The 72,089-nt window shown below is 40.0% G+C and overlaps 1 protein-coding gene across 4 annotated transcripts; it reads left to right on the forward strand.

Moving 5' to 3' along the window:
- The first annotated feature begins 1,477 nt into the window (after positions 1-1,477).
- Positions 1,478-58,595, forward strand: BCAS1 (brain enriched myelin associated protein 1). 4 transcript variants are annotated; one of them, XM_034433029.3, is made up of 13 exons: positions 1,478-1,568; positions 7,255-7,339; positions 9,691-9,778; positions 25,032-25,594; positions 36,067-36,225; positions 38,351-38,395; positions 41,872-42,006; positions 44,559-44,594; positions 44,875-45,099; positions 50,240-50,398; positions 51,221-51,283; positions 54,587-54,841; positions 58,335-58,595. In XM_034433029.3, exons 2-13 carry the CDS (start codon positions 7,268-7,270, stop codon positions 58,407-58,409), a joined length of 1,875 nt encoding a protein of 624 aa, XP_034288920.2. In that variant the 5' UTR covers positions 1,478-1,568; positions 7,255-7,267; the 3' UTR covers positions 58,410-58,595. The 4 variants fall into 4 exon arrangements, with proteins under 4 accessions (XP_034288920.2, XP_034288921.2, XP_034288922.2 ...); XM_034433030.3 differs by lacking the exon at positions 41,872-42,006; XM_034433031.3 differs by lacking the exons at positions 41,872-42,006; positions 44,559-44,594.
- The last annotated feature ends 13,494 nt before the right edge of the window (positions 58,596-72,089 follow it).

Below are 72,089 nucleotides of genomic sequence, written 5' to 3' on the forward strand. Positions count from 1 at the left end.
ACTTCCTAACAGTGAGGACAATTAACCAATGGAACAGCTTGCCTCCAGAAATTGTGAGTGCTTCATAGTTGGAAGACCTCCAAAGTCCCTTCCAGCTTTATTCTGATTGATTGATTATGTTAACTGGACAGTGGACATGGCCTTAAAAGGAAGGGCCCAAACTATTGCTAAATGAAGGCTTAATTTGCCAAAGTCAGGGTCAATGAAAAAGATCTAGCTGGATTGTACTATTTCCTAGCCAGTCTCTAGATTGGATATAAATCAATGTGTAACTAAAATAGTTATATATTGTATCTCAGCTGAAACCTGAACTGAAATGGGGTCAGATATTCAATATCATCCAGATATCTCTGAAATTGCAAGAAACAAAATGTAATCTGCCTACAAAATGGATTTCCCAGATCAAGGGATGGATTTCCCCATCCGAAGTCCTATAAATACTAGGGTGGAATGCATCTTACCTACAAAGAGACATTCTTCACTTCCCTTAAGTGCTCTTCCAGCTGATCCAATCATCTATGAAAGGTGAAGATCCAATAAGCAGGCAGTAGTCTCCATACTATTCTCCAGATTTACAAAGTGAAAAGAATTCAAAGCAACGGAACAAGCCCTTGTTGAGATTAAGTAAAGGTAAAGGTTCCCCACGCACATATGTACTAGTCATTCCCGACTCTAGAGGGTGGTGCTCATCTCCGTTTCAAAGCCGAAGAGCCAGCACTGTCCGAAGATGTCTCCATGGTCATGTGGCCGGTGCACAGATTGCTGTTACCTTCCCACCAAAGGTGGTCCCTATTTTTCTACTTGCATTTTTCACATGCTTTCGAACTGCTAGGTTGGCAGAAGCTGGGACAAATGATGGGAGTTCAACACGTTACACGGCACTAGGGATTCGAACCGCTGAACTGCCCACCTTTTGATCGACAAGCTCAGCATCTTAGCCAATGAGCCACCGTGTCCCTCACGTTGACATTATAGAATCCAGATTAAAGCAGCCTTTTTCTTCAAAAAGCTGTGCAATTTGCTCATAGCAAGCCATCAGCGGCTCCGATTCCTGTTCATGTGGATATGCCACATTCTTGCAATCCTATATTCCTTAGTAACTCCCATTAAACCGCTTGAGCCTTCCTTCTTCATAAACACACTTAAAATCACACTGTTGTTTTTTTGTTGTTGTTGTCCAAGGAACAAAAAAAAAAAAATACATAACTGGCTATAAGCCTCAGGGTCTTCTGTTGTTTGTTACTGTTGTTGTTTAAAAAAAAAAGATCCTACAAATCCTGCAGGCACTATTAATGGTGGAAAGCATACTTGCAACAGAGCAAACTAGAATTGCCCTGGAGGCCAGGAAGGAAAAAAAAAATAATAACTGAGTAAAGCTACTGAGTGTCCAAAGCTCCACCCTATCCATGTGGCTGTATCTAATGTTTACCCACTCTGAATATTGCTCAAGGCAAAGCAAGGTACCTGTTGGGAGAGACTTTTAAACCCTGCAGCACCTGTGGCTGAACAGCTCCGGAAGGGATCCGCAGCACAACACAGCCAGGCTTCGTTCTGCAAACACAGGCAAGGTACAATTTGTTTGCATGTATGTATGTTAGTTAATGTTAAAAATATCTACCAGTGTTTAAATAGCATTTATTAGCATCCTGGCCAGTTTATCAAAGATGTACATTTTAATCTTACTTTTCAGCTCATAACCAAAACATAAAAACTACACACTGCATCTCGTTTGGCTTGTTTTCCTCCTTTTTTTTCTCCCTTCCTTTTTTACTGCCTTGTGCAGTGGGGGAAGAGTGTTTCTCGGAGATTTTGGCAGCTTCCTACACAGCAGGGTCTTTAAGACTTACCCAGACGCCTAGCATATCTGGTATTCCTTCTTACCCAAAGCTTACAACGTGGAGCCCATTCATGGAGGCAATAGCTGGAGAAATGAGACTGCGTAGTGCACCGAGCTGGAAAAATCAGGGTTCCTCTAGCCAGCTTCCTGTTTACAATCCTCTCTGGGAAGCAGCAGATGAAATTCAGAACTGGAGAGAACCCAGTTCACAACTCTGCCTCCCAAAAAGAAGACCATTCTGGCAAACAAAAGTAATGGGGCATTTTATGAGAACATAAATGTACTGTTGGACTATGCTGCTTTGGAGCCCACTGGAAGTGGATGGATAATATTTAAAAGTAATTTGTTGTAGGGGTATTTTGTTTTGCTTTTTAGAGTTTTGCTTACTTACAGATAAAATGCACAAGAGTGCGATAACCAGCCTTTTTTTTTTTTTTTTTTTGAAAGCCAGCTTGATGTAGCGGGTAAAGCCCCAAGCTAGAAAGCAGTACGCTGTGAGTTCTAGTTCCACCTTAAGGATAAAACCGGCTGGGTGACCATGGGCCACTTGTTCCTCTCTCTCAGGCCTAGGAAGAAAGCAAGGGAAAAAGTGTGTGAAAACCTTGCCAAGAAAAGTGCAGGGACTAATCCAGGCAGTCAGCAAGAGTCAACACTGTCTGGAAGGCACACATACATACCCTGTTTCCAGGGATGGGTTCTACTTACCTTTACTACCGGTTTGCAACAGGGTCGCGCGCGCATGTGCAGAAGTGTTCTGATGACGTCGGGGTCAGTGGGTGGAGCCTCCCACCAGTTTTACTACCGGTTCTATAGAACCGGTGCGAACCGGGGGCAACCCACCACTGCCTGTTTCCCCAAAAATAAGACCCAACCAGAAAATAAACCGTAGAATGGTTTTTTCAGAATGCTTGTAAAATAAACCCTACCCCCAAAATAAGCCCCAGTTAAGCTTGTCAGCAGATGGAGGAGTTTAGTACCGTATCTTCCCCAAAATAAGACCTAACCAGAAAATAAGCCATAATGTGACTTTTGGAGCAAAAATTAATATAAGACCCAGTCTTATTTTGGGGAAAACACAGTACATACAAGCCCTTGTCATTTCAAGATGTAAACAGCAGGAAAAAAACTAAGATCAGGAGAAGCCTGTTCCTTTCCATATTTTCTCCTTACTTCTGAAGGTGTTTCCCTAGTGACAGAGAGGCTTCTCTCAGTCACCATCTCCATTTTCCTTTAAAGCTGCTCACAAATAACAGGTTATGTTCATCTTTGAGTTATACTTCATAACTCAGAATTTCTCATCTTCTAATAAGCCAACTTAGGGTTGCCAGGTCTGCTTCCAAAAAATAGCGGACAAGCGGGGGAGGGGGGTTAAGTAGTAAAAAAATAAAAATAAAATTACAATTAAATTATATATTTTCTTACAAACAATTTATAGTAGGCCGTCGTATTTGTTCTGTCGGTTTCGTTGTTGGTAATCCATGCAAAATTAGCTTCCCAGTCTTTGGTGTATTTACACACTCCTCTCTTTCGTTTTAAAGAATTCGAAATCTCGCCGCTGTCACTCTCATCACTCAACGCCATTTTAGGTCAGTCGACACAAGCTACAATACATTTTAAAAATGTGAACTGTACATAATTTTATAATATATTTTTATTTTAATCTCATCATTAATTTTTTCAGAGAATCGAGTTCAATGGATATTCGATCTTTGTCTCATTCTAACTTATGAAAAAAAAGACAAAACGCGATTCTCCTATCCTTATTCTCTTAGACTGTACAGCTTTAGATTACGTACCATTTCATCATAAAGCTTTTGAATAAAAAAAATGTCCACTATTTTGTGAAAAAAAATAGTGAACATAATGTGAAAAAAGAGGACTGTCCGCTCAAATAGTGGACACCTGGCAACCTACAATGCATGGACTTTTATTTAGCCACAACCTATAATGTTACTGATAGTAAAAATAGTTGATCCTTGCTAAATTAAACACAATTTATAACAATGTGATAATAGACAAGGGGAAGCTGTGCTGTTTCCATTTAATTTCTAGCAACACTTTAGCTCAGGGGGTGTTCAACCTTGACAACTTTAAGACTTATTGATTTTAACTCCCAGAATTCCCTAACCAGGATGGCTGGCTGAGGTATTCTGGGAATTGAAGTCCACAAGTCTTAAAGTAGCTAAGGTTGGACATCCTGCTTTTGCTGAAATAAGGCGCCATCTTCCTTTTTTTGTAAAGGTGTTAGTTGTTGGTTTGGGTAAAAAGTAAAGGCTCCTTTAAGAGATGCTAAACTCCTAGAAATTTCAATATTGTTTTTTGGGGCAGCAATACGGAGTTTGGTTACACACAAACACACACACACACACACACACACACACAAATTTTGGTTTTATTGATTTCTCAGTCCAGCCTACAACTTGGAGATTTTCTGATGATATGCCATCCATACCAAAGATTTCTGATTCTAGACAGGGAGGTCAGAAGACATCCTGGAAGAACCAATGACACATCTGTTCTATCTGCAGCCAAGAAAATTATGTTGATGTGTCTGTGAAATCATCTGAAATTAACTTTAACCTGAGAGAAACCTGTCTTCTTTATAGAAAAATATAAAGGGAAAATGGTTATGGAGGAATTCAATGCTCAGAAATACAAAACACAAACAATTTCAGAAAGAAAGGGAAACAAGAATGTTCGGTTTTTGCAGGTTGCAGGATTTAAGGATTTTGCAAGAGTCCTTTGATAATGTCTGTTAGGTCTGGTGATATATGCCAACAAGCAAGCGGTGGTTTTAATTTTCACCACTGCTCTGGGGCAATGTCTTTTGGTGACTCCTTTCATGTACAGTAGTGGCCAAAATTGTGGAAACCTTTTGGGAAAAGTGTATTTTTGAGGTTTGAAGGTTAATAACACCACTTTTTTTTTTTTTTTTGAGTTTCAAGACAATCATATTCCACTGCTGGAATGGCCGGGGAATAGCCCAGACCTTAACCCAATTGAAAATCTATGGAGCTGACTAAAGAAACTTGTTAGTCAGAAGCGACCCAGCAATAAAACCCAGTTAATAGAAGCAATCATTCAATCTTGGTTTCACATTATAACAGTTGCAGAACTAAAAGACTTGGTTCACTCCATGGGAAGAGGTTGTGAGGCCGTAATTCATGCTAAAGATTACCCAACTAAGTATTAACTGACATGATTATAATTTTTGTATAGCTCATTTTTTTATGGTGATTATTTTTGTATATCTCTTTTTTCTATGGTGATAATTTTTGTATATCTCATTTTTTCTACATGTTTCACTTTTCTTCTTTATACTGTAACTGCTATTTTGACTGAGGAGTGGACAGATGGAGAAGGAGTGTTTTATTCCAACCATTTGCTATTCCAGATTTCTGCAAACTCAGATTTCTCTTCCTGAAGTCTCAGGTGTCTGTAGGACAATCATGTGTGAATTAGTCTTGTGAGGTGCATGAAAAAGTTGGAGGCTTGTTTCGGAGGCTAAGAGAGAGAGAGAGGTTATAAGGTCTTGAAATGCAGAGTATGCTGTGCTGTAAACTTGTTTGAATTGTTCTTGGGTGGTTCTTATTTACTCTCCAAATGACTAATACCAAGCCCTTCCCTTTGCTGCCTATTTTGACAAAGCAGACTAATGATTTCATGTGAATGGGGATAGATCCAAAGACATTGCCTTCCCAATAGCTGGTCTCCACTGTCACTCTCATGCTCTCATCACTCATAAGAGATCTCCCTTAGATCTCCAAGATCAGAGCATATGACATTATTAAAAGCCATTGCCAATCTTCTTGCTTGTTCCGTGAGTATGCCAATGGCATCCGCTAAAAAGCGATTTAGTTGGCTGCCTAACCGGATATTTACTTAGCAGGCAATCACACCCAACATATTTTTTTTCCTTCTTGCTCTTTGTCATAGCTAAACTTGGACAGGCATCAATGATTTCTAGTTTCAGACTTATGTTCCAGCCCTTATGGCTCAAATTTAGTGACATCTTGCTCCTTAAAATACAAACAATAAAGAGATACCATAAGGACTAACAGATTTATTGTGGCATAAAATAATGAAGCTGCTGTAGGCTGAAGAAACCAAAGCCATCATAAATATGTTAGGCTTCATGGTACCAAACTTCCCTTTGAGATTTCTGTGGCAATACTTCCCAGTCTGAGTTAATATATCTATGGAGCCCCTGTCAATTTTTTTTTATTGTTATGGTTGTTTTTAATCCAGTTCACTCAGGCGTGGGCTTCAAAAATTTTAGCAAGGGGTTCTCTGTCCGGTTGCTGGGTGGGTGTGGCCATGGTGGGTGTGGCCTATTTGGCCTCTTGCACCACGGCGGGGGGTGGTGTGGTGTTTTTGCCCTCCCCGGGCTCCGGAGGCTTTCCTCGAGCCTCCAGGAGAGCGAAAATGGCCTCCCCAGGCTCCAGAGGCCCCATTTCCAGCCTTCCTGAACTTCTGGTAGGCCTGTTTTTCACCCTCCCCAAGTCTCTGTGCTCGCCCTGCACTTACCTGCATCCAAAACAGGCCGCATGGGGATGCCTGGGAGGGGCGGGGTGGGCAGGGCCATCCAGGAGTGGGATTTGGGGGTTCTCCAAACTGCACAGAATCTTAGCTAGAGGTTCTCCCGAACTGCTGCGAACCCCCAGCAGCCCACTGCTGAGTTCATTACATTTTCTTTCACGTCCTTATGTGTTTTGATTGTATATTTGGACATTGGAAGCCAGTCAGAGGTTTTGGAATGGGCAGTCATAATAAATTTAAATAGTGATCATGCAAATGGTGATTCCTGCAACCATCATTATTATATGTTAATTGCCGAGTGCCCGAATTTTGATTATGTGTCCATGAAGATGCTGTGATCGTCTTAACTGCGAGAACCAGTTGTCTCATTTTTCAGTGCTGTTGCACAGTCTCTAAACAAAAGGTTGTAAGTCAAGGGATGACTTACAGGTAGCTCTTGACAAAATAAGACTTAGAATGGGAAATCTATTGCTTTCCAAATGTTACAGATGTTATGAGCCACGGTGGCACAGAGGTCAGAGTGCAGTACTACAGACTACGTCTGCTAACTGCCGGCTGCCTGCAATTTGGCAGTTCAAATCTCACCACGCTCAAGGTTGACTCAGCCTTCCATCCTTCCGAGGTGGGTAAAATGAGGACCCAGATTCTTGGGGGCAATAGGCCGACTCTGTAAACTGCTTAGAGAGGGCTGTAAAGTACTGTGAAACAGTATATAAGTCTAAGTGCTATTGCTATTACACCTGGCAGCATCCTTTGCTACTGGCTATGCTGATTGGTGCTCCTACAAGCTGAGGTTTAGCAACCTTTTTTGCCCATCTGTGATTTTTGGCTGAACTATATTCATTCATCTGTACTTAATTGTTTCATTTGTCTCCCAGTGCAGTCACTGTTATGGGAAATACACAGTTCACTCCAAAAGACCCTGAAGACCAAGAACCTGCTACTAAAGCAACGTATTCACAGGTAAATTTTAGAGTAAACATTTTTGCATATTAGCCTTACCAATGTGCTGTTCTCTAGGTTGTTGTGGAGCTCAACCCAGAATTCCCAGCAGACTTAGCCTTTGATTTCCAGTATTTCTCCAAAGTACTTGGATAAGTTTGGCTCATACAGTATTAAAATAGTATTAAAATATGCACAGTACTCTACATATTTTGACATACAAATAACATGGATCTAACCCAGTGGTGGATTCCTCCCGGTTCAGCTCGGTTCCACCGAGCCAGTAGCGGTGACGATATGACATCACCGAACTGGTTCTGGGGGGCCCCCGCTCTGCCCCCCCAACCCCCACCCGCCCTGCATTATTCTTACCTTTTATTTGGCCCCACCCCCAATCTATTGCTGCCTCCTGAGTCCCAGCTATCAGCTAGACGGAAAAAAACTGTTTAAACTCTTGCCGCGGAGCTTCGAAGGGCCGCCCTACAGCTGATCAGCGTTAAAAGAAAACAAATGAGTAGACCTGTGCCTGCAAAAATAAATGGGTAGGCCAGTGCCTGCAAAAATAAATGAGTAGACCAGTGCCTCCAAAAACAAATGAGTAGACCGGTACAGCTCTGCAAGCAGTTAAAAGCCTGGTAGACCAGTACCTCTGCTAAATCCTAAATAATTGTCACATGATCATCAAGCCACACCCACAAAATAAGCCACGCCCACAGAACCAGTAGTAAAAAAATTTAGAACCCACCCCTGATCTAACCCAGTGGTGAGGTCCAAATTTTTTTACTACCAGTTCTGTGGGCGTGGCTTGGTGGGCTTGGTGTGGCTTGGAGGGTGTGGCTTGGTGGGTGTGGCAGGGGAAGGATACTGCAAAATCTCCACCCCACTCCATGGGAAGGATACTGCAAAATCCCCATTCCCTCCCCACTCTGGGGCAGCCCAGAGGTGGTATTTGCCGGTTCTCCAGACTGCTCAAAATTTCCATTACCGGTTCTCCAGAACCTGTCAGAACCTCCTGGATTTCACCCCTGATCTAACCCTTCTATACCATAGCATGTACCTTTGGTGCTTTTATTGGCAGTTAATTGGCCTTCATATTTGTCTAATACATTAATATCTTTCACTCTTTCACACATTTCCCTGCATCTGATAAGATTTGCTTTTATATGTTCGTATGGTTTTATATGTTTCCTAGCTCAACAACTGGTTTGGAACCTTCAAAGTAGTATATGTTATAAAAACTACAGGTTCATCCAAATTGTTTTTTTTTAAGTTGAAAATTCAAAACGGTGACCTTCAGTGCCATTCTTTTCAAGCTGTCGTAGCAGATTGTAGTGCATTATTGCCTGGGAAAAAAGTTTTAGACTGATAAGTGGACTGCTTTTCTGGAGCTCACTCTATGTGAGATAGACAATATTCAAAAAAGGAGAATAAAGGGTGGAGCATGTAGGTTAGAGTGGATTCATTCATTTTTCCTGAAGTACCCTGTTTCCCCAAAAATAAGACATACCCTGATAATAAGCCCAATCAGGCTTTTGAGTGCATGTGCTAAAATAAGCCTCCCCCCTGAAAATAAGCCCTCCCTGAAAATATTTAAACACAGCGCTGGAAATCAGGTAAGACGGCAAGAGGAGCTCCATCTTGCTTCATGCACCCCAAAATAATAAGACCTCTCTGAAAATAAGGCCAAGCACTTATTTTGGGGTTCAAAAAAAATATAAGACAAGGTCTTATTTTTGGGGAAACACGGTAGTCCCACAGAGACTCCATTATATGTAAACATGGGCCAATTTTGCTTCATCAAAACATTTTGAAGGTTTGCTTTCAAACACTATATCTATAATCTATCAATCAATCGATCGATCGATCGATTGATCATCAGCTAGATATAGAATTGATCAATCATCTATCACCTACCTATCATCTATCTGTCTGTTGTCTGTCTGTCTATCATTCCATGCAGTCCTATTTTAACACAAAATCATTTTGATATTTCTGATTTACAAGGGGGATATTTTGCAAAAAAAAAAATCTATGTAGGAAAATAAAAGAATGTGAGATTAATGATGCATTCCTATGCAAATCCAATCAGAAGTCAATCAAGATGATTTGTCTGGATTTACTGCCAAGCAAGTATGCTAAAAACACATAGTTTTGGAGAAATGAATCTAGAGAAGCGATCATTTCACAAAACTACAGTATTTTGCCTCCAATCAATTAAATCTGTTTTACTCATTTTTTTTATCAGGTCACAATTTTTTCCCCCAGACCTGGTTCAAACTAAATTTCTGTTGATTGCTATGGAACATAAAACACAACAAACATTCAGGACAAATTAGTAGTTCTGATGACCAAACTTCAATCTTGTGCTGCAGGTTTCCTCTGAACCTCCTGAAAGCCTTAAGAATGGACCTGTTATCATCCAACCGGTACAGACGGAGCTTTCTGCAAACAGTGACACAGGTATGTTCTGGGTAGGAAGCTTAGCATACCCATGTTCTTATATAAATGGGACCAGACTCTGTGGGAACTGAAAAGACAAACAGTCAAATGGCATTACTTCATTGGATGAGTAGGAGATAGAGAAAGGCAGAGTGCATCATACAATCAAGCAGAGGTGGGTTTCAGCAAGTTCTGACCAGTTCTGGAGAACCGGTAGCGGAAATTTTGAATAGTTCGGACAACCGGTAGTAAAAATTCTGACTGGCCCCGCCCCCATCTATTCTCTGCCTCCTAGCTGATTGGGAGGAAATGGGGATTTTGCAATATCCGTCCCCCAGAGTAGGGAGGGAATGGAGATTTTACAGTATCATTCCCCTGCCATGCCCACAAGCCATGCCCACAAGCCATGCCCACCAAGCCATACCAAGCCCACCAAACAACACCCATAGAACCAGTAGTAAAAAATTTTGAAGCCCACCACTGCAATCAAGGATAAGCTTTTCATAACCCAATAAACCACATAACCCCCACAGAATAACAATAGAGTTTCTCAGAATAGGCAGGGATTAATTTTCAGTCCTTTCTTTTATAAATTGGGGTATTCTAAACAGCAAAATGGATGCCTTAATCCAGAGATGGTATTCACTTACCTTCCCTGCCGGTTCACAAATGTGAGCACACGCACCACCTCTGCACATGCGCTGGGCCTTCCGTGCATGCTCTTTGCTCACGTGCGCCAGGGGTGGGTTCTACTTACTTTTACTACCGGTTCGCAATGGAATCGCGCCCTCGCGCTCACTTCGCTCGTGCACACACCTTGCTTCTGCGCATGCGCAGATCGCTTCTGATGATGTCAGGGTCAGTAGGCGAAGCCTCTGCCAGTTTTACTACTGGTTCTATAAAACCGGTCCGAACTGGGGGCAACCCACCACTGGCGTGCACACCTTCCTCACATGCACCCAGCCTCAAAAACGTGGCTAAATAGGACAGCATTACATCCAGCCTGGTGGGCAGGGCAAGCCCACCTCCAGTTGTCGCTATCAGTTCTCCCAAACTGGACAGAACCGGCTGAATCCCACCTCTGCCTTAGTCTTGAAGTGACTGTGCCCCTTAAAAACTACCAATTGTCCTCCGATTGCAATTCTTTTATCACCTTGAGTGGAGTTGTACAGAAATAAAACAGCTAATATCGCTCTTGGCCACGTTTAGGATATCCCTTATGCCCTGAGAACTTCCAAGGACCTCAAAACACAAAAAATATTCTAGGGTGGAATTATTTGCCCCTCTCTTCCTTGTGGTATCCTGATGGTATAAACCATAACCTATGCAATCTCTAGGAAAGTATAGGTAGTCCTTGTCTTACAATAATTCATTTATTGACCATTCATTTATTCATTTATTAAAGTTACAGCAGCACTGAAAAAGTGACTTACGGCTATTTTTCACACTTATGACTGTTGCAACATCCCTATGGTCACATGATCAAAATTTCAGCTGCTTTTTACTGGCATGTATTTATGATGGTTGTGGTGTCCCGGGATCATGTGGATCCCCTTTGGTGGGCTTCTGACAAGCAAAGTCAATGAGGAATCCAGATTCACTTAATAACCATGTTACTACCAACTGTGGCAAGAAAGGCTGTAAAATGGGGCAAAATTCACTTAGCAACTCTCTTGCTTAACAACAGAAATTTTGAGCTCAATTGTAGTTGTAGGTTGAGAACTATTTGTATTACAAATTCAACTCTATGGGCCAAAAAAACCCAGCTTGCCCTCTATTTCAAGAAAATAGATTCATCAGTTTGGTACCTCCAAAGTGGAACTACCGCTCCAATCTCCCCCTATCAATATAGCTAACAGATCTGGAAAGTACCAGATGGAGAGCTACTTATGGAGACATAGAAGTCTGGGTCAATGTTTGTTTCTGAAATATAGAAAGCTTGCAGGTTTGACTCATACAATATTACAGGTGATGGTTGTTTAGGCAGGTTGTAAAAATCCATCAGCATGATAAATAATATATATTTTTATAGCTGACTCCTGTTAATGCAGGTGTGATAAGTGTTTTACAGAATGGAAAGTTTAGGGGAATTCATGGAATCTTTGGAGGGTGTGATGGCTCAGTAGTTAAAGATGCTGAGCTTGTCAGCCGGAAAGCTGACAATCTGGGTTCAAGACCCGAGGGCCACACGATGGAATGAGGTCCTGTTATTTACCTTGTCCTCCTAGCAGTTCGAAAGCATGCGAATGCAAGCAGATAAATAGGTACCACTTTGGTGGAAAGGTAACAATGCTCCTTGGGCCTCAGTGTATAGTCATGCTGGTCACATGACCATGGAAATGTCTTCGGACAACGGTGACTTCCTTGGCTAAGAAACAGAGATGTACACTGCCCCCTTGAGTCAGAATCGAATGGATAGAGCAGGGGTGTCAAACTCACGTCGTCAGGGTATCATCATGTGACATATCATGACTTTTTCCCCTTTCGCTAAATCAGTGTGGGTATGGCCAGCACATGACGCCAGAACATGATGCATCCAGCCCGTGGGCCACGAGTTTTACAGCTGTACCATATTGAGGGAGATTGCCTTAGAGCAGGGGTATCAAACTCGTGGCCCATGGGCCAGATGCGTCATGTGCTGGCCACCCCACCCCCAGTTTAGCGAAGGGGAAAAAGTTGTGATACGTCGTGTGACGACAACATGTCATTGCGAGTTTGACACCCCTGCCTTAAAGCAATAGGCTTCTCTAAGGGGATTTGAGTACATTTCACATGAACAAGTTTCTTCTCTGTAAATTCTGAGCAATGTCTCACATCTGGCTAAGACCTAGGGCTGATGATCTTGGGCAGCTGCCAGATCTTTGTTTTCTCAACAAGCTGTATTTTTATGTGTGCTCCCAAGTTGCATATGTCCAATGATCTCCAGGATGACACAGATCTTTTGGGAAATTCCCCAGAATGTCCTCAATCTAATATTTCTCTAAGCAGTGTGAATTATTTAAAGAGCAGATGGCATCCTTTGATGTTGTGAAGAATGGAAGGCCAGGAAATCTTTTTTAGGCAAATAAAGTAGTTATGGCCATTTTCACTAGAAAACTCGGGGAAAAGATTTTACAAAGCCTACCAATATCGTACTGAAAGTACCCTGTAGTTCTTATAAATAATTGCTCATTTTGTGTGTGTGTCTTGCATTATCACTTGTCTATTTTCTGTGTACAATGAAGGTGCAGTTTTGAGTACAAAAGGCTGATCAGTCAATAGCAAATTTACATTGTGGGTGTTAGCTTGAATTAATCAATAGCGTTTGACTTGATTGACTCATTTGGGGTTGGCTCACCTCTTTTCCATGTGACATTGCAAGAAAGAGAAAAGATACACGCTGGTGCAAAAGTAATCTCTTATTCCCATCACCCCAGGGCAAGGTTAATCCTACAAACAAAGAGTTATGGCTACTTTATGCCATGGTTTGTTTTTGTTTAAATCTTAGAGTTTATGACATTATATTTTAACTGCTGGAGATGAAAAGAAAGGCTTGTGGGATAACTTATGTGCCAGAACTAACTTGATTGTCCTTGGTAATGATGATCCTTCATTTGGCTGGAGGTCTCATTTGTTGCTATCACACATCAAGAGGGAAAACTGAACTGCTCTGCTAATCTTTAACGTTGAATCCCATCTTGATAGATAATGAGCTTTATCCTGGTCTGCTCAATTTTGACTACATCAAGCTGAGCCAGCCTTATCATATCTAGGAGATCCATAACTTGAAGGCAGGTCAAGAAGCAATGGATGGAAACTAATCAAGGAGAGAAGCAATCTAGAACTAAGGAGAAATTTTCTAACAGAATAATTAATCAGTGGAACAACTTGCCCTCAGAAGTTGTGAATGCTCCAACACTGGAGGTTTTTAAGACAGATTGGACAACCATTTGTCTGAATTAGTATAGGATTTCCTCCTTGTGCAGGACTAGAAGACCTCCAAGGTCCCTTCCATCTCTGTTATTAATATATTATTCTGTTATTCTGCCCTGTTAATAATCCTATGGCTTTCAGACCATATAGCAGTGTGACAAGTTCAAACTATGAATTATTGTTCCAGCTCATCTTCAACCACACGAATCATTAGAAAGAGAGAATTATTAATAGGTTTTTCAAAAGTTTCGCCCATCCTAGATAGGAACTTTTCACTTTTTATGGTGTGTTCAAGTTAGTCACTTTCTCCTCAGGCCTTATTCCTGTTATAAGGACATATGTTTGAACCTCCAACAGGTGTCGTCTGGCATCTCTTCAAGCAGAACAAGCGTTATGCATAATTTGCAGATTACCATGAAGCTTCCTTTACTGGCTCTGATATGTGGAGTCAGTTACAATCTCCCTGCCAAACTTCTCCACAAGGAGTTTTGCTCCCTTGTTTATTTGCTCAGAAAACGGAGACATTTTTATTCATCTGTGAAATCAGAAGCTGCTTTTGATCCCTTTTTGCCTTTGTTCTACAACGTAACACATTGCTCGTGCACGCCCAACAGTGTTACAGTCCAAGCTCTTTCTCCTGAACATTTCTACTAAGGATGTTTCAGAGGAGAGAGTTTTTACAGCAACTTGGCACTTCAAATAATGTCATGTTTATAAAAACTGCCAAAGAAGACAACACAGGTTGTTATCAAGAGACACAGTCTTTGTTATTTTGCGAAATATTTTTTTCTGTGGTTTGCAGAAACATCTGTTTGAATCATAAAGTGAAAAATGGATTGTAAGGCAAAGGTTAAATGAGAAGTGATGGCAACAAATGGGTGTATCTTAGTCCTGGTTTGTCTCAATCCTGCAGATTTTTAGAAGAAGGAACATACAAGTGGTGTGCTTATGTGTGAGTACATTTCACTCCACGATTACTTCTTTTAGCTGTGTTTTTCTTTGCCCTGCATTGCGTTCCAATATCAGGCAGCAGTCTAACAGGGAAAATAAAAGGAATTGTGGAATTGATAACTTGCAATCCTTTTTGATCTTTAAATCAGGGTGACCGTTCTACTCACCCACCCTCTTGTTTTTTTATAGGAGGAATCAAATCCAGATTTTCAATATGTTTAGCTTGGTGAGAATCCCATTTTGAGCTTGACTTTCATTTTAGTGAAACATAGGTGGCATAGATTTTGCTTTGGGTATCCATACTTTTGGAAGGGGAGTTGATTGATTACATGCCAACAAGTTGTCACCAGCTCTTAGTGACCACATAGTCACGGGTGTCAAACTCGATCATGTCACATGACGTATCATGACGTTTTTTGCCTTTGCGGAGCCAGGGTGGGCATGGCCTGCCCATTTTATTCATTTATTTATTTTGTCAAGCATGTATAAGATAACACATATAAGTATAAACATGATTATGAATACAGAAAATGAGTACAAATAAATGGGGACAGTAGGACAGGGACGGTAGGCATGTTGGTGCTCTTATGCAAGCCCCTTACAGACCTCTTAGGAATGGGGTGAGGTCAACAGTAGACAGTTTAAGGTTAAAGTTATGGGGGTTTGGGGAAGAAACTACAGAGTCAGGTAGTGCATTCCAGGCATTGACCACTCTGTTGCTGAAGTCGTATTTTCTGCAATCGAGTTTGGAGCGGTTTACCTTGAGTTTGTATCTATTGCGTGCTCGTGTATTGTTGCGGTTGAAGCTGAAGTAGTCATTGACAGGTAGGACATTGTAGCAGATAATTTTGTGCACTACATTTAGTACATGATGCATCCGGCCTGCAGGCCACAGTTTGACAGGCAATAGATGTTCTCCCTGATGACCAGTGTCTAACCTGGTACTTCAGCTCTTCTGATTGTGCATTTGTTGCTACTGTAACTAAATAGATTAGGAACCAACCCTACGTTTTCTTTGGATGCCTCTTAAGATGCTGTCATGGCTGAATGCACAGGTATGTTTGAAGCCTAATTTGAGATACGACTCTAAAAGCCAAGGTGAGCAACACTTTCAGATGCTTTCAAACATTCTGCCACTGAGAGCCTGACGGGTAGGTTCTACACCAGCATTCACATAACATTGTAGGAAAGCTCAACATTATCGCAAGCTCATCTAAAATGTCCTGCATCTTGAATTTCAGGAAATACCACATTATGCTATGAAGTTAATTGCATCGTTATAAGGGAAATCTTTGCAGATCTGTGCAGGGGAATGCAGGTGAGAAAAGTAAAGTGTCTATGTGTGTGAAGGTACAGGTAGCCCTCGATTTACAATGGTTCATTTAGTGACTGTTCAAAGTTACAACAGCACTGAAAAAAGTGACTTGTGACTGTTCTTCACACTTATGACCGTTGTAGCCTCCCCATGGTCACATGATCAAAATTCAGATGTTTGGCAACTGACCCATATTTATGACAGTTGCAATGTCCCGGAGTCATGCGATCCCCTTTTGCAAACTTCTGACAAGCAAAATCAATGGGGGAAGCCAGATTCACTTAACAGCTGTGTTACTAACGTATCAACTGCAGTGATTCATTTAATAACTGTGGCAAGAAAGGTTGTAAACTGGGGCAAAACTCACTTAACTGCTATCTCGTTTAACAACAGAAATGTTGGGCTCAATTGTGATCATAAATCGAGGACTACCTATATAACTAAATCTGTGGATATTGACTTTCGCCTAGTCTAGGCTAGCTTCCCATCCTGCCTAAAACTTAAAATTTCAAAGATTTTTTTTAAAAAAATGGAAATACTGCAAAGCACCATTCTTGACGGCCGTGACCGGGAGGATTTTTTATCAGGTCCGCCTGATTCGCCAGTTGCGTCCCTTTCTGGATCGGGACTCGTTACGCACGGTCACTCATGCCCTCGTCACCTCCCGCCTGGACTATTATAATGCTCTCTACATGGGGCTCCCCTTGAGGAGCACCCGGAGGCTCCAACTGGCGCAGAGTGCGGCCGCGCCGGTGGTAATGGGAACGACATGGCGCTCCCATGTAACACCTCTCCTGCGCGAGCTGCACTGGCTCCCGATGGTCTTCCGGGTGCGCTTCAAGGTTTTGGTTACCACCTTCAAAGTGCTCCATGGCTTAGGGCCTGGTTATTTACGGGACCGCCTACTACCACCAATAGCCTCCCACCGGCCAGTACGCTCCCATAGAGAGGGACTCCTCCGGGTGCCGTCAGCCAAACAGTGTCAACTGGCGGCCCCTAGGGGGAGAGCCTTCTCTGTGGGGGCACCTACCATCTGGAATGAGCTCCCCCCGGAGATACGGAGGATCCCGGATCTGCGCTCCTTCCGCTGTGCTGTGAAGACCTTTTTATTCCATCAAGCGGGCTTGGCCTGATCTCTTCCCTTTTTAAATACGTAAATTTTAATCTGTTTTTAAATTATTGGGGTATTTTAATTTGTCTGGGCCAAATAATTTAATTTGATTTTATCGGGTTTTTAAATTTTGTGTATTTATGTATTTTATTGTTGGCTGTTCACCGCCCTGAGTCCTTCGGGAGTAGGGCGGTATACAAATCAAATAAACTAAACTAAACTAAACTAAACTGTAGAATCATACCTATTTTCAAGACTGTTATTTGCACCCCCATATTACCAGGATAAGAAAATAAATAAGGTGGATTATTATTGTAGTCTAAAACTTTACAATACAATACAATACAATACAATACAATACAATACAATACAATACAATACAATACAATACAATACAATACAATACAATACAAAACAAAACAAAACAAAACAAAACAAAACAAAACAATTCTTTATTTGGCCAAGTGTGATTGGACACCCAAGGAATTTGTCTTTGGTGCATATGCTCTCGGAGTACATAAAAAGACAAGATACATTCGTTAAAAATCATAAGGTACAACACTTAATGATAGTCACAGTGTACAAATAAGCAATCGAATCATACTAGGAAACAATCAATATAAATCGTAAAGTTACAGCAACAAGTGACAGTCATAGAGTCATAAGTGGGAAGAGATGGGGATTTATTTGGAAATATGACCTGTTCCCCAGGAAAAAGGAGAGCTGGCCTGGGAACTTTAGAAGAAGCAGTTTTACCTTCTGATAAATGGGTATTTTGTAACAGGCCACACAAGTTGTTCCTCATCCCTCTCCATTTTGTGTCCGCACCTACAATGTGCTGTCAGTGTTCCAATCATGTCCCTCAACTCCAAAAGTTGCTTTTTTTCTGTTTCAATTCAGTGTCAGAAGAAGATTTTTCTCTGCTTTTCCATTGGAAAGAGGGACAGGGAAGCTACAGCACAATGAAGGATGTGAGAAAGACTAGCAATAATAACTATATGCTTCAAAACCCTAGTTGGTGTGTATTCAGCAGAAGCATATTTAGTCAAAGGGTGTGGTAAAATTGACAATCTGCTTAAAATAACAGAGGCTAATCCGAATGAGTCTTCTCAAACTCCTTGGTGTGACCCAGTAAAGTTTCAACCTGCAGAATTACCATCTTCATTTGCTTTTTATTACTGGAGTTACACTGATGCCCCCTGGCAATCTGCACCGTTGAATGTCCTATTTTGTAGCTAAACGATCCAGTTAATTGCAAATCAACACAGCGTTAAAATCTTCCTTGATTCTTCCAAGTCTTTGGGGCGTGCATGTGTAGTTTGCAACACTTACCACTGTAGTTTCAACTTCCAATGTAGCTCAGAATGACTCTTCATCCAAGAACTCATTGAAGTTCATTTAAAAAAACCTTTCAGAAACTGTCACGTATGTTTGGTCTTTTCATCATATCTGGTAGGCTCTATGGCAGTGATGGCGAACCCGGTGAGTTAGCCCTCCTGGTATTCCTCTAGTAAGAGGAATAATTAGTATCTGTCATCCTTCCAAGATTGCCACCATATTTACTAACATAAATTCTAGATGGAAAAATAAACTCATTTATTTTTTTTTACCATAGACTTATTTAATCTAAGGTATCCACCCTGTTATAAAGCTTATTTCTTTGTAAAGAATGTAGTCTTCATTTCAGATAAATATCAGGCACCTGATGGGCCTGTTTGGTGTTAGAGGGAACTGCACAGACTATCCCTGTTTGTAGATCTCTGATCTCATGTTTTTCTGATGAACTCAGGAAAAGCATCATTGAAGGATGGTAAACAGTGAATCCAATTGAGCATAGGTAAAAACTTTTCTTAAGAATTACTTTGGAGCAATAAAAAGAAGCAGCAAACTGTATCAATTTGTTTTGGTCTTTGTCCACAGATAAGTGGATTACCACATTGTTTAGGGCAGCGATGGCAAACCTTTTCAGCACTGAGTGCCAAAAAGGGAGTGCACGCGCTGGGCACCAAGTGCCGAAAAGGGAGCACTTCGCGCACTTGTCAGGGAAAGGAACTGCCCAGTCAGGGGGCATGCGCGTGCCAGATAAGGTACTTCCGGTTTCTGTCGCATGCATGCGCACTGGACAGCAAGTCTTCCAGTTACTGCCGCACATGCGCACGTGCCGATCAGCTGGCCGGCACGCATGCTCATGCTGGAAAATGGAAGACTTCCAGTTTCTGGCACTGCCGCATGCACAAAGGCCAGCTGATCGTCGCATGCGTGCCAGAAACTCGGAAGAGGAAAGGGCAACGCCATGCGTGCCAGGCTCCGCTTGCCACTTTGGGCACGCGTGCCATAGGTTTTCCATCACGGGTTTAGGGTAACCTTGTCTTTCTTGGGGAAGGAGGCAGTGGAAACAGGCACTGTGAAGACTACGCTAAGTCTCTGTCAGATAAATTAGTCTTGTTCCTTCTGAGTTTGATTCTGGCTCTGCAAGGTTTTATGGAAGTGACATGGGGATGTTTAGTGTGGTTAACTAGGAAGAATTTGAACCCGTTGATTCTGAAAAAAGTGGATAAGGTCCCTAGTGTTGTGGGTACACAAAACTGCTAGGTGATGTCATCTCTTAGTACAGGGTCCAGCATTATCAATATGCTGCTCTGATGATGATGATGATATCGAGTTGTACATTTCCACCCTGGACTGACCAGGTCATGCCACCGAGGTTCTATCTTAGTGTATGAAAGCAGTAGGAATCTGTAGGGGGAAGAGCAGGCTTTGATTCAACCCAAGAAGACTAAGAATCTGTGTGTCTTAACGCACTGTAAGCCGCCCTGAGTCTCCGGAGAAGGGCGGCATATAAATAAATAAATAAAAATAGTTTCTCCAGCTGTTGGGTTTTTTCATCTTTGGTTCTAGTCAGGAAGTATAATCCAGGGGGTCCTTTTGGACTCTTGACACCTGCCAGATTAACTATAACCATTGCACAAATTCATCTTGTCTTCCAGCTATGTGATTCCTGGATTCAGAAGACTTTTCGCTAGTTCCCCATAAGCTTCCAAATGTAATCTGTCACCTCTAAGTCCCTTCATGGTTGGATTATTTACAGGACTGTCTATCTCACATGCTTCAAGTTTCTTCTATGAAACACCTTCACCTGTTGGAAGCTAGATGACAATACCTGTCCGATGGAACAATATTCACCCTAGATTCAGATGGTCCTTATTCTTCTGGTCTTCCATAAGGCCCTGAAAACCTGGCTTTTCCCCTAGATCAGTAATGGCTAACTTTTTCCAGACCAAGTGCCCAAAGCATAAGCAGGCGCGAATGCATGGATGTGTGCCCGAACGCGAATGCATGGATTGCGCCCAAAATGCAATGCGCACACGGCCCCCATGCTTGTGCCCCACCCCTATGCATGCCCATGCATGGCCCCCCGCACATGCCCCAACCTTCCGTGTATGTGTGGCAGAGACCCGGAGACCAGCTGGCCGGCGGGAGGCACCCACGTATGCCAGGGGTGGGTTCTACTTACCTTTACTACCGGTTCGCAATGGGGCCACGCATGCGCAGAAGCTTCCTGTTGACATCCGAGTCAGTGGGTGGAGCCTCCCGCCGGTTTTACTACTGGTTCTTGCGAACTGGTCCCAACCGGGGGCAACCCACCACTGGTGCTTGCGCAGCGGAGCTGAACTGGGGCGACAGCTTGCGTGCCCACAGAGAGGGCACTGCGTGCCGTAGGTTCGCCATCACAGCCCAAGATATTGGGCCAGAGCTTGGGAAGAGTCAGGGGAAGGACTTGAACAGAATTCACTGTGGTTGATCAAGTTTATTGTGTTTTGGATATTTGCTTTGTTTTGGGCTCCTTTGTTTTTTATGCTTCTAACCATACGTAAGCTGCCTAGAGTTGCTTTTGCAACTTTGGGAGTTCATATCAAGCATACACACAGAGAGAGAATAAGATGATAATTAGCATGAGAGAATCAGTTGGTATAATGTTAAGGCACCAGACTAGAAACTGGGGTACTGTGAGTTCTAGCTTAGCCTTAGGCATGAAGCCAGCTGGGTGACCTTGGTCCAATCATTCCTTCTCAGCCCTAAGAAGAAGGTGGCAATAGCAAACCGCTTGTGAAATGCTAAAATCTTGCCAAGAAAGGAACTAATCCAGGCAGTTGCCAGAAGTCAATAATGACTTGAAGGCACATACACAAAAGTAACAGAGTCAGTTTGGTCTAGTTGTTAAGGCATCGGGCTTTAAAGTGGGAGACCATGAGTTCAAATTCTGCCTTAGCTATGTAAACTGGTTGGGAGACTTTGGGCTGGTTACTCTCTCAGCCCAACCCACCTCATAGGCTTGTTGCTGTGGGGAAAATAGGAAGAGGAAGGTGTGTGTTCTCTGCCTTGAGCTATTTGTAAAAATAATAATAAAACAAAGAAATAAAGAAGGGGGAAAGTAATATAGTAATTTCCCATTGTTTGAGCCAGTTGAAAAATGCATTCTAATGGGTAGACAAGATCAATGAATTGGGGCAGATTTGCTCAAGAACCAGAAATAGAACCAGAGTCCAATATGAAGAAAATATGTTCATGACACTCATTGTTTTTCCTGCCCTTTCTTATCCACTGAAAGTTCTGAATGCTCACCAATAAACATAATTCATTTATTCTGGGTTTCCACCTATTACTGTACATTCAGTACACTTGGGTTTTTTTTCATTCCCTTATTTCATTATGCATGATTGGCTAATGTTTCTGTACAGTAGTTGAGGAACACGCCTAAAAGCATTTTTTAAATTCTTCCTGCAAGTTGTGCAAGCTCTGAAATCAAAGGTTTCTTGCTTCTGGTACCACACACATTTATCTTTGTTATTGCTTCGCTTAACTGAGTGAACAGATATCACTTGCAAGCCAGACTCTGCTTTGCTGTAGTGTACTGATTAATGAGTTATCATGGTAAATCTTCTGAAGCATTGATCTAGGATGAGGTAATATTTTCTACAAAACAAGGATAAGATTTTGGGTGCCACTAAGGCCAACAAACTGATATCAAGTGCAACAGCAACAGATGGATTGATTTAGAGTTGTCTGGAATAATTATTGTTTATTTTGCTAACGCAATAGCACTCCTTAACAGGTTGTAGAATAGAATTACAGAGTTGGAAGGGACCTTGGAGGTCTTCTAGTCCAACCCCCTGCTTAGGCAGGAAACCCTATACTCTTTCAGACAAATGGTTGTCCAATCGCTTCTTAAAAATTTCCACTGTTGAAGCCATTCACAACTTCTGGAGGCAAGTTGTTCCTCTGGTTAATTGTTCTCATTGTTAGGAAATTTCTTCTTAGTTCTAGGTTGCTTCTCTCCTTTATTAGTTTTTTATCCATTGTTTCTTGTCCTGCCTTCAGGTGCTTTGGAGAATGGCTTGACTCCCTCTTCTTTGTGGCAACCCCTAAGATATTGGAACACTGCTATCATGTCACCCCTAGCCCTTCTTTTCATTAAACTAGACATACCCAATTTCAGCAACCGTTCTTTATATGTTTTAGCCTCCAGTCCCCTAATCATTTTGTTGTTCTTCTCTACATTCTTTCTAGAATCTGAATGCTGTGTTTCCCTGAAAATAAGACCCTGTCTTATATTTTTTTTGAACCCTGAAATAACCACTTGGCCTTATTTTTGGGGAGGTCTTATTATTTTGGGGTGCGTGGAGCAAGACAGGGCTCCTCTTGCCGTCTTACCTGATTTCCAGCTCTGTCTCCCTAACCTTAACTAGAGGAAATGGCGGGGACCAGCTGCGTATGCGGTTAAATATTTTCAGGGAGGGCTTATTTTGAGGGGGGGCTTATTTTCAGGGAAGGCTTATTTTTAGCGCATGTACTCAAAAGCCCAATTGGGCTTATTATCCGGGGAGGTCTTATTTTGGGGAAAACAGGGTATCTTTTTTGCAACGTGGCGACCAAAACTGGATGCAGTATTCCAAGTGTGGCCTTACCAAGGCATTATAAAGTGGCATTAACACTTCAGGTGATCTTGATTCTATCCCTCTGTTAATGCAGCCTAGAGCATGAATTATGAGTGCTCCCTTATAATTTTTGCTATCTAGATATTTTTAGTTGAGCCTCAGTCTTCTCCAAATATATCCCTATCTCAAATTTATGAATTCCAATATTTCAACAATTCAGGCCCTGGGAGCCTTAGAACTTCAAGATGAAATGCCATGTTTTATTTTTTCTTCTATAAAAATACTTCAAATAAGATAAGAATTTCTGTTATAATCCTACCCCCTGGTACCCCCAATCTTCTTTAAATCCAAGGACTAAAGTGGACTCTAAGAGACTTTCCAATTTCCAATTTCTCCAATCCAGGTCATTGAAATGTATAGGCCTATAACACCCATTATGCAGTATGGCATAATAAAAAATAATAGTTCAACTTCTAATGTGGGTATCGGGTTGCAGATTGTTGGTTGCAGACTGTGGTTGTTAGTATCTGAAAGAAGGACCAAAGCCCACAGGTTGCCAGATGCTTCCTTGATGAAAGAATATTAATATGACTATTAATCTGTACATTATTATTATTGAACATTTTGGAGAAAAAAAACACAACATGTTTTTTTTTTTCCAAACATGAACAATCACTCAAATGTCCATTTGATGTAATATGAAACTAGTTATGTTCTTAAACAATGGTAACATTTAAGGATGCAAAACTTTCTTGTGTCTTAGACTTGTTTAAAAAGAGAGTTCATGGAGGAGAAAGAAGAAGTGGTAAAAGATGGCTTTAAAATGGACAGAAAACAGTAGGTAAAAGACCAGTTCTTCAAAGTGATGAACAAATTAACAAGTTGTTCAATTGTTGTTTTTCATTGCTAGGGTCTTCTGCGTCTTAGCAAGTAACTGACTTTGTGTTTGCTTTAGCCTGGAAACAAAACATGATCAGATGTGGTTCGTTCATGAGTGGGAGAACACCAGGAAGTTCCACAAGTGTAGGCTAAACAATGAAGTTAAAAATCCTGGAAGAATCCAATTGCAAACTACTTCTGCATTGTTGCTAATAAAACTGCATGATTGTGTCCCTGTAAACACTAAAATAGGGGAGTATCAAGTTTATTTAGCTTTAGAAATAAACTTGATTCCTTCCCTTCCCTTTATGACGATCACTAAGCAATATGGTCATTAAGTGAGTCAGATCCAATTTTACAACCTTTTTTCCCATGGTTGTTAAGTGAATCCAACTTCCCACATTGACTTTGCTTGTCAGAATCCCCTTGGAAGGTCACCAATGGCAATCCCATGTTTCCACTATGCTTCAACTATCTTAAATACATGTTGGTTGTGATGCACCTGAATTTTGATTATGTGACTATAGAAATGCTACAATAGTTATAAACATGGGGACTGGTTATAGGTCACTTTTTTCTGTACTGTCATAACTTCGAAGGGTCATAAAATGAATGGCCATAAATCGAGAACTCTGTAGAAAAGAAACCCTGCCAGTCCTCAGACAGATTGTGTTCTCAAATATTAAATAGCATCTGGCATTCAAGCCAAGTTCTGCCTTTTGGTTGAGTTTTCCAGGTTCCTATTTCTCATGTAATGACAACTTCTAAAGATCAAACAAAGGACTGTAATCACACATTTACCATTTTGAAAAAATACAGTATATCCTAAAAATATAGTAATAGCAACCTTACTTTTGCAGGACCCAGGCAGTTTTGAAATAGAGAAGGCTGTCAATTATTTGCTAATTTAATTTTCATTTTATCCTACAGCTCTATGTCATTAAAAAGGCAGGCCTTATAAATGGACCAGTGACCATATGGTAGATTTGGGTAATTCAAATTCTTTGCTAGGCTAAACATCATACTTGGTAAGAGAATGAAACATGGACACTGTGTTTGTTTAGACCTTTCAGTTTACAGCCAGTCCATTAAAGATGCAGGCAGCTACGATTAATAGTGCATCTTTCCTGTTGTGATGGAGAATTGCTGTTTTCTTGTTTGCACTTGTAGTGGATGCAAGAGTGACTGTTGGCCTGGACAATGCAGCTGTTTCTTCCCAGAAAACAATGGAGATAAGCTCCAACTCCGAGGCCAGTGGAAATAATCTTGGGAAAGAAGCCAAACCTATTCCGCCAGCTGCCAAATCTCGTTTTGCCTTTGCATTTTCACGGTCTGTACCAGGACGTACTGAAGCGCAGGCGACAAATTCATCCCTTGGATCAGCTCAACTTGATGTCAGCTCAGAGGCGGCTCAAGCAAACAAAGCATCGAGTGAAAACGGGGAGCTTTCAGTCGCAGCTGCCACAGAGAAAGCTTCTGATAAAAACCTAAGTGAAGCATCTCATAGTGAAATTGAACTCTCCGCACCAGCTAAAGAGGAGGATGTCCCTTTACCAAAGTCCAAAGAGTTAACTTTTTTGGACAGGCTCTTCAAATCGGAAAAAGGAAGACCTAAGAGCAGGCAACAGGAGCAAAATCAACAGGAGGTGACCGACAGCTGTCCAGGTGTAGGCATCCCCTCAGAAGAACCTGCAGGATTAAAAAGCACCTCGGATCATGAATCACAGGGAAAGGCAAGTATAGAAATTGGAACTGGGTGGGATAATTAATACTGCAGAAATCAGAAATAGAATTTAGAGAATTGATTTTAAAATAGCAAGGAAAGAAAAGAAAAAGTAGAGACCAATGCAAAATTATTTATTCAGGTAACAGAAAAATACCTGCCCAAGCCCAAAATGGATATGGGAGGAAAAGGGTTCCTGGCTTAGTTTTTAAAAATGTGAACAAGATCTTGGGATTGTAGTTCATGACAAACTGAATACTAACATTTGTATAATATATAGATGCAGTAAAAACAAGGGCAGTTTTAAACTATATCAAGTGAAGGGTAATTTGGAAATACCAGAAAGTAATACTTCTAAATTCTTTTTTTTTTTTTGAGTACTGAGCCTAGTTCGGCGCCTTGCAGTTTAGGGATTCAGAAAAACATTTTTTTTAAAAAAAAAAGGTTCAAAGAAGAGCAATGAGAATGATCAGAAGATGAGCAATTAAGCCTTATGAGGGGAGATTGAAGGAACTGGGATTATTCAGCCTTCAGAAAAGAAGGCCAAGGGAGTCATGATAGCATCTTTCAAATACTTGAAAGGATATCTACCTACAGGTCAAAATCTGTTCTGTATTGTCAAATAATGGAATTCTGTTTTGAGGAAATAGTTCTCAATTATAATTATAATTATTATTTTTTAAATCTTCCTGACAGTAATACAACAATGGAACCAGTTATTCACAGATATGGCCTTCTTCCCTAGAAGCACACACTGAATATATGTTTCATTTCTGACTACCTTTGTGAAAGGTTCTGAGGGGACACAAGATAATCAGATTAGTGAGGAGGTACAACACTTGAGGAAGAGACATAAATAAGACCAGCCCTGTCATTAGGCACAGTGATTAGTTCGCTCATTTTTTAAAAAGTAAAATATGGAATCCTAGCTGCTTCAGTAAGATTTAGTGAGTTACAAAGAGAGTTTTTTAAAAAGAAATATCCTAATTGTGCCCCGCTTTATATATATCAGCATAAACAATGTTGTAGAAGAAATAATTATCCTGTGAATTAAATATTCCTCATCTTACATTCATACACCATGGTAAGAAAAAATGTTAAAGCTAATGGTTTATGCTTTACATCATCGGTTAGACAAAAAACAGTGAGCCCAGCCAATAGTGGCTTGTTCAGCAAACGATGACTTGGTACAATGTAGGAACCTAGTTTATGATTTAGTAGCTTAGACCATTTTGGTAGTTCCTAGGATGAGGTGAAGATCCTGGGCTGATCCTGGACATTGCAGGAGATTCATTCCCCTGTCCTTTGTCACTAAGACTGTAACTCTCCAAACCTTATACTCATAATGCTCAATTGTAGTTTCTACATCATTGAATTATTTCCAAAATGGCTTAGCAAAATTCTAGCAATATCATCAGCTTCCTGCTCCTTGCCTCTTCTCTTCTCATAACCACTTCTTCTGACTCTTGCAACTTCATCCTTTTCCTTTCTCTCAATCTGGCTAAATTAACCTGTGACAAAAATGTCATTTGCATTCTTAAGGAACTCTCACAGACAGAGGACAAATAAGCCTACTTCAAAGTTAAGTTTTCATTAGGAGAGGATGGCATCTTAAGATGCAGTGTTTCTCAACCTTGAGAAACAACTGGAAGATGGCGGACTTCAACTCCCAGAGCAGAGCTGGCTGGGGAATTCTGGGAGTTGAAGTCCGCCCATCTTCAAGTCTGCCAAGGTTGAGAAACACTATGCTAAACATTCAAAAGCATTGAGAATCCTTGTTTCTGCAAAGCTTGGAAAATATTGCAAACTTTCATGCCTGGAAAGATTGCTGCAGAAGCAACAATAAGAAGAATGGGATCTCAAGCTTCTGTGCTGCTCTTATTTCAAAGCAGCAGGTTGTAGCATACACATCTTCAGATAGCCTGAAAATGATCTTCCAGGGGGGGAGAGGGAGAGGGAGAGGAAGAGGGAGAGGGAGAGGGAGAGGGAGAAGGAGAAGAAGAAGAAGAAGAAGAAGAAGAAGAAGAAGAAGAAGAAGAAGAAGAAGAAGAAGAAGAAGAAGAAGAAGAAGAAGAAGAAGAAGAAGAAGAAGAGGAGGAGGAGGAGGAGGAGGAGGAGGAGGAGGAGGAGGAGGAGGAGGAGGAGGAGGAGGAGGAGGAGGAGGAGGAGGGGGAGGAGGTCATCTTAATATTCTTCCCATCTGTGTTTTGTTAGGCTTTATATTCAAATGAAGAAGCCTGATGGAAAAGCCACACATCAAATAATAAGAGCTCCTTTGGCTGGGCTAATGGCAAGAAGCCCCATTTTATAGACTGCATATTTGTACAGAAAGTCAAAATATTAGATAGAATTGTAATTGTCTGGATTTTGCTCTGGGCACCGATCACTCTTTAAATAAGCCAAGGCTTATAGCTTCTGAGGAGAAAATTAATTAATTATATCAATCACATCAAAGCTTTTTTTTTCCCCCACATGCCAACAAACAAGCAGCACCACTGGAAAGAGGAAGGGAGGGAGACGTTCCCATTTTAGGGCAGACTCCCGAAGATAGACAGACATTCTGTGTTTGGTTGAAACACGGCTTTCTTTTCAAGCATCACAAAACTACATTCAGGAAGCTGCACAATTCAAACAAGGGCAGGATTCACAGCCTGGATAGAGCAGTTACTATTCAGGCCAAGGTAAATGGATTGCTTGGACTATGTAGCCCACAGCCATGTGAATGTGAACGTAGAAAGTCTTGGCAGAAAGGATCATTTTCATAAATCCCCTTGTCTATATTTTAGGAGACTAGGATTTGTACCAGGGTGTATGCAGGCGATAGGAGAGGATAAAACAGAATGGCAGCTGAGAGTGCATGATCAAAACCTTGCCCTTTCAGTGCATGCGTCAGTGTTCGTCAAAAAAAGAAAAAGGCTGGGTTTAAATTGTAAAGTTGTGGCTACCAACTTGATTTTTCTTGGAGGTTATCCTTGATTTATACTAACTTTATGATTGTAAATTGATAGAGAAACAGAGAGGGAGAGACAGACAGACAGACAGACAGACATAGACTGACTAAAACACCTACTGACTAACTCTTATAGAAGCATTTAACTCCTTGCATACTAACCTAAAAAGAAATCCTACTATATCTTCCATTTTTTTCATGAAATTAAAGGACTTTTGTTACACCATAATTCCATGCATGTAACATTTTACATATCACAAGAATCTCTGTCCACAGCCCACTTCCATCCCACTGAATTGTATGTTCCCGTTGTAATGGTATGTGACCCATTCTTTATGTGAAAGGGAAGACATGGAGAAAAGGGTCTCCATGTAGTAGAATAAGCTACACAATGTAGTTCTGAATATCTTTCTAAATAAATTCCTATTGCTTTGGTTTTATGAGGTCTCTCCCACCCAGCCAAGTATTGCATAAAGAATTGTATTGTATGAGTAAAAAATGCAAACATCGAATAATCCATAGATAATAAGATTTTTAAAAGACATTATTTTTTTTTTAAAGTGCTATTGAAAAAAGAAAATTGCAAGACATATGCACTCTATTATCAAAAAATAGCTACCACATATGACAACGCATTTATAAAGTGACTCCTAATGGGCTCTAAATGAAAAAGAATCTTGCTAAAAACTTACAAAGACAAATTTCAATACTATACTGTGCATACTTCAACAAGCATTAACATGAATTACAGAGGGTTTGAAAGCCAAACGCTTTATACAGAAGACCGTGGGATAACATCCATGTTTTTAAGAACAGCCATGGGCTCACATTTCACACTGAGGGAGTACAATTACATTTTTTTCTATTTTAAGGATATTGCTTCCTAATTGCTTCCAAATTTCCAAAATATAATCCAGGAATTCTAAGTAATATTTGCCATTATGAGCCTTAGTGGCGCAGTGGTAAGAATGCAGTACTGCAGGCTAACTCTGCTGACAGCGTGGAGTTTGATCCTGATGGGGGCTCAAGGTTGACTCCACCTTCCATCCTTCTGAGATGATAAAATAGAATAGAATAGCAGAGTTGGAAGGGGCCTTGGAGGACTTTTAATCCAACCCCCCGCTTAGGCAGGAAAACCTACACCACTTCAGATAAATGGTTATCACAACTTCTGCAGGCAAGTTGTTCCACTGATTAATTGTTCTGTCAGGAAATTTCTCCTTAGTTCTAAGTTGCTTCTCTCCTTGATTATTTTCCACCCATTGCTTCTTTTCCTGCCCTCAGGTGCTTTGGAGAATAGCTTGACTCCCTCTCCTTTGTGGCAACCCCTGAGATATTGGAACACTGCTATCATGTCTCCCCTAGTCCTTCTTTTCATTAAATTAGACATACCCAAACCGTTTTTCATATGTTTTAGCCTCCAGTCCCCTAATCATCTTTGTTGCTCTTCTCTGCACTCTTTCTAGAGTCTCCACATCTTTTTTTACATCGTGGTGACCCTAAATAGATTGTTAGGATCAATATGCTGATGTTGTAAACCATTCAGAGAGTGCCGTAAAGCATCATGGGGCAGTATATAAGTCTCAATGTTATTGCTATTGCTAATTTATGAAGCAGATTGCACTATAACCAGTGAAGTTGTTTAACATTACTTGATTCCCAGATCTTTTTTAACAATTTCATTGCCCTCAAAAAACAGGCCAGTAGCAGCTGGCTTGCTCATAGTCAGTTAGTGAAAATTGACAGCAGTAATAAAACCAGCTGCACTGATTGGCCTGTGTTTTTTTTTTTTTTACAGCAAGCAAAATCTGCTTTCAGAAGGCACAGTGATGTCACTGTGCAAGCATCACTCTGCAGTGAAGTCATGATGCAAGCATGCAAAAGAAAAGGGGGCGGGGCTTATCAAGCCTTGCTGGGGACATTCCTGCCACAGTATGTGATGTAGGCCCTTGATATGTTTGCTTTTGTGGACCCCTCCTCTATAAACATAATAGCAATAGCAATAGCACTTAGACCAGTAGTGGGATTCACGTACCTTTGCTACTGGTTCACAAATGTGAGCGCACATGCCTGCGCATACACAGAGCGTCTGTTATGACATCCGGGCGGGTGGGTGGAGCCTCCCGCCACCGCCACTACCGGTTTGCCCGAATTGGATAGAAACCCACCACTGACTTAGACTTATATACCACTTCGTAGTGCTTTACTGTGCTCTCTAAGCAGTTTACAGAGTCAGCATATTTCCCCCAACAATCTGGGTCCTCATTTTACTGACCTTAGAAGGATGGAAGGCTGAGTCCACCTTGAGCCTGGTGAGATTCGAACTGCCAAATTGCAGTTCGAATCTCAGAATTGCAGAAGTAGCCTGCAGTACTGCACTCTAACCACTGTGCCACCACGGCTCTAGAATTTATATATATATATATACAGTATAATTGTCAATATTTTGTTCATATGTTCACAGTCAAATAAGGAATAGTACATAATTCATGTATCATTTTGAACAATTGGCTGTTGACAATGACGATGTCTGTTGTCTATCACCAAAGTGACAAAATGTTGTCATTTGCACTATGCCCATAGATTACAAATAAGACCATCCATTCGATGTTCAAATGTTGCGTATTTCTTGCCTCAGTTTTAATTAAAAGGCATAAAGAGAAGTAAACATTTGTTAAAAGGCATGGGGGGAAAATAACTTTTTCATTTTTATCCATTCCCAAAATTTTTTTTAAATAAAACATTTTGGTGAACTCTGGACCACTCCATTCCCTAGCTTGACCTGAGGACATTTCGGTCTACTCCTTTCACCTTCTGTCTACCTGAGGCACGTCAAGCAAGGACTTGGCCTCATTCTACCTTCCTGTGAAATTAGGTTGGAAGTTTACCAGGGGAAATTTTACGGTTCTTTTATAGTACTGTAGCTTTTTTAAGAAGGGCTTTTGATTGTTAGAAATGTGAACTTGGATTGATTGAGGGATTGCCTTCTTGTTGTTGTTTTTCTATTCTTTCTCACAGTTGTGTCTTTTTAACTTCAGTTTTTCCTTCGCTTAATGAACATTATTTTAGCAATTAGTTGTACTGTTATGGTGAGAGCCACTTTGGGGTAGTGGTTAAGGCATCAGGCTATAAACAGGTCAGCTGGGTGACCCTGAACCAGTCACTCTTTCTAAGTCCTAGGAATCAATGGCAAACCATTTCTGAAAAACCTTCCCAAGAATACAGATAGTCCTTGACTTATGACCACAACTGTGCCCCAAATTTCTGTTGTTAAGAATAATTTTGTTAAGTGAATTTTGCCCCATTTTATGGTATTTCTTGCCACAGTTGTTAAGTGAATCACCACAGTTGTTCAGTTAGTAACACAGTTGTTCGGTGCCCATTAACTTTGCTTGTCAGAAGGTCATAAAAGATGATCACATGACCCTGGGATACTGCAACTGTCATAAATAATGCCAGATGCCAAGTGTCTGAATGTTGATCATGTGACTGTGAGATACTGCAGCCATCATAAGTCTGGAAAACGGTCATAAGTGTGGAAAATGGAAGTATGCAGTGGAGTACCCCAAGGCTTTGTTTTAGGCCCAGTACTCTTCAACATCTTCATCAATGACTTGGACGAGGGAATAGATGGGGAACTCATCAAATTTGCAGATGACACCAAGCTGGCAGGAATAGCCAACACTCCAGAAGATAGGCTCAAGATACAGAAGGATCTTGACAGACTTGAACATTGGGTGCTATCTAACAAAATGAAATTCAACAGTGAAAAAAGTAAGGTTCTACATTTAGGCAAGAAAAACAAAATGCACAGGTACAATATATGTGGTACCTTGCTCAATAGTAGTAACTGTGAGAGGGATCTTGGAGTCCTAGGGGACAACCATTTAGATATGAGCCAGCGGTGTGCAGCAGCTGCCAAAAGAGCCAACACAGTTCTGGGCTGCGTAAACAGGGGGATAGAATCAAGATCACGTGAAGTGTTAATACCACTTTATAATGCCTTGCTAAGGCCACACTTGGAATATTGCATTCAGTTTTGGTCGCCACGATATAAAAAAGATGTTGAGACTCTAGAAAGAGTGCAGAGAAGAGCAACAAAGATGATTAGGGGACTGGAGGCTAAAACATAGGAAGAACGGTTGCAGGAACAGGGTATGTCTAGTTTAATAAAAAGAAGGGCTAGCGGACACATGATAGCAGTACCAATATCTCAGGGGTTGCCACAAAGAAGAGAGAGTCAAACTACTTCAAAGCACCTGAGGGCAGGACAAGAAGCAATGGGTGGAAACTAATCAAGGAGAGAAGCAACTTAGAACTAAGGAGAAATTTCCTGACAGTTATAACAATTATTCTGTGGAACAACTTGCCTGCAGACATTGCAAATGCTCCAACACTGGAAATTTTTAAGACGATGTTGGATAACCATTTGTCTGAAGTGGTATAGGGTTTCCTGCCTGGGCAGAGGGTTGGACTAGAAGACCTCCAAGGTCTCTTCCAACTCTGTTATTCTATTCTATTCTAAGTCAACTTTTTCAGTGCCATTGTAACTTTGAATGGTCATTAAACAAATAATTGTAAGTTGAAGACTATTTGTACTGCAGGGATAAAGGTAAAGGTAAAGGTAAAGATTCCGCCGCACATCCGTGCTAGTTGTTTCCAGCTCTAGGGGTGGAGCTCATCTCCATTTCAAAGCCGAAGAGCCAGCACTGTCCAAAGATGTCTCCGTGGTCATGTGGCTAGCATGACTAAACACCAAATGTGCACGGAACACTGTTACTTTCCCATCAAAAGCGGTCCTATTTTTTTTTTCTTGCATTTTTTACGTGCTTTTACGAACTGCTAGGTTGGCAGAAGCTGGGACAAGTAATGGGAACTCACCCCGTTACGCGGCACTAGGGATTCAAACCGCTGAACTGCCAACCTTCTGATCGACAAGCTCAGCATCTTAGCCACTTGAGTCACTGCGTCACCACTGCAGGGATATGTCAGGGCAATCTCTGAGAATTGGACATGATTAAATGGAAGAGAAAAAACATACTTTCACTGTATTTTTAAGATATTATTTCTGCATGTTGTAATTCTTCTCCTTTACTAGTTTTCTTGATTATTTTTACCCAAAGAAAGTGGGATATGCATTTGTTGAAACCTAAACAGCCTAGGGCCTGTCCATCTAAAGAATGTGGTCTGGATCTATCCAGTTTTTTAAACTTTTAGAAACTTTTCTACAGTAAATTAGCACAGCAGAAAAACAACCTGTGTAATTCTGTGTTTTTTCTCTCTTTCTCCGTCTATGTGTATGCATGTGTATGACAGAGAGTGTTATAACTAGACAATGATGCTGCTTTCATCATTTGTAAAATGTTGGCAAGTATGAAATTAATTAGGAATTGTTGAGCTTGTATGCAACAAAAGAGAAGAGAGTAGGTGGGCAGAGAGCAGCTGTCAAAACTGAACTTTTGTGAGTGGCCGTTTCTGAATGTATTTTACTTTGTTCATCTGTACAAAGTAGAAGAAAACATGTTTATTTGCTTCAAACATCAGTATCTCTGGCATTGTTGAAAAGCAAGGTGGAATAAATGAGAAAGATGGGGTAGACATACACACACAAGTATTCAAACATGCATACACGGACCACTCATACTCTTTTTAACATATAGTTACTGTGCTACATTCAATTTCCTGAGAGAGGAAGATTACTATACAATACAGAAAAATACACTGACTAATTAGAAACTTCATACTCTAATTATCTTTCTGTGAACCTGTACTCAAGTTGGGGTCTTGAATACAGTTGAGCAATTTTGGTGTGTGAAGCTATGCTTTCATTGATATTGCCTAAAATGGCACTTGCTGTAGGAGAAGGGATGGCAGAGCCCGGGGGTGGAGTTAAAAGAAGGAATGGCCCAGAATCAGTGGTGGGATTCAGCCAGTTCGCACCACTTCGGGAGAACCGGTTGTTAACTTTCTGAGCAGTTTGGCAAACTGGTTGTTGGAAGAAATCATTAGGGCAGAGAACCGGTTGTTAAATTATTTGAATCCCACCACTGCCTAGAATCCTTATGTAGCCACAAACATGACCTTGAGTGCTGTTGACCCTTATCTAACCAGGTGTTGAGAAGATTCCTGTGCAGTGGCTTGTAGCAAGAAATCTGCTTAATTGCACTTTACATGTAGATCTGTCTTTCATGCATGACACTTGCCTTGTTTTCAGCCATGTCATATAACTGGCTCATATTCAGCCTGGGTAGAGCTGCAGTTCCAAGATCTTTTCACATGTCCTATTTCAAACCCAGTATCCTCTCCGCTGAGCCAGACTGGTGTAGTGGTTAAAGGCACCAGACTAGAAATTGGGGAGACCATGAGTTCTGATCAGTGGTGAAATTCAATTTTTTTTATTACCGGTTCTGTGGGTGTGATGTGGCTTGGTGGGCATGGCTTGGTGGGTATGGCAGGGGAAGGATACTGCAAAATCTCCATTCCCACCCCACTCCTGGGGGAAGTATATTGCAAAATCTCCATTCCCACCTCACTCTGGGGCCAGCCAGAGATGGAATTTGCCGGTTCTCTGAACTACTCAAAATTTCCACTACCGGTTCTCCAGAACTTGTCAGAACCTGCTGGATTTCACCCCTGGTTCTGATCCCACCATAGACACAAATGCAGCTGAGCCAGCCACTCTCTCTCAGCCTTAGGAAAGAGGTAAGGGAAAACCAATTCTGAAATCTTGTCAAGAAAACTACAAGAATTAGTCCAGGCAGTTGCCAAAAGTCAATACTGACTTGAAGGCATGAAAAGAAAAACCTCTCTTCTATATTCTATTTATTTTATTTTCTCTATTCTGGTATTATTTTCAGTCCATTTTTGACCTATCAGAATTGTTTTGAATTTATTTTTGCTCCTTAGTCTCTTAGTTATCCCAGAGACTATCATTGATCTTCACTGTATAAGGCACTTTTATGGTTTTTTACTATTTAGTTCACACTCAAAGGTTTGAACAATATTTTTTTTTTCAAAATTCCTTACAGCTGCAGAAATTATTATTATTTAAATGTACACAATCACCAAGAGAACATTTCCATGCTGCATTAGTGTTACAGTTCTAGCTAGGCTTAAGCAAATGCTAAGCAAATCAAATTTTATAAACTGAGCTTTCCAAAACCCTCTGTGTGGTACTATATAATCCTCACAATTCAGTGTTCAGAACTGCAATCATGTGACGTTTAGTATTTAATATTCAGTTGCTTGGAATGAGAATCCGTGTTTAGTCATATGCAACCCTGTTTCTTACATTTGTTGTTCTCTGTGATTCAGAACAATGTCCCTCCAACCAACGGCAAATGTGCATATTTTCGACATTGACTACATAAACGGCCAATTGTTCTGGATATGTAGGCTGAAGAAATATGGATGGAATTATGACTCTCTTTTGTAGAGCAACATGATACGAGTGACAAACAGATTACTTTTACAAATCTGTTTGGCATTCAATAAGTTGGGATCTGAAAGAAACATGCTTTCTTTTGATGCAGGATTTAGTAGATGAACGCAACCAAACCAGTCTGCAACAGGATATAGCAGTTTCCAATTGCTTGGCCTCTGAGGATCTTGCCCAAGAAGAGAGAAAAACAGAGGACACTAATACAGCAACTAAGACAGATAATAACATCATGAGCTTCTTCAAAACACTGGTAAGATGCTGTCATTTTGATTTTCCCTACGTAACTGAGATGAATTGTTACACAAATTTGCTATCAACCTTTTCCTTCCTTCCTTCCTTCCTTCCTTCCTTCCTTCCTTCCTTCCTTCCTTCCTTCCTTCCTTGAAAATTTAAAAGGGGCAATGACAGCAGCAGAAAAGTGACTGTCACAAAGATTGAATGTGAAATCATGTATGGCAGATGAGAAGGGAGTGTGGCTGGCTGTACTTGCTAGACAATGTGAAAAGCAAGATTTCTGTTTTAGAAGAAGTAATGAACTTGTAGAACGATTTTCCCTAGACTGGTACCCAACAGTTATATGGGACTGGGATTTCCTAGCTTTCAGGAAAGGTCATCTCAATCAGAAATCTTTGGATTTACAGTATAAAACTCAGGAAGGCTATTATAGAAGAACGTAAATTAAGTGAGTTTGAAAGATTGTGGTTTTTATTCATTAATTTGGAGGATCAAGTCAAAATTATCAGACATATTCTGATGGGGGTTTAAGGGTTTTTACATTGTGGAATGTTTATGTTGTAAGCCACCCAGACCTAGACTGTGTTAATTGGGCCATTTAATAAATGTATGTTAAATAAATAAATTTATTTATTTCTCAAGAGCAGGATTTTTAATTAAGCACAATGAGAAATTGCAGTATCTACGTGAGAATAAAAAAAATCAGTACTAAGACTTTTGTTCAAAAATAATGTGCATTAAGTTCAATCTGTACAGAACTTCTAAACAGCATAAAGACTGAGATTAATTAAGATTAGATAAAATAACATTAAGATTAATGTTAAAAATCACATGAATTCAGACAAGCTGCTTTTGGGGAGGGGTGTTCTCTTTTGCTGTTCCCTCAAAGTAGTTTGAGGACAGAATACAAGAAAATAAAATAACTGCTGGAAGGAATCAAAATTTGATCAAGACTGGTAATATTTTTTTCCAAAAGTGGTTAGCCAGATGATAATAGCTGGGATTACATATCCTGCTAAATATGGCTGCTAAGTATTAATGTGGGTTCTTTGTTTTCTCTCTTTCACCAAAAGCAGGACAATAGTTAACAAAATGTGTTTAACTGCATTGATGTGGTGGAATGTAGTCTGGAATCCCAAGAGGGAGGGGTTACTTCCAAGAGGTCAAAGAGGCAGCACAGCTTGGAGAGTTTGGTAGGCAGGAAGAGAGTTAAGGCGGCCACTCCCTAGCAGTTCACAGAGTATATCCATTTTGTACATATTTTAGGTGATAGAGGTGAATAACAATAAAGAAACTACTCAGAAATAACTCCATATGTCTTCTTGGATTTTGGGCCTTACAAATGACTTGTGAAACCAAAAAACATGAATGAATCTATTCCTCACAAACAGCAGTTGTTCTGCCATCTAGTGTTGATGACTTTTTGTGGGTGGGTGGGGGAACCTTCCAATTTATATAGAATAGAATTCTTTATTGGCCAAGTGTGATTGGACACACAAGGAATTTGTCTTTGGTTTATATGCTGTTAGTGTACATAAGGAGAATAAAATACATTCAAGAATAAAAAGATACAAAACTTAGTGATAGTCAAGGTTACTAATAAGCTATCATATCGTACTAGGAAACAAATAAAAACAATATAAATTGAAAGATACGAGCAACATGGTTATAGTAATAAGTGGGAAGAGATAGATACTGGTAAGGAAAAGAATAATAATAGTAATACAGTCTTAGTAAATTATTTGACAGTGTTGTGGGAATTAGTTGTTAAACAAAGTGAAAAAACTGTCCTTGTGTCTAGTTCTTCTGGTGTACAGTGCCCTATAGCATCTTTATATAATATAATATATATAAATATATAAAATATAAATAAAATTATATTTATATATTATATTATAATATATTTCATTATATTATATTTCTTTTCTGATTTAGTGTTTGTTCAATTTGATTATTTGAGGGGAAAATGTAACTTTACATTTGCTTCACATATCGTTGGAAACTTCTTCATTTTAATCTGTATCTCAGTATTTTAAAACAATGTCCTCCTAATTCCCTTTTGCTCTTCAATCAAAGACCATCACAAAATTTAGAATGGTTTTTAAAACTGCCCATTTGAAGAATGATTTTTCTCTTGAAAGGTTTCACCAAGCAAAGCTGATTCCAAGTGTGAAACGGAGGATAAGGTGAGTGTCTTTGCAAATTCAACATTTGAGGGTTTTCTTGGGGGCGAGAAGTGTTACCTACTTCGGTATTCCAGGACTGATTCATACACACATCTCATCCTAAATGGGGAAGCACTGCGTCTGATATGAAGTTGGGTGATTTTAAAGTTTATGTGTGATTTAATTTGCATTATTTTTACTTATTTCATTTCATTTATTGGATCTACTCTTATGATGTTCAGAACTGCATATACAGTATGATCCTCATTTATTTTACCTTCAGAATTGCCTTATTATTCTTGGAAGCCAAGCTGGACAAGTGGAGGCTGCTCATTTGAGGAAAGCTATTGTAAATTATGTCAGACAAGGATCTGAGTTCAATTCTCATTAAGCATGATGCTCACGATGACTAGCTTCACTCATCTGTTTTGTTTTGGTTTCCATTGTTGTAAGAACAGAGTGTGGTTTATTTCTATACCTAGAGAGGTTTTTGGTAAGGCTACGGCCTCATCTACTAAAACTCTTGTGCCTTTTTGATTGTCTGTAACCTCCAATTTGGGAAACCTCACAGGGCAACAATTTTTAATCAAAGAAGCTCCAAATATAGAAATTTAATAAAATAAATAAATTTTAATAATAAAATAAAAAGGGACTTATTAACAGTATGTGACCTAAATCCAAAACCTATGAGCCTTATGGGATTGAAACTTGGCAAAGTTGTGGCCACTTCAGTGTTATCATACCACCACATTGCTGTGGTCAACTATGTCACGTGATTGTCATTTCCGACATTCCCTGCCAGCTTCCTATAAGGAAAGTCAATGGGGAAGATGGCAGGAAGTCAGGAATCACTCCCACTGCTTTTTGGCCAATGGTCATTCTGTTTTTTCTACTTAAATAAGGAAATATCTCTGAAACAATGACCTAACAGGTCACAAGTTGCTAGTTCAATACCAGATTGTGTATGACGATGGTGATTCTACAGATATATCTGGCATCAACCATTAGAACTTTGAGGCTAAGGATACAGCAGGATGGGACAATCAGTTTGAAAGTCAAACTTGCCCCCAAATTGGAGGCCTCCTTTCTAAATCCATTATCTCAGCCTTTGCTGTATCTCTCTCTCTCTCTCTCTCTCTCTCTTTCTCTCTCTCTCTTTTTTTTTTTTTTTTTGTCTTTTAATGACCCCATAATCCCTTGCATCAGGGTGGAGTCGGGGCAAATGAATGGAGCTGAGTGTTTACTGGCCAAATGCCCTTCCTGTTGCCAATGCAGAGTTCACAGCAGATAGATTCTCATTGTGCCCAGAGGGAGAAATATCTGCCTCTACCTAGAATCGAACTCACAGCCTCCTGATTGAGAGGCGAGAGCTCCACCTCTAGGCCACCACACCACTCCCTTTCCTATAACTCAATGTTGTCATAAAAATAAAATGGAGGAACAGGATTGTGTGTAGGTTGTGAGTTTCTGGGGAAAATATGGTTTCATTTATTTATTTTATTTATTTATTTTATTTTATTAAATTTCTATACCACCCTTCTCCCGAAGGACTCAGGGCAGTGAACAGCCACAAGATAAAACACATAAATACAAAAATTTAAAATAGATTAAAAACGAATTAAATAATTTGGCTGAATTTAAAATACCCCATAATTTAAAAACAAATTAAAATTTACATTTAAAAGGGGAGAAGATTTAGGCCAGGCCAGCTTGATGAAATAAAAAAGTCTTAAGCGCGCGACGGAAGGTGCGCAGATCCGGGATCCTCCATATCTCCGGGGGGAGCTCGTTCCAGATCGTATATTTAACACTATATTGAACTGATATGCCACCCAGATCTCAACAAATCTGACTTCTTGGTTTCTATTCTGTGGGAAATTCACAGCTGATCTTTTTCATAATATTCTGACAAACCTATGTACTTATAAGAGTAAAGGCAAAAAGTGTATAACATATATTCAGCAGTGTTATAAATTTGGGGTGAATACAGTCTCATTGAAAACCCCAATGAAGAAAATCTTCAAACCTTATTATAAGGTCTATGAGAGGCCAGGCTCAAGTCAAATATTTGAAGCCATAATCAAAAATACCCTGTCTCTTTCTTAAGAAATTCTCAAAGATGATCTTATGCTCTATATTAGCAGCATTGTATGCATTTAGGCAATTTTTCAAATAACCTGCTCTCTATTTCACTGTTAGGACCAACACCGTGAATGGTTTATAAGACCTCCATAGTTAAGTAAAATTGTCCTTGCCTGGGTTTTGGTTGATTTTTGTTGCAATATAGTCTCATTAGAGAATGCCAGATATCGATAAAATTCATTATACCATAAAAGGTATAACGAGAGCATGGTGCCCCATTAGTTTATTATATATATCCTCAGAAACTACCCACAAATTATCTAAGGCTAACCTTTATACTGTCGTGTGCCAAAAGTGGCGGGAACGTGGTGAGGTCGCGTACGTGCGTGCCACCACCCATAATTCAATGTGCCCTGCCCCTGGTGCATGTGCGCGTGATCCCCTCACACTCCCCCCACTTTTGGCACACGATGGCACGGTGGGCCCAGAAGGCCTGTTTTTCGCCCTGCCCAGGCTCCAGAGGCTTTCTTGGAGCCTGGGGAGGGTGAAAACAGCCTTCCCCACCCCCACCCCGGTGGCCCTCTGGAGGCCAGGAACAGCCCATTTCCTGACTTCCAGTGGGCCCAGAAGGCCCGAAAATCAGCTAGCCAGCGCACACATGCGCGCTGGAGCTGAGCTAGGGCAACACTCGTGTGCCCACAGATATGGCCCTGCGTGCCACCTGTGGCACGTGTGCCATAGGTTCGCCATCATGGATCTAAGGTGTGCCCTGGAGTTCAGTGGTAGATATGTGTGGATTTCTTGCTAGATAAATATATGCTCAAATAATATATTGTTGCAAATACAGGTAGACCTCGACTTACAACAGTTCATTTAGTGACTCTTACAATGGCATTGAAAAAAGTGACTTATGACTGTTTTTTGCACTTACGACCTTTGTAGTATCCCCATGATCATTGATCATGTGATCAAAATTCAGATTTTCGCAACTGACTCATGACCATTGCTGTGTCCCAAAGTCATGTTTTGCAACCGTTTGACACACAAAATCAATGGGGAAGCCAGCTTCACTTAACTGTGTTACTACTTATCAACTGTGGTGATTCACTTAGCGACTGGGGCAAGAAAGGTCCTACAATGAGGCAAAATTCACTTAGCAAAGTTCTCACCTAAACAATAGAAAGGTTGGGCTCAATTGTGGTTGTAAGCCGAGGGTTACCCATAATTGAAAAAAAAATGCACTGTTATAGAGTACCTAACAAAATGTAGAATTCTCTTGAGTGAAGTGAGATTTGTGGATATGAGTATTGAGTTTCATAAAGACACTGTGCATAAACGATTGCTGATGCCTGTTATGGGCAAAAGGAAAATAGAACATGCAATGAAACTTCAACTTTGATTGATGTCACACAAAGGGATCTCAAACAGGCCATGGTGGGCAGCTTGCTGAGAAGACGGCGACTGACTCCCTTGTCAAAAGCACCAAGAAAAAGAAGCCAGACAGCCCCCGATTAGGACATAGTACATTTAGCAAACTGTTTAGACATAAGGTTGGTATGGGAGAGTAACACGGAGATCTGGAACCCTGAATAACAACAGATAACTTTTAAATCTTCTTACCCTGAATGCACGCATGCAGCAACTAAAGTGACTGAAAAGCAAAGCTTGAGTTGGACATTGTTTAGAATTGTTGCTGGCTTTGGCAAAGATATAATTTGGCAGCAGGGAAGTATCATGATAATTCTGAATGTTTATCTCTCCATTAATATCTGTGAATTCAGGGTTCAGCAGAAGGAACTGAACCCACTGACTGCATTCATTCATTGCTATTTTCTGTGGCTTGTTATTGAGTCTTTCTCACTAACAAAACCTGTGTCACCCTAACCAGAACTTAGAGCAATTCCATACTGCCATTACTTTCACTCCACAAAGCAATTTGAAGCTGAACTGTGTGACTGCCTTTCCTTCTCTTTGAAATGTTGAAAACAAAGCATGAAATTCAGTGCCCTGCCCCCAGCCTACTGTCAATCATGCAATAACTACCCCCTTTTCACCCGTCATCACAGAAGAGGCAGGCAGGCAGGCAGGCAGGCAGGCAGGAAGGAAGGAAGACTCAAGTACCTTTGTTTTTCATTCTTGTTAGTCCTGGATTGAAGAAAAGGAAACTGACTGAATTCCTTCCATATGAAAAATCCGATAGGCCCAGTTAATTCAAGCTCCATACAAAAGAAGCTACACTGATCATAGAAGAAGAGCTGATTTTAGGAAATTTTAACATAACTTGCCCTAAACTGGCAACATTTAATATGTTGTAAGAACAACTCCTTGAATTCCAGCATCATCATGGCACCAATAATTATTTATTTATTTGTTTTGTCAAGCATGTGTTAGATAACAGATATAAGTATAGACATAATTATGAATACATGAGATGGATACAAATAAAAGGGAATATTAAGACAAGGATGGTAGACACGTTGGTGTGGTTATGCACGCCCCTTACAGACCTCTTAGGAATATGGTGAGGTTGGCAGTAGACAGTCTAAGGGTAAAGTTTTGGGGGTTTGGGGAAGAAACCACAGAGTCAGATAGTGTATTCCAGGCATTGACCCTCTGTTGCTGAAGTTATATTTTCTGGAATCGAGGAATACCAGGAAGGCCGCTTTATAAGATGAAAACATGAAGGATTGCCTTGACATAGATTCTTTTTTCCTGGGAAATGAAATGAGTTTTCCATGCTCAGCACTGCTGAGTTTGACTGGACTCAAAAGCAAGCACAGTTGGAGCTAATTGGTCCTTGGATGGGACACCATTACAAAACCCAAGACAACATGCACATGTAAAGACATGTTCTTGGGGTCCCACCCCAGGTTTTGGATGGTTGCCAAGAGGAGTTGCAAAAACAACAAACTCCTATTAGCTTCACAAGACAGTGTCCATATAGTTACCACGAGGCCATCTCTACCCAATGGTGTAGAGTACCTGAATTGATGCATTCTCTTCATCAAAGATACTGCATAACCCAAAAACTAATGCATACAGATTTGCTTCAGATACCCTCACCTCCTCCTAAGATTTTTTTCCCCCAGGATTACATCATAAAACTAATTTGAACCTGAAAGCAGTGGCATTGCCTAATATCGGATACTAATATTGATATAAGTGTTTCCTTTTGATTGCTGATATGGTGAAATCATTGTAAGTTCAGATCATGCAGATTCAGAAGAACATCAGAACAAAGACTCAACTGGCCGAGCATAATATCCCATTCAATGTCTCCTGCTGGTAATGAGAGTCATATTGTCTCTGCAATTGGAGACATTTAACCATCAGGATGGCAAGACACTGATTGCTGTATTGTTCACAAATTCCTCCCTTTTGAAGCCTTCCCATTTGACATTTATCATTCCTCTTTGTGATAGCAAATTGCAAAGTTTAATTGTCTTAGCCTATCCCAATTAAACCCATCTGGATATCAGCTACCAAAATTCTCAGCAATAGCCTGGCTAAACTGGAATTCTGGAGATGAATTCAGTCAGATCTGAAGAAGCTTCTTGGATGAGAAGCAAAATGTCTTCAAAGAAAACCAAGAAATTCCAGTTGCCTCTTGAAAAAAAGCACCTTTGGGACAACCATGACTTGGATAACTGAGAATCTCCATAGACAGTTCTGGGGATTGAAGGACATACCTATCTGCAGGCCATCCAGACTGGGAAAGGATTCATTATATGAAGTCCTTCCATTTTTCTGACTTGTCTTTCCAATCTTGCGGGTGCATAAGATTACCGAAGAAAAATTCCTTAGGAACTTTCTCCACCCTTCATTCCAAGATGGTTTAGCTACATTGTGTTTTCAGTTTTATACTCCAGTTCGTCCCCTGTGACATTTTAGGACACACAGCTCAACATTTTAGAAGGTCAGAGAAATGCTGAAAATATACCCAGCAAACTCTTTTTTATAATGGCTTCACCATGTCAAACCCTGTGCAGTGCCTGGATCCCCCCCACACATCCTTAAATATCATTACAGCCAATTCTATTCTTAGAGAATGAAAATGCCCACATGATTTCTCTTTGTGTTTGTGTTTTTTACATTGTTTTAGGCAAAAAAAGATGTTCCACAAACAGCAAATACCAAGGTGAGTAACAACACAGACAACTCTGAGTTTTCCATTTGCGTACAGTATTTCTATAGTTTTTGATCGCCCATATTGATGACTACATTATTTTCATCACCTGCCTCATGTAATCCTCTAATGGATAAAGATGAATGTGTGAGGGTGCTGGAATAAAAGATGCCAGTGTGCCATGTTTTTCTGAGGTTCTTTTGTCTTCTACTGTAGCCAAATGTGTTTTTCCATTGATGGTCTTTGAACATCATCTTCTCCGGAACAATTTTTTGATTTATTTTGTTTCTAGCCAACCGAACAGCCTGTCCCCGTTGTCCCTGTTACAAAACCGGAAACAAACGTGCCTCCAGCTCAGGAAATTCCAGCAGTGAAGCCAATTGTCATACCTCCAGAAGCTCCAGTACAACAACCAGCCCCAGCAGTTGTGGTTGTCACCAATGAAGCTCCCAAGGAGATAACCAAGGAAAGATCTTCTTCTACTCCCACACCTCTAAGTAAATTCTTTTGGAAAAAGGTATGTTTGGATCAGGGGTGAAATCTAAAATTTGTTACTACCGGTTCTGTGGGCGTGGCTTGGTGGGGGGGGTAATGTGACTGGGTGGGCATGGCCAACTTTTTTTTTTTAACTTTTAAAAGCATTTTAAAAATGCTTTTAAAAGACTCTGACAATCAGGCAACTCAGTTGGGATCGCCAGAGGCGATCTTCGGCCGAAGAGGTTGTAGAAAAAATGCTTTTAAAAGCCTCTGATGATCCTAGCTGAGCCGCATGATCATCAGAGGCTTTTTTTTTACTTTTAAAAGTATTTTTTCAGCTGAAGAGGTTGTAGAAAAAATGCTTTTAAAAGTAAAAAAACCAGCCTCTGATGATCGTACGGCTCAGCTGGGCATGGGCGGGGGGAGGTGCAGGGATTTTTGCTACTGGTTCTCCAAACCACCCACCACCATCGCTACTGGATCGGGCGATCCGGTCCAAACCGGGAGCATTTCATCCCTGGTTTGGATTCTAGAGTCACTCACTTGGAAGTTACAAATATTATTGGTAGTGCATTTATTTGCAACCATAGGTTTTTGGCAAAACTCATATAAAATTACTATATCAATTCAATTCAAACCCCCTAAAATTAACAGTACTGTTAACGTCTACATCCGTATCTTCCTCGTGGCCACTGGAAACAACACAACTCATTTTGTTCATCTACCTTAGTCAGCAGGAAATAGATTCTCTCTTCTATGCTGAACTGATTTAGTTGAGTTAACAAAGGCAGAATCAATCTAGCTTTGGAATCCTGATATAATGTAATAAGGATCAGAGATCTTCCACCTATAAATGATCACAAATATATAAACTGTATGCAATTGGTAATCCCTTATACAGAATATTTCAGCCAAATAGGCTGTTGGCATTGTCTGAAAACAAAGTTCTGTGATAGAGTTTGTAAATAAGATGATATAAGAACAATTAAATTGATTAGTAGTTTTGTTGTTGTTTTATTCCTATTTAATTTGTCAATTGATGTTTGGTTAGTTTCCATGAGTTGCTGGGAATATTTTTTACGACTACGTTTTTATTTAAACAAAGATGCCTTTTCAAGAAAGGTAATTAATGCTTCTTATGCAATTCCAGCCAGGAAGCCATCACGTTTCCAGAAGTTACCTAAGCAGGCTGCTCATGTATTATTCCCACTGTGGTTCAGTGTGAAGGCAGTGTGAGGAAATCCTGGGTTTGACATAAATTCAGTGTAGCTTAGAGGAATCACTCAATCAGAACAGAGCTGGAAGGGATCTTGTGGTCTTCTAGTCCAGACCCCTACTCAAGCAGGAGATCCTATCAGAAATGAAGCCACAGAGATCTTTGAAAACAGTCCTGGTCATCTCCTTGCATGTTTGATGGAAAAGTGAGAACATGCAATCAACAGCCACATCTAAGAATAAAGTCTAGCAATCATGCTTTTGCTAGCCTAGACATGTCTGTAGAATGGATACACTATGACTGCCTAGGTCAGGGGTGTCAAACTCAAGGCCCATGGGCCAGGATCCGGCTCGTGTGGTGCTTAAATGTGCCCCACGGAGCTGGCCTGGAAATAGCAAAGGACCAGCCCGCGGTGCCTCTGGCAGCCAAAACGGGGTGCAGGGGGGCCACGTGTGGCCCTCCCATGCCCCATTTTTGGCCTGGATGGCCTCCTATAGCACTTTGCCAGCCAAAACAGGGTGCACCCCTGCCCCCTTTTGGCCAGCAGAGTGCTTCAGGAGGCTGTCCAGGCCAAAAATGGGACACAGGAGGGCTGAGTGTAGCCCCCCCCAATGCCCCATTTTGGCCGGCAGAGTGCTGCAGGAGGCATCTGTCCCATCTCTCCCCCTCCCCACCCCCAGGCAGCCCACGGGGGAGAACTACAACGCTGATCTGGCCCTCAAAGAAATCCAGTTTGACACTACTGACCTAGGTGATTTCTGGAATTGTGATGACTATTTGCATAAAAAGATGGAGCAAAAAAATAATAATCTGGATCTGGAGGCTGAAGTCCAGCAATTGCACTCTAATGTCAGAAATCCGCAGCATCTACTCAAGGGTATCTACAGCGACTTCTAAGCCATGGACATTATAACACCAACATTTGTGCCCCATCCTGCCAAACTACAGCTCACAATGAATGGATTTCAAGTCAAGCATGAACTCAAAGCAAACGATTTCCTGAATATCTCTCATTTTCTTTGATCACAAAGATCCCTCCCAGGATATAGCTGTATCACCAGTAACATTAAACCCGCTGAGTGAACATTACAAGACAGGAAAAAATAAATACAATATTCTCATGAGAATCCCATACATTACTTTATTTTTAAAAGTAAATCATGACAGAAGCCTTCTGCTTAATGGAGCATGTGTTCAGTTTTGGAGAAAAAAAATAAAAATTTCTAAATGGTGTACGGATGGAGTTACTGTGAGAAATATTAGAAATATAGCTGCTAAAGTGATAGTGTGAGAGAGAAGCTGGTTATTTTTTAAAAAATAAAAGGTTTGCTTTCAGTGGGATCATATTTTAATGCGATAAATGTGTTTTCATTATTAGCCGCGTGTAAGCATTGATATAATCTTGGATTATATTTGACATTGTGGTTTCTTCTGTCATCAGATGGTATTACAGGATTATTATACTGCACTGCATAGAAAAGAATAAAAACAGACTTTAGCAACAGACACAATGATAACATAATGAGATAATTATCATGAGTTAATTATCATGAGTGATAAGTGTTCCGGTTTTCTTTAAAATCGCTAATTTACTAAATTATAATTTTAATTAAATTAACTCTGCTGCTTTTAACTCTACCACTTTTCTCAACCAGTTTAATTAGGACTATTTTTTTTTATTAACAAAAGTATCAGCTAAATTTCTGTTGATAACTCTTAAATGAAAAAGTGGAAGAACATCATAGAATCTAGCACTGATGACATTACTTAGTTTGAGTAATGAGACGTCTGCAAGAAAACAGTCAAGCTCAGAAAGCATCGAAGACCCCTCATTTCAATCCTGAGCTATAAATATTGTCCTTTATTGGTAACACCATTACCTCATACACACAACTCACAGGTACTTAAATTAATCCCCAATATGGACTGCACAATATGACATAGCCTCTAGGGCAGTGATGGCTAACCTTTTCAGGACTGAGTGCCCAAAGTGCATGCACCTGAACCCCCAAAATGCAATGCATGTGTGGCCCCCCTACGCATGCGCCCTGCCCCCACGCATGCACACGTGGCCCCCTGCATGCACTCCACCCCCCACGCTGCACACACAGCCCCCTGCATGTGCCCCACCCCACACATGCACACACGCCCCCTGCATGCACCCCCCCAAAGAGACCCGAAGACTAGCTCACCAGTGGGAGGTGCGCACGCATGCACAGCAGAGCTGAGCTGGGGTGACAGCTCGCTTGCCCACAGAGAAGGCACTGCGTGCCACCTCTGCCATAGGTTCACCATCACTGCTCTAGGGTATAACATTGCCAAATTCATGGTAATGTTTATTAAACTAATGAAAGCGAAGAGAGAAATCTAATATCAGAGCACTAATTTTGACAGTAGCCAACATTTTTCACAATGTCTCTTCCTTCTTCTCTTCTCCTTCTCTCATATGGATAAAGATCACTATCTCAGTCTACCTTTATACTATTTAATCTTTATTCTTATTAAGCATTCTACCTTGCTTCTCAAATTCATTTATACTTCTCCAAGTGGTTTAAAACTTTTAACATTATATAAAACTAATGCTAATCAATAAAGCATAACTTTATTGTAAAGCATAACTGTAGAACAGTTCCTGGTGTCCATCTGAATCTGAATCTTGTTTGCAATAACATTGGGTTAGACGTGTTACACTAAAATTCAGTCTGAAGGGGTGTGTATGTGGAGCATAGGGTCCAGTTTAATTTTTTTTAATGGGAAAAAAATCAGTAACTCCTGGAATATAAAAATATCCAGAGACAATGACTTGCTGAATCTTATGATATAATCATAAGGACAAGTGGCTGCCTGCAAAAAAACCTCTGATTCCATTCTAAGAGTTTTCTCCTAATTTTAAAATATCACTTCTGGATTGCAGGCAAAAGAACGTGCAGAAGAGGTGCATGATGCTATGCAGCCCTAAATGTCAAAGAAATGTTTCTGCCCACTGTCAATTAGTATAAATCAGGGGTGGGTTCTACTTACCTTTACTACCAGTTCGCAATGGGGCCGCACATGTGCAGAAGCATTCTGATGATGTCGGGGTCGGTGGGCGGAGTCTCCCGCCGGTTTTACTACCGGTTCTATAGAACCGGTGTGAACCGGGGGCAATCCACCACTGGTATAAATGGACATTATTAAGGATGTATCTATTTTACTTTCTTCATTAGAGGGTTGTGAAAATATTTACAGACCTCTCACATCCTGGACATAAACTGTTTCAACTCCTACCTTCAAAACAATGCTATAGAGCACTGCACACCACAACAACTAGACACAAGAACAGTTTTTTTCCCTGAATGCCATCACTCTGCTAAACAAATAATTTGCTCAACATTGTCAAACTAGTTACTAAGTTTGCATTACTATTAATCTTCTCATAGTTCCTATCACCCATCTCCTCCCACTTATGACTGTATGACTGTAACCTTGTTGCTGGTATCCTTATATTGACTGTTTCCCTATGACTATCATTAAGTGTTGTCCCTTATGATTCTTGATGAATGTATCTTGTCTTTTTATGTACACCAAGAGCGTATACACCAAGACAAATTCCTTGTGTGTCCAATCACACTTGGCCAATAAAGAATTCTATTCTATTCTATTCTATTCTATTCTATTCTATTCTATTCTATTCTATTCTATTCTATTCTATTCTATTCTACTCTACTCTACTCTACTCTACTCTACTCTACTCTACTCTACTCAGTCCCAAGTGCCTGATTGCATCAGGGACTCTGAAATTAGTAGTTTTGATTTTTGAGGTGTGAGCCTTGGAATCAATGAATTTGCTTCCTCTTGAAGCAGAACACCTAGTTTGCTTCTTCAGCCTCACTGAGAGAAGGTCTTCTGAATTTTATCTTGACTGATCTAAATGTCTTGGATGAATTCACACATCCTTGATAACACTTCTTTTGAATCATTGCAGACCCCCACAGATGACATAGAGGTGATAAACACCGAGAGAATTGAAGCATCTCCAGAAGTGCCAGTGAAAGATGAAAGAAGGAGCCAGGAAATTGCAGAAACCAAGTCCAAAGGAGAGGAGAGACCTACCAAAACCAATTTGAGAAAATTCTTTAAACTGGTAAGACCGATATTCCTGGATTTGTATGCCAGCTGTATTACAATCATTGAGAAGTCACACATCTTAAAGTTTAATTAATAGTAAATATGATGGGACAGCTAATTAAAAAGTTTTCGTAACAGCCCTATGTTGGGTTGGGTTCATCAGATTGCATGGATGGATGATCATTTTACTAGACCAACAGTGAACCCAAATTTGGGCCTCCATTCCACAAAATGGCTAGTAAGGAATATAAAAGGAATGTTAAAAGTTGCCCATAAGTCCACCTCACAGTATATCTGTATAGTTCATCTATAACATTTGATAGTAGGCAGAATTTTAATGACTCTCCAGCAGATATGCTCCTGAGTAAAGGGCTTTTACCACATGAATTATTTCATATATAATAAAGATTCTAATCTAACCATGTCACCTCTGAGATTTTCCTGCCAACTCAAGTTGAAAAGTCAACTAAGAGTGAAGTGTCAGGAGTTCTGTGGTCTACTAACAAGTCCTAGTCTAAAACCTGACACACTGAAACAAATCGTTTCTGAGGGAACAATTGATAGACTATATAAGAAAGACATAAAAAGGTATGACAAATGGTGTGGTAGACCATATATTTATTCTAAATGGACGTTCACAGGACACTCCCAAGCTTGGCTAAAGGTTCCCTAGAGGACATTCCTATGAGAAAAGAAATAACATGCTTTTTTTTTTTTTTTTTTTTTTTTTGGTCATTGTGTTCCTAAGTCCTGAAACTGGAAGGCTCAGTTAAACTCCTGTGTACAATCATTTATAATCATTGTAGGAAAAACTTCATATAATCCTTTGTTATTTTAGTCAGTCAGGAGTGACACAGGGGTAACTCCTCCTGAAATAAATGGGTCAGCACCTGATCACCAAGTAAGTGGATGGATCATTCAGTTTTCCTTTGGTGATGGTTCAACTGAACTCTTCTTCTGGGATTTAATGAGAACGTACATGATCCTTGAGTATTATATTTGATATACAACTTTATGTATTTCCTTCTGCCTTTGATTCCTAATACTTTTTGCACTGAAAGTGGCACTGTTGGTTTTAAATTCTTTTGAAAACCACTCAATTCAAAACTGAAGCTAAAATGAAGAAAAATGGCATTAATATAATAGTTAAACCATTTTTGGGTAGTGTTTCACAATCTTGGCAACTTTAAAGATGGGTGGACTCAATTACCAGCATTCCCCAGCCAACGTGCATTTATCTTAAAGTTGCCATGGTTGAAAAACATTGGTTGAGCAATAGCCTTATCATTATTATTGAAAAGATGCAGCATTCCCATCATGGGTGGGTTCTACTTACCTTTACTACCAGTTCGCAATGGGGCTGCGCGTGCGAGCTTTACTCGTGTGCGCGCTCTTCTGCGCATGCGCAAAAGCATTCTGATGATGTTGGGGTCAGTGGGCGGAGCCTCCCGCCAGTTTTATTACTGGTTCTATACAACCCACCACTGATTCCCATCCTCCTCTACCTCATATTCTTCAGAAATGTTGGATTGTGACTCCTAGTATTTTCAGCCCAGTTAAGGAAGGTTAAATTAAGCCTGGTTGTTCAGGCTAGAAATTGGCTCTGCAATTCCAACTATTTTGAAAATAGAGGCTGCAGACCAGAGCACGGAGTCTAAGTTAATTAAATGTAGAACCTTTAAAAACAAAGTTGTCATCTGATGCCCTTGCATCATTTTTGTTTTGCAGTCTTTAGCACATGCCTGGTTATTACCCTACTTTTCCTCAATGAGCCAGTTTAAAAGAATGTGTTGTTTTGGGTGTTTAGTTAGTTCCTTATTCCAGACTTCCAAATACAAAAGGCGATGGATGAATATTAAATACTTTGTACTTTGTAATTTGAAACTGCAGCCATTATCAACAGTGCCATTTTGTACCTTGTTCTTTATCTGTACTGTAGCCTGTTCTTTTTTTTCCTTCCTTTGTCTGAAACACGCTCTCTTGTACTTGTGTTGTCTTTGCAAAAACAATAAAGTACAATAAAGTAAATGAAATGGATCTTTTCTCCATTTGTGGTTCCATGCAGAATTTTACAGGCTCCTTTGACTAAAATTAGGAAAGTCCATTTAACTCCCTGTACAACGTAGACAGACCCCGTTTCTAGCTTTACCTCTTAGGTTCTTAGCTCTTCCGGTAAAAAAACAAATATTTATTTATTTATTTACCAAATTTAGGTACCACCCATCTCACTCTCAGAGTGACTCTGTGCAGTGTGCAAACACTAATTATTTTCCTTGTCTGAATACGGTAAATCCTTTCCCCAACAAAGAAAATAATAAATTCCGGGGTGGGAAAATACAGGAATATATATTTCTTCTTACATAACAATAATAATTATAACATCAAGGAAGGGTTATTTTGATATTTTTTCCCCTCACATTTCTTTTCATCTTTGGACTGTGTGGTCTCTTTTCCAGATCCCTCCTACTTGGCTAACCCTCCCTCCCTCCCTTCCTTTCTTCCTTCCTTCCTTCCTTCCTTCCTTCCTTCCTTCCTTCCTTCCTTCCTTCTGTGTTTCCTGTACATTTCCAAAGATCAGCTCTGAATTCCTTTATATCTAACGATTTCAATAGATTATATTCTATCAAACCTTGTATTGACTTTTGAAATCACGGAGATAAATACCAACCCAAGCAATATTAGAAATAATATGCTTTGGGATACTCTGGATACACCAGGGGTGTCAAACGCACGTTGTCATGGCAGCATCAGGTGACGTATCAGAATTCCCTCCCCCCTTGCTAAACTGGGCGGGGGCATGGACAGTGTGTGACGCATCCGGCCTGCGGGCTGGGAGTTTGACAGCCCTGGGATATACCTTCCTTGCCACTGGCTTTGTTGGTTGGAGCTTGTGTATGTTAAAATCCTGGAGGGCACTAATATACCGGCCTACCTTTGCTGTAAAAAGGTGATACAAGTTGGAAGGGAGGAATGCTGACACAGCATATGCCAGTGCCAGAAGAGTTATTTGCTCCTAACTCTAGGACAAACAGCTTCCCCCCCCCCTTTTTTTTTTATCCTTAAAGAAAATAAATATAAAAATCCAGAAATAAGGGAAGGGCCGGGGGAGATATTTCAGAAAACCAGTGATGTTGTTTTTATTCACATAAACACAGGATTACAGAAGATCACTTATGTGACAGATTATGTTTGCTGTACAAGGGGACTAAACCTAACTAGGTGGCTAAAACATGAGCTTGTCAATCAGAAAGGTCGGCAGTTCGGCGGTTCAAATCCCTAGTACAGGTCTCCTGTGAGCAGGGGGTTGGACTAGATGACCTCCAAGGTCCCTTCTAACTCTGTTACTGTTACTGGTCTTCCCTGTGTCAGGGGTCTCATCAGGGTATGGTTTTAAAAAAAATGTCAAGAAGATTACCCTGGTGGCATACCGGAAGTTGTTTTTTATGGTATGGGAAAATGTATAAATCTTTGGGGTTACTGCCAAAATCACCACTACTTTTTGGAAGGGAAGAAAGAAGGAAAGAAGGAGGGAGGGAGGACCAAAAATAATATAGATAGGTATTTGGTTTTTGATTTCTCCATTCTTTGTGTTCCAACTGATTTATAGTATTTATTAACATATACTTGCTTAAATTGTCCGACACCTTTACTTTTTTGAATGTACTGTATGGACACCCCTGAACCAAGCCCACTACTGGCATTTAAGTCCTGCATATTGGGTGTAAGGGACGTGGTGGCTCAGTGGCTAAGACACTGAGTTTGTCGATCGAAAGGTCGGCAGTTCAGGAGTTCGAATCCCTAGTGCCGCATAACAGGGTGAGCTCCCGTTACTTGTCCCGGCTTCTGCCAAACTAGCAGTTCGAAAGCACGTAAAAAATGCAAGTAGAAAAATAGGGACCACCTTTGGTGGGAAGGTAACAGCATTCTGTGCACCTTTGGCGTTTAGTCATGCCAGCCACATGACCAGGGAGATGTCTTCGGACAGAGTTGGCTCTTCGGCTTTGAAACGGAGATGAGCACCACCTCCTAGAGTCGGGAACAACTAGCACATATAGCCTTTACCTTTATCGGGTGTAAGATTGCAACTCATGGTCTCCCAAGGAAACAAATTGTTCCTCCTTTGGGCTTTCCCTTTGCAAATCAAGCTGCCCCATTTCTTCTTTTAAACCCACCGACCAAGTAACCCTGTTTGAAACTGCTCTAGACCCTGGACTTCACAGACAGACCTTTGACCCAGGCTGAGACTCGAGATTCTGCAAGCAAAGGGAGCCGCAAGAATTCCACGGACAACCTAAACAAGTCGCAAGAGATCTCCCAGAAAACCAAGGATCCACAAGAGTCCGGACAAGAAGAAGCAGCCGAGATAGACTCCCTTCAGAATGGAGAGGATGCAGCACAACAAAGCCCTCTCAAGCGAATGGAGAAGCGACAGACCCTCGGAGCGTTTTTCAAGGGCCTTGTAGGTTACCTTCATCTTCCCTTAGTAAACCCTGCTTAGCCAGTACTTCCTCAAAGAAAACGTTCTTGAGGAGAGGAGAATAGCTCCTGCACCTTCATTATTTTCCTAAGCATGAATGGGAGCAGTAGTGGGTTTCACTTACCTTTGCTACCGTTTTGGAACTTCTGCACATGCGAATCTTCTGTGCATGCGTAGAGCATTCATGATGACGTCTGGGAGGGTGGGCGGAGCCTCCTGTTGCTGCCGCTACCAGTTCGCCCAAACCGGGGCAAACCGGTAGAAACCCACCACTGAATGGGAGAGTAATGATTTGAAGGGAAGGGGCACCAAGCTGGCGGGAGATCTGGCCCTTCCGAGATTACCAAAAGGAGAGCTATAAGACCAAATGAGTACCAAATTCTTCATTCTGGATTGCTTTGGGACTCAGATGAAGTGGAATCTTTGGCCAACCTGGTGCCCTCTAATTCTATTGGGACCAGCTCCCAGAATTCCCTACTAGCGCATCTGAAAACTGGCAGGGATTCTGGGAGTTGATGTCTAAGTCCATCTAGAACACAGGTGTCAAACTCGTGCGTCATGTTGCCATCACATTTGTTATTTTTGTTATTTTAAAATTTGTATACCACCCTTCTCCTAGTGGACTCAGGGCGGTGCATAGCCAGAACTAAAACACATACCAATACAAAATTTAAAATTATTAAAAGAATTACATACTTTGGTCCAAATTTAAAACAATTCGAATTAAAACCCATTGACAAATTAAAAGCTAAAAAACTAAAAAAAAGGGGGGGGGCAGGTATCATGACTTTTTTCCCTTCGTGGAGCTGGGTTGGGCTGGACTGGGCATGGCCTGCGCATGATGCATTCTGGCCTGCAGCTGCCAGTTTGACACCCGAGAGTACTAGATTGTGAAAAAGTTATTCTGCAATTTAAAAATGGCTCAATCTGGATTTTTATTCAATAAGTGGTTTTCCATTTGGGTTATGGCTAAGCAATCAGAGAAATCAGCTTAATTGCCTTTTTTTTTTTTTTTGAGGCCCAGAAATCTCTTTCCAAAGTCATGCCTTGAATTAAAGAACTATATATCTCTTTTCTCATATCACATTGCAGTTTAAATTAAAGGCTTAGTTTAGTGCTTCATATCAAATTAGAGTATTATTCATTGTCATTTCTTTCTTCATTGGATATTTTATTGCATTTGAATCTGAATATGGGGAAAAGATTTTCTAACTTTTACTTTTGCAGGATCCTTATGGTCAGTTATGAAATATAGAATCTAATAATCAAGATAGACTGATATCTTGATTATATATATATATATACACACACACAAACATACAAGTATATGTATAGATAGGTAGGTAGGTAGGTAGGTAGGTAGGTAGGTAGGTAGGTAGATAGATAGATAGATAGATAGATAGATAGATAGATAGATAGATAGATAGTGATAGTGATAGTGATAGTGATGGGATTCAAATAATTTAACAAACGGTTCTCTGCCCTAATGATTTCTTCCAACAACCAGTTCACCAAACTGCTCATAAAGTTAACAACCGGTTCTCCCGAAGTGGTGCGAACTGGTTGAATCCCACCACTGGATATAGATATAGACACACACACACATACATATATACCACCCTGGAAGTTGATCATGATGGTCCATTTGCACACTAGAGTGTTACCTGATTGAGCTTATTAGGGGAAGGTATTATCTTCTGATAAAGATATTTTACCTGTGCTTTAAAGATGCTGCTAAACACCTAGCAGATTCATTTCCACAAAATGCTAATTCTAGTTTGTTTCATCCTTACTGTACTCAGTCTTTGTGTGTGAAGCCAACCTAAGTGATTTGTTTGGGTTTCAATATGCAACTCCCAGAAATTGCTAGTAATCAGTTAAATGTGTCAACTGAGTCCATTTCTGTCCCCAGAAGAAAAAGATGATTTTTTTGTATTCCTGGAATTTCTGCTGCAGCAAACTACATCCCCGGAGTTGTGACTCAACTGCACATTGTAGAACTTGGGTTCAACAATTTCATCCTATTTTTATCTGCTCCTCTTTTCTTATGTATGTTTTTCAGACTCCTCGGGCCAAGCTCTATGGCATAGAGTCTATGCATTTATATATTTATTTCAAATAGGAGGCGCAAGATGACATTAAAAGGAGAACTACACTAGAACCATTATCAATGAATTTTGTCCAATGTCCTGCCAGATGGGAAACTTACAAATAGCATGTGAATATCCCAGAAACCTTTGGGAGCTATTAGTAATCCATTAGTTTTAAATGGATTTGTAAGTTTTAAAAACCATTAGTTTTATTTCGTTTTTTTCTTAAAGAAGTAAAGTGAAATGTTAATATTAGTTAACATTTAACATTAATATTATTCAAAACAGTAATAAGTTAGAACCACAGAGTCAACCAAGTCAACCTCTTCCTGTATCTCTGCATATGCAAAGCCTTATAGCACGTAGGAAAGAAAAGAAAAATAAGGCAGGAGATAATTGTTTTGATGAATAATGTGATATGATTGAGCAAAGATTCTGAGGTGCTTCCACAATCAAGAAATATATTACATCTTGATGTTTTAAATACGATACATGAGATTATATACAGAAATGCAGAAACAGTGCAGGAAATGTAATTACTGACAGAATATTATCTTTTTAAAAAGTTCCCAGTCCTTATACATGCTGAATTAAAGCCAACTCTTAACAATCCAAAGATTTTGATTGAAAGGGGGGGGGGTTGTTATGTTGTGATGCACATTAAAAAAAAACTGCTAGCTTTTTGATTGTATTAAAATGGCTGCCATCTTGACTTACTTCTGACCATGACAAACACCTCAAAAGGGTTCACTGGTCTGAGTGACAAGCTTCATAATCTTTGTTCCTTCTCACTCAGAACAAAATAAATTACCGTAAAACGTCATGCAAATGTGCGACTCATGACGCCAATATACATATGTTGTATGTTGCAGCTTTTTCTCACATGGAATTTGCCTCATAATGGCAGTAAGTTTGTTTGTTTGTACAGTAAAATGTGCACACAATTCTGGATGTAGACTCCTCCATCATATGGCTAAAGAAAATAGCCCACTAAAGAAAGAAATACAGAGGTGGTATTCAGCAGGTTCTGACCGGTTCTGGAGAACTTGTAGCGGAAATTTTGAGTAGTTTGGAGAACCGGTAAATACCACCTCTGACTGGCCCCGCCCCCATCTATTCTCTGCCTCCTGAGTCCCAGCTGATCGGGAGGAAATGGGGATTTTGCAGTAACCTTCCCCTGGAGTGGGGAGGGAATGGATATTTTACAATATCCTTCCCCTGCCATGCCCACCAAGCCACGCCCACCAAGCTTGCCACGCCCACTAAGCCATGCCCACAGAACCGGTGGTAAAAAAAATTGAATCCTACCACTGGAGAAATGTATAAAAACATAATTTCTTGAGCATCTTCAACAATGTTTACATGTTTCTCTCCCTTTTCTCCAGAGTCCCAAACGGATGTCAGATGCTGGGGTACAAACAGATCCTGTGTCTATCATGTCTATCGTGAAACCCAAATAATTAACAACTGGAAGTCTCTGAAGAATCACTGGATCACCGTTACTTTTTCTCCTTTCAGGACAGAAAGAAAAAAGAAATGATTGGTATTATTTATCCCCCGCCCCCCGCCCCAATCTTTCCTTCCCTTCTTTTCGCGGCTGTAACAAACTAGGGGCTGATATACAAATCCAAGGTCATTCCAAGTAAGATGTTTTGTTGGTTGTCTGTTTCTACTACCATCCACCCACTGCTTCTCCCACTGCTTCGCCCACCCTCACTGCAGTTCAGTCTGTTGAATCACCACATATATTTTCTTTCCTGCTGCAATGATCATGATACCTTCCATGGGATGACCACGAGGTAGATTGATCTACTCCAGTGTTCTCATTGGGCATGCATTCAAAAAGGCAGCATCTAATTGGTTTAGTTACCTGACATTCCTTTTTCTAACCCAGGGGTCGGCAACCTTAAATACTCAAAGAGCCACAAAGGTCCTAACCGGAAGCCTCCCCGTTCAATTCTGGAGCCAACCGGAAGTCTGCTTCCCCCACCATAGAGTCTCCTCCTGGCGCAGCGTCATTTTTCCTCTACCTGTCCTAACTGAAAGCCCTATAAAATTGTAAACCAGAGGCAAGGAACCGCAACAGAGGGATGAAAGAGCCACATGCGGCTCCAGAGCCACGGGTTGCCGACCCCTGTTCTAACCCATAGCAATACAATGGAATGGTAGGGGTGCAGCCTGGGCTATGATCCAAATTAAACACTATCAAACCTACTTGCTGCCCTGAATGCTAATATATGCTTTGAGAGACTACCAATTGCGGAACATATTCTCTTAAAGGTTAAAAAAAAAATAACAAAAGCTTACAAGGGCACTAAGATTTAAAGGGAGTTCAGCATCCAGGACATCTGGTAGATTTATCAAAACCCAAAAGCGGATAGACATTACCAGTATGGGGGAATGGGTTAAGATTTGTTTCATTCTTTTTTCTGAATCCAAAAAAAAAACAAAAACAAAATTTAAAAAAAAACTGGAAAAAGCCTGCCTACAAATGTATATGCATTATGCATTTCTAATATATATGTGTTACTATCCTGAGTTCATAATGGGCTTCATTTAGGCACTGATATTTCCTATACTTTGCTGCATTGTATGCAAATATCTGTGCATCTTTTTAGCTGCAAATCATGTCACGGGATTGTGCAAAGTGTGGATAGTGATGCAGAAGAAACAACTCAGAAAAAGTGACCTGCATACCGTATGTTTGTATTTTTAAAATTGAAGAAAATGCATTTCTCCTCCATGCCTACCCAAACTCCATGAAATGTAACTCTATCCCAATTTTCTTCAAATGTCCTTGTTTTAAGAGAGGATCATCTTAGGACATCTAATTGTAGATCCTGTGGTCCATTTAGCACTTCAGAGCCCTGTTAGATGAGAACAGCAGATGAAGACTGATTCAACTTTTTGCAAGTCACAAATTTTATTAAAACATGTAAACTTTCATGAGTGTGACAGTAGCTCGTCAAAGCTTATATCTTTCCATAAAACTGGTTATTCAGAAAAGATGCTATCAGAAATCTCCGGATTTTTTGATTACCATAGACTAGCCCAACTCTCTTTCTACAATTAGAGCAACATATAAGTCCCAGTAAATGTAGTTTCATGATCTCTGATTGCCGAAAATTATTTGCAATTACTCAGAACCAGTTTGCAGTATGAATAAATTCGGAAAGTGTCCTCTTACTCAAATTAGAATATCAATCTTGGATCATCTGTCTTAGTTTGCCCAGTTATGTAGAGAACACCATTTGCATATGTTTGCAATTTGTTTATTTTCCAGTCACTTGCATAATGTAAATTCAGTTTCCTTGCTCTGTGAGAACATGATTGGATATAGAAACATGAAGAAAATTAATGGGTAATGGCTGTTAGTGTACTAACTAATGCCATTTGAATTGATCTATAACAAACAGGGGCATCTGTGCAGTAGTGGCCAAAATTGTGAAAATCTTTTGGGAAAAGTGTATTTGCTAAAACTAGCTAATAATACCATTATTATTATTATTTTGGAGTAGTACCATAAAATTAATTTAATCAAGAATGTAATGCAATAACTTTTATGAAGGATTTGCTATGAGAATAGCATTTACAGTATAAAGAAGAAAAGTGAAACACGTAGAAAAAACGAGCTATACAAAAATTATCACCATGTCAGTTAATACTTAGTTGGGTAACCTTTAGCACGAATTACGGCCTTACAAGGTCTTCCCATAGAGTGAACCAAGTCTTTTAGTTCTGCAGCTGTTATAATGTGAAACCAAGATTGAATAATTGATTCTAATAACAGGGTTTTATTGCTTGGTCGCTTCTGACTAAAAAATTTCTTTAGTCGGCTCCATAAATTTTCAGTTGGGTTAAGATCTGGGCTATTCCCAGGCCATTCCAGCAGTGGAATAGGATTGTCTTGAAACTCCCAAAAAAAGTGGTGTTATTAGCCATCAAACCTGAAAAATACACTTTTCCCAAAAGATTTCCACAATTTTGGTCATTACTGTAAGGGGCAGTAAAAGAGCTCAGTCGCAATTGAGCCTGTGCAAATCAAAGCTCTGCCCCCTTTTTGTGTTTTCATCTTTGGCTTGGATGCTTTCCTGGCCATTAGTGGAGGATGAGCTGTGAAACAGTGGATAATTCTGAAAGCATTGGCTAATTGCTTCAAAGCAAATTAAAGTTTTCTTTATAATTTCTCAAAATCTGAGTCCCTTCATCCCATGAGATATCTGTTCGAAGTGGCAAACCAACTCAATATTTAAGATTAAAAACCAACCAACCATTTGGATACTGTTCAGAGTTCTGAACTTTTGATCTTGAACTTTGATCCTGGATCTGGCCTCTTGTTAAAAGCAATGCACAGATAGCCCTCAATTTATGACCACAATTGAGCCCAAAATTTCTGTTGCTAAGCGAGACAGGTGTTATGTGAATTTTGCCCAATTTTATGACCTTTCTTGTCACAATTGTTAAGGGAAGCACTGCAGTTGCTAAGTTCGTAATTTAGCTTGTCAAAAGATGACAAAAGACGATCGCATAACACGAGCACATTGCAACATCATAAATATGAGTCAGTTGCAAAGCATCTGAATTTTGATTACATGATTGTGGAGATGCTGCAATCATTATAAATGTGAAAAAACGGTCATAAGTCACTTTTGCTAGTGCCATTGTAATGTCAAAGAATTACTAAATGAATTGTTGTAAATTGAGGACTACCTGTACATACCCGATTAGGATCTGAAAATATTTCATGCTTCACATGGGTAATCTGGGGTTAATTTTAATTGTAGCTAGGAACATTGTGGTTTATAGTAAAACAGTAGTACTAATGTGGAGATAAATATTAGAATAGAATAGAATAGAATAGAATAGAATAGAATAGAATAGAATAGAATAGAATAGAATAGAATAGAATAGAATAGAATAGAATAGAATAACAGAGTTGGAAGGAACTTTGGAGGTCTTCTAGTCCAACCCCCTGCCCAGGCAGGAAACCCTACACCACTTCAGACAAATGGTTATCCAACATCTTCTTAAAAATTTCCAGTGCTGGAGCATTCACAACTTCTGCAGAAAAAATGCTTTTAGAAGCCTCTGACGATCAGGCAACTCAGCTGGGATCCTCAGAGGCTTTTAAAAGCATTTTTTTTCCTACAACCTCTTCGGCCAAAAAGGTTGCAGAAAAAAATACTTTTCAAAGCCTCTGACGATCCCAGCTGAGCCGGGCGATCATCAGAGGCTTTTTTTTTTTACTTTTAAAAGCATTTTTTCGGCTGAAGAGGTTGTAGAAAAAAATCTTTTAAAAGTAAAAAAACAGCCTCTGATGATCACGCGGCTCAGCTAGGCAAGGGGGGGGCGCAGGGATTTTTGCTACCGGTTCTCCGAACCACCCGCTGCCATCGCTACCGGATCGGGCGATCCAGTCCGAACCGGGAGCATTTCACCCCTGGTTTAAAAGCATATTTCAAGCCACACTTTCATATCTCCTTTTCTAGGTCACCCTTATTTGTAGTTTTATCAGATAACAATGCACACTCATTGACATCAATTGTCAATGACGAGCTGAGCCATTATGTGATGTTTGCAAATGCAGGTATGGGGAGCGATTGAGCAGAGTATGAAAGGTTGCAGTTATAAAGATAATATAATGTAAGATTCAGTGGACAGTGGAGTTTATATTTGAGTAGGTTTCTTAGGGTTGTAGTAGACAATTAGAAAAGGATGAGATTAAAAGGTTTTTAGTTAGATGTATATTACAGGTAGTCCTCGATTTACAATCACAATGGAGCCCAACATTTCTGTTGTTAAGTGAGACATTTGTTAACTGAGTTTTGCCCCATCTTACCACCTCTCTTGCCACTGTTGCTAAGTGAATCACTGCCGTAGATAAATTAGTAACCTGGTTGTTAAGTGAATCTGGCTTTCCACATTGACTTTGCTTGTCAGAAGGTCGCAAAAGGTGATCGCATGACCTTGGGACAATGGTCATAAGTATGAATCAGTTGTCAAGCATCTGAAGTTTGATCACATGATCATGAGGATGCTGCAGAAGTCGTAACTGTGAAAAACGAACATAAGTCACTTTTTTCAGTGCCATTCTAACTTTGAACAGTCGCTAAATGAATTGTTGTAAGTCAAGGACCTCCTGTATATGATCAGGGGGATCCTCTTTAAATGGTACCATTTTCCAGGGAAAAAGATAAAATGAAAACCCCAAAAACCTCCATTGCAAGTTGTAATCTAAACTATTTTCAAAACACAGGAATATACTACAGTTGGGTTACAACCAGTGCCCCATTGTTGATCATGAATACCAGGGCTGCATTCATAATTTTTTAAAGGCATTTTTGAAATTGGTTTTCAAATGATTTCAGGCAGTTCTCAAGTTACAACTACAACTGGGACAGAATTCCCATCACTAAGTGAGCTGGTTGTAAAGTGAGTCTCGTGCTCTATTTTATGATTTTTTCTGCCAGAGTTGTTATTCGAATCTGGCTTAATTGAATTTGACTTTGTCGTAAGGTTGCAAATGGCGATCATGTGACTCTGGGACACTGCAACCATTGTGATTATATGCCAGTCGGTAAGTGTCTGGATTTTGATCATGTGACTTAATCGTCACATGATGGTCTTAAGTGCAAGGACTGGTTAAAAGTCATTTTTTTTCAGCATCATTATGACTGCAAATGGTTGTCAAACAATGGTTGTGAGTCTACCTGTAATTCTATTGAAAAAGCTGAAATTTACAGGATTTCTCACTAATTCTCATCTATTTCTGTCTTCATGTAATGAAATGCAAGAAGTTTACTTCTCAAAAGTAATTAAAGTATTAACCAGAATCCAACACAAGGGGGCAGTATGGAGGCCCTTTTATTACTAACCTAAAGGACATATTTACTTCTGTGTTATTAATATAATTTGTGTATTGTTGTGCAGGGGAAGATCAGATTGTTAGGTTATACAATTATATGATTTCTTTTTTAAAAAATGGATTGGAAGAACAAATGCAAATTATAACTGATTTACAAACATTCTGTGGTAAGAACTTTTTATAGCACATCTATGCTACATATACAAACACATTCTATTCATTATTGTAAAAGTAAGGAACAGGAAGACTAATGTTATAATTTAAACTAGCACCTGAATTTTAAATACTTGTATATTTTGATTTCCTTCTGATTCAATAAACATTATTTAAGAAAACCTATTTGCTTTTAATCGCTTAATTGAAGGTTTTTATTAATTCGCTATGGCTGTGACCCCAATTTTGCAAAAGGTGGGTACTATATACTGACACTTTTTTATTGTTTTCTGAAATATATTTAGGATCTATCAAAGTCCACATCAGATGTTCGACACCCAAGGACACTTTGACATTCACTGAATTTTTGATGAGAAAATAACACACATGAATACAGAAAACTGTAATCTACACTTTTCTAGCCAAATGATTGACAGGTGTGTGTGTGTGTGTGTGCGTGCGTGTGTGCATCTTTCTTGCTCTCCCCCTTGGGTGGCCACTCGATTGGGGCAGACTGCTGGAAATCCATTTCATATTATGTATCATATTTTAGGTTTCAATTAGTACAGTAATTCATCTTTTATATATTTGAACCTCATTGGAAATAGAATAGAATAAGTGTAAGGCGTTCTATTCTATTTCCAATGAGGTTCCTGTGGGCAACATCATACAAAGAAAATGTGTACAAGATGCTGTATAAATGGCACCTTCCACCTGCTCGTCTTTCTAAAATGTATTCAAATCTCTCACCAAACTGTTGGAAGTGTGGGGAGATTGGCACCTATTTCCACATGTGGTGGACCTGTTCCAGGATGACTGAATTCTGGAAAATCATACAGGCATGGATTATGGAAATCACAGGTTATAACCTAATTCTGAAACCAGAGTACTACCTACTGAACATTAGGCCAGACAACATAGGCACAAATATATGGTGTCTGTGTGTTTTTATCACCACGTCAGCAAGAATATGTTTTGCCCAATATTGGAAGGGGAAAGACCTACCGGCTGAAGACTTGATTTTGGAGAAAATTTTGGTTTATGCGGAAGCCGACAGACTGACTAAAGCATTGAGAGATCAAAAGGACTATATTTCCAATGTTGGGACAAATGGTATGTTTGGTTGAACAACAAACGCCCAAAAAGTCAAATATAACCAGGATTATGTTTAATATTTGTTAAATCTGACTGAAGTCTACATACCGTAGAAAGTGTAAATATCATGTAAAGTTCCTGTCGCGATCATTTGTTTGACTATTTCTTTTTCTTGATGTATTTTTTTAAATAAATAAATAAAAAAGGAAATAGAATAGAATAGAATAGAATTTTTATTGGCCAAGTGTGATTGGACACACAAGGAATTTGTCTTGGTGCATATTATTAATATTCAGCAACATATTGAAGCTCGTGTTCAGACTATTAATTTGGTCTAGTTCAGATTTGGGAATCTTGCACTAAGGAGAAGGGAAATTTTGGGGTGCCAACGTTCAAAGAGAAAAATAAATAAATTGAAACATGCTCAGGAAAGTCACCAAGATGTTGAAAAGGTTGGAAATAAAGGAATAGTTAAAAGATCCAGGTGTCAACTTTGAAACTTGCACTGTTGTCACAGGCTCTTTTCGTTTCTTAGCTTGCCACGCTAGACCAGACAACAACAAAAAAATCATCCTGTGGGAACCAAGGTCATCTCAACAGATGTTTGGCAAAGGCTTGAAGAGGTTGCCATAGAGATATCAGAACACCTAATGAGACAATGTGACCTGGGCAAAGGAGGGGAGGAAAGAAGTTCTACTGAAGTCACAACTCATGTGGGACTTACAAATGTGCTCACTGACCTAGCACAACTGCTTGAATAAATAATACTTGAGTTCTAAAAGTTTAGGCTGAAGATTGATATTATGAAAACATACCATTTATTTTTGTTACTTTACCCCAGCTCTCCAGCATACAGCTTTATGTAGTTTTAAAAACTATTCTAGATTGCTTCAGTTTATGGCTTTTGGTAAGCTATTTCAGTCTACATTGAGGCTGGGTCATTTCCAGGGACTTCTGCAATCAAATCAGTGGTAAAATCCAATTTTTTTTACTACCGGTTCTGTGGGCATGGCTTGGTGGGCGTGGTGTGGCTTGGTGGGCGTGGCTTGGTGGGCGTAGCAGGGGAAGGATACTGCAAAATCCCCATTCCCTCCCCACTCCTGGCGGAAGGATATTGCAAAATCTCCATTCCCACCCCACTCTGGGGCCAGTCAGAGGTGGTATTTGCCAGTTCTCCGAACTGCTCAAAATTTCCGCTACCGGTTCTCCAGAACCTGTCAGAACCTGATGGATTTCACCCCTGAATCAAATCCTTTGAGTGTATGTGCATATTTGTGTGCTTGAATATATAATTAGGAAAGAAGAAGAAAAGCAGGTTAAGTGAAGGCTCTGACTTGGAAATCTCTCTGTTTCTCTTCACACATTTCACTAAAATGAGAAGCGCTTGTTTTACCTTATCACGTAGCATGAACCTACTAGCTCCTCTGATTTCTAAATCATGGCTTAGAAGTAAGTACATGACCTCAGCCATCCCCAACACACCCCTATCCGCTCCTGCTTTTTTGAGAAAATACATTGCACATACCATAGTTTATTTTCTTATCTATCCATTTGTAAAGAAAACATTTAAACAGAGAATTTGGGGAAACTACAACTCCTCCCTTTCCATGGCGTCTACTTTAGTGACTACTAGCTCTTTACAGACTACTCAGGTTAAGTGCAAAAAAACAGGAAATCCTGCCCCACCTCTTTCTGAAGGTGTGTTTTCCCCCTGTAATAAGTTGCTTGAAATAAGAGACAAAATCCACAAACTAGCAACAAAGAGATTCAGAAAAGTCTTACATAACTCAGAAATATGTAGCCCAGGCATGGTAGTCCTAGGTCTAAGAAAAGAATCACAAGCCTCTGTATCTATGAAGCTATCAGAAATCGGGTTTGTCTAGTCTAGTGAAAAGAAGGACTAGGGATGACATGATAGCAGTGTTCCAGTATTTGAGGGGCTGCCACAAAGAAGAGGGGGTCAACCTATTTACCAAAGCATCAGAAGGCAAGACAAGAAACAATGGATGGAGACTAATCAAAGGGAGAAGCAATCTTAGAACTAAGGAGAAACTTCCTAACAGTGAAAACAATTTACCAGTGGAACAGCTTGCCTTCAGGGTTTGGGGGTGCTCTGAAGTTTCATACATAACTGTGTAGTTTCGATGGCCAGGTCACAATATTTCGTGATTTTTTTCCAATTCTTTTTCTTCGACTCTGGTGTCTCCTGGTACAGCAATATCAATAAACTGTACACTTTGGCCCTTGATAACTGTGATATCTGGCATGTTGTGTTCCAAATGATGATCCGTCTGTATTCGAAAGTCCCACAAGATCTTCACCATCTTCACAATAATAATCTTTATTATTATTATTTACTTTATTCATTAAACATGAAACTCAGTCAATTAAACATTCAAAAATGCATCACAAATACCTTTGACTGGTGTTAATGGTTGATATTATTTTTATTATTTTTATTATTTTTTATTTTATTATTCATATTTCCGAGGACTCTGGGCGACTTACACCAAAGACAGTATACTAAATAGCATATTGCCCCCAATAATCTGGGTCCTAGTATGTACAGCTGCAAGCTAGATGGAGAGAAGATCAAAAAATTGGTATCTTGCAAAATGAGGAGAACTTGGTAAAACAAATTAGAGATCAAAGTCAAATGCATATAAAAAGGTTGTATAATGCACTGGTAGAAATAGATTCAGAAACGGAGTTAGTTAAGGACTGTATGATAAAATGGGCACAAAATATTGAAGAACCAATAATGATGGAAACGTGGGAAAAAATATGGGTTAGAAATGTGAAGTTTACGCAAGCCCAAAATTTAAGAGAGAATTTTTATAAAATGTTTTATAGATGGCATCTAGATCCTAAAAAGCTAGCCTGTATGTATCCAAGTGTGCAACCTAAGTGTTGGAGATACGAATGTGATGATGCCACGTATTATCATATACGGTGGACATGTAAAAAAATTAAGGCATTTTGGATAAAAATATGGTGGATTATCCAAAACATTCTCAAAAAGAAGATAAAATTTACTCCACAGTTCTTTTTGTTGGGTATAATTACAGATTGTACAGTTATAGAGACTAAATTGATTTTAAATTTAATAACAGCAGCCAGACTTTTGGTGGCACAGTATTGGAAGAAGGAAGACTTACCAACTATTGAAGAATGGACATTAAAAGTAGTGAACTTAGCAGAGATGGCAAAAATTTCGGCATACTTGAAGGACCATTCAAATGAAAGATATATATTGGAATGGAGAAGATGGATTGACTATATTCAAAACAAATATCGGACAAAAAAGTTTCAAATAGCCTATGAATGAAACCAAAATTTTCTTTTTGAATTATGTTTTGTTAGTTGAAAGGGGAGTTAAAGAGCAAGAGGGAATTTGGAGCCTACAGAAAGCTAGCATATTTTAGTTTATGTTTGTTAAATGTTATACCCTGTATTTGCTCTGGGAAGTCCGGGGTGGGTGGGGGGGAGGGGGGTTGGAGGGAGAGGGGGGATGAGGGATCGGGGGATGGGTGGAGGAGGGAAGGGGGGGAGGAGGGATGGGAAAAAATTGTTGTAATACCTGATAAAACTTTTTAATTAAAAAAAAAAAACAATCTGGGTCCTCATTTTACCCACCTCGGAAGGATGGAAGGCTGAGTCAACCTTGAGCCGGTGAGATTTGATCCGCTGATCTGCTAAACTAGCAGTCAGTTGAAGTAGCTGCACTACTGCACCCTAACCACTGTGCCACCTCGGGTTGCTCCCAGCATCCTAAGTATCAACCAAGTACCTTCTTAAGATGTACGATGTTCCAAGTAGTGCAATTTTTTGCTGTTCTGCTGGTGTTATTGCAGGAAACTGCAATTTGTTGATGTATCTTATAAAATTCTTGGACATGGAACCAAGCGCCATGATGACAATGGATATCACGGTTACATGTTTCATCCATAGCCATGTAGTTTCGATGGCCAGGTCATGATTTCGTGATTTTTTTCCAGTTCTTTTTCTTCGACTCTGGCATCTCCTGGTACCGCGATGTCAATAAATTGTACGTTTCGGTTTTCGACAACTGTGATATCTGGCATATTGTGTTCCAACTGATGATCGGTCTGTATTCGAAAGTCCCACAAGATCTTCACCTTCTCATTTTCTATAACTTTTTCCACTTTATGTTCTCATGACTTTTTGGATATAGGTAAGAAGATGATGATGATGATGATGATGATGATGATGATGATGATGATGATGATGATATTATTATTATTATTATTATTATTATTATTATTATTATTGGTTAATCTTTAGTGAGATTCACAGCCTTTGAGGCTGGTTAATAGCTCAGCAGCTCGAGTCCTAACCAAGGACCTAGGAACTGTTAAGGTATCGTCGGAGGATGTAAGCTGTTCCGAGTAAGGTGGTTTTTTGTAGAGTCAAAATGTTCAAGTCCGGTAAATTTAGAATTTCTAAATAACGGGGTAGCCCTTTGGGTATTGCTATTATTATTATTATTATTATTAATAATAATAATAATAATAATAATAATATTACATCTGAAAAAGAGCAGATGACAAGTCAAGATGACAGTCACAGCTGTCATCTTGACTTTTCTCTCACCCTCCCACTCTCCACAAACATACCTCTTTCTATCCTCCTCTCTTCTGCATTAGATGCGGAAGCAAAGTAGGGAACTTGTAGCTTTTCAGATATCATTAAAGTGCTATTCCCAGCAGCCTTGTTTAGAATGATTGAGAGGGATGCTGGGAGATGTAGTTCATCAGCCCCTGGACCACAAAAAACATTCTGCACTTCTCCGGGAGGTGCTGCTCCTAAAACAAACAAGCAAAAAAAGTAAAAACCCTTAATTTGATAACAGTGATAAAGATAAAGAACTGCAGAAAAAATTCTCAAATTTTATTTTTGTAGATTTTTTTTTCATCCTGCTTTTATTATTTTTATAAATATCTCAAGGCAGCAAACATACCTAATACTCTTTTCTCCTCTTATTTTGCCCACATCCGCCCTGTGAGGTGGGTTGAGATAAGAGAGAATACCTGGCCCAAAGCACCCAGCCATGGCAAAGGTGGAACTAGAGCTCACATTCTCCTGTTTCTAGCCTGGTGCCTTAACCATTAGATCAGATATATACATGAAGTAGTACAATACATGAGCTTCAAAAATCCAAATGTTATTAATTTGTTGTTTATTTAGATGTTATTTTCAATTGGTTTATTTGAATGATTTGTGCAGCTGCCCATCTCACAGCAGATAACTTACTAGCTGCCATCAAACTAATATGGAGAACTAATTCTTTGCTGCTATCTAGTGGTTGCTCAGATTTTTGTTGCCCTAATTTGCTTCCCTTTAATGGAGAAAAGGCAGTGCAGTTTCATCAAACATAACTTCTATCCACATTTGTAAGTGAAATCCAGTTTTTGGTTGACAATGCTGTGATTTGGATTGAAGAACATGCTCAATGCAAATATTTTTCCAAAATGGTAATGTTTCCAGTTCTCTCTATGACCTCAGTAATATTATTTTCCTGTTGCACAGTTCGTATTTTATATAGCAGTTGTCTTCCTTCAGACTATTAACTGCTCCAATTTACATTTCTCACTAAGGAAATCCCTGCCATACTTCAGATTACTTATAAGGATGTTTGAGAACAATTATTTTATGGACAGCCTATGTCAAAAATATAATCTTTCCATAGCATTCACATTTCATTTGCCTCCAGGGCTCAATGCTTACTAAATCTCAAACTCACATATGTTCCTAATAAAGTAATTTGTGTAAAGTCAAGGAAGGACAACATGATGTTTCCTACACATTTTGTATTATATGTCCCACAATTCTTTACTACTGTTTATGTAAGAAGGGGATATAGGACTTCAAGTTGAAAAGAATAGCAAAGTTTCCCAAGGCTAAAGTTTAGAAGCTGGATGAGGTGCTTTTTTATCTATTAACCATTGTTGTTGTTAGTTGCGAAGTCATGTCTGACCCATTGCGACCCCATGGACAACGTTCCTCCAGGCCTTCCTGTCCTCTACCATCCTCTGGACTCCATTTAAGCTCACACCTACTGCTTCAGTGACTCCATGCAGCCACCTCGTTCTCTGTCGTCCCCTTCTTCTTTTATCCTCAATCTTTCCCAGCATTAGGCTCTTCTCCAGTGAGTCCTTCCTTCTCATTAGGTGGCCAAAGTATTTGAGTTTCATCTTCGGGATCTGGCCTTCTAAAGAGAAGTCAGGGTTGATTTCCTCTAGGACTGACCGGTTTGATCGCCTTGCAGTCCAAGGGACTCGCAGGAGTCTTCTCCAGCACCTTAGTTCAAAGGCCTCAATTCTTTGGCGCTCAGCCTTCCTTATGGTCCCACTTTCACAGCCATACATTGCAACTGGGAAAACCATAGCCTTGACTATAAGCACTTTTGTTGGCAAGGTGATGTCTCTGCTTTTTAGTATGCTATCTAGATTTGCCATAGATTTCCTCCCCAGGAGCAAGCGTCTTTTAATTTCTTGGCTGCAGTCTCCATCTGCGGTGATCTTGGAGCCCAGGAAAATAAAATCTGTCACTACCTCCATTTCTTCCCCCTCTATTTGCAGGACTTGAGAGGGCCGGATGCCATGATCTTAGTTTTCTTATTGTCAGATAAGAATAGTCTTATTATAAAAAAACTATTAACCATAGGCAATCCTAATTAGAAGCCCTCTTATCGCAATTGCAATCACAATCACACTTAGACTTATATACCACTTCATAGTGCTTTACTGTGTTCTCTAAGCAGTTTACAGATTGGGGACAATATGCTGTTGGGGACAGCATATTGTCCCCAACAATCTGGGTCATTTTACCCACCTTGGAAGAATGGAAGACTGAGTCAACCTTGAGCCAGTCAGGATCAAACTTCTGGCAGTGTGCAGAGTTAGCCTGGAATACTGCATTCTAACCAGTGCCCAACCACAGCTCTTATGACACCCTCTAGATCAGGGGTGTCCAACCTTAACAATTTTAAGACAGCTAGGGAATT

Source organism: Pantherophis guttatus, chromosome 3, assembly GCF_059756535.1.
Source record: "Pantherophis guttatus breed Tessera chromosome 3, ASM5975653v1, whole genome shotgun sequence".
Classification (NCBI taxonomy): Eukaryota; Metazoa; Chordata; class Lepidosauria; order Squamata; family Colubridae; genus Pantherophis; species Pantherophis guttatus.

Bases quoted from the DNA above. Each gene is read 5' to 3' on its own strand.
- BCAS1 (XM_034433029.3), top strand. From the start codon at position 7,268: ATGGGAAATACACAGTTCACTCCAAAAGACCCTGAAGACCAAGAACCT. The intron at 9,779-25,031 runs GTATGTTCTGGG...TTGCACTTGTAG, and splicing joins TTCTGCAAACAGTGACACAG to TGGATGCAAGAGTGACTGTT. The intron at 36,226-38,350 runs GTAAGATGCTGT...TTCTCTTGAAAG, and splicing joins TGAGCTTCTTCAAAACACTG to GTTTCACCAAGCAAAGCTGA.